The sequence below is a fragment of the Protomyctophum parallelum genome, assembly GCF_964188405.1.
Source record: "Protomyctophum parallelum genome assembly, chromosome: 14".
Taxonomy (NCBI): domain Eukaryota; kingdom Metazoa; phylum Chordata; class Actinopteri; order Myctophiformes; family Myctophidae; genus Protomyctophum; species Protomyctophum parallelum.
The window spans coordinates 2,343,207-2,415,295 of record NC_139709.1 but is presented as its reverse complement, the minus strand read 5'-3'; the positions used below and the strand labels follow the sequence as shown (position 1 = coordinate 2,415,295).

The window sequence follows — 72,089 nt, the reverse complement described above, 5'->3', positions numbered from 1 at the left end:
TGGCGCGCTATGAGCTTGTAGATCTGCTATTTTTCAATAAAGCATAACATAATGCTAACACTATTAAAAAAGGGGTTCCCGCCCCAAAATGGGTTAAACCGTAAACGTTATGTTTTATTGAATTTTTAGATTTTTTTCCCACAATAAACATATAGAGACAGACTGAGAAAGGATAAACAGAGTAAAAGTATACAATACTTATAAGTTACATGTGGACTGCCTGCATATAAATGTCAGACATGGCGTCAGTCAGACAGACCTGTGTGGCCGGTTAAGACTCAACCCGAGTGCTATGCGGGTTAGAGAACAACCTGTAGGCTCCAGACCTGTGTGGCCGGTTAAGACTCAACCTGAGTGCTATGCGGGTTAGAGAACAACCTGTAGGCTCCAGACCTGCGTGGCGGGTTACAACTAATGGGTTCTTCTGTGAGGTTAGGGTTAGGTTAGGGATAGTGTACTATAACTGTATAGTTACTTTACATTAGCAGTTTGACTGTTTAACACGCTTAACCCGCATTTTAATCAACCCCCCTTCACTGCTGAGATTGTTGTATTACCTTTAGAGCATACGCTGAATTATTTGGGCTTTTAATCCGCGAAAATCGAGCGAAAAAAGCTTCCCCCGTTTGTTATGAACGATCGCACCACCCGCCATCTTGGTACACCCGGAAGACGCAGCACAGGAGCCTCCTCCATGAGGCGTTGAACCCCATTCGTTTGCATTGGCCTCAATTTCCCAGAAGCCCTAGCAGCCCACAGCATGTGACGATTTCCGGTTTCGTCATCAAAACAAATGCATCTAGTCTCTTTCTCCGCGGCGAAGACGGATTTTCTTTTTATTTATTACATTACGGCGGATTAAACACATAAAACAAAAGGCGGTATTAGCGGGGTTGGCAGCGACATTAACCTGGAGTAATCCATTCCTGGCACGGAAACTGCTTTAGATTATAGTTACTTTACATTAGGGATGCCTCCGATCCCATCCCGATACCTCCATTTCTGTGTTAGCCCGATACCGATACCAGTGTCCTTTACCACAGGGCTGGGCAACTTTGACGATGGAGAGGGCCACTATATTTCCACACTCACTCCAGAGAGCCACATTGCTGTCGTAGCAAAAATAGCAGATCTACAAGCTCAAAACGCGTCGCACTGCGATTCAACGGATCACCCATTATTATGATCATAATCCATGGTCTGTAATGAAAGAATTTACAGATGCTATTATTATTATTAGTAGTAGTAAACTATGAGCCACCAACCTTTCCCCCATGTTCCTCTGTGTACGGTGATCGCTCTTCGGTGTTCTTCCTGCCGAGAGAGAGAGAGAGAGAGAGAGAGAGAGAGGGAGAGAGGGAGAGAGGGAGGGAGGGAGGGAGGGAGAGAGAGAGAGAGAGAGAGAGAGAGAGAGAGAGAGAGAGAGAGAGAGAGAGAGAGAGAGAGAGAGAGAGAGAGAGGGAGAGAGGGAGAGAGGGAGAGAGGGAGAGAGAGAGAGAGAGAGAGAGAGAGAGGGAGAGGGAGAGGGAGAGGGAGAGGGTGATAACAAAGAGTGATTCTTACTTTCTTTTAATCTGAGCATTATCTTAGGAGCAGAGATCACAGTGATTAATTCCCAAGGCTGAGTATGTGTGTGTGTGTGTGTGTGTACGTACGTGCGTGTGTGTGTGTGTGTGTGTGTGTGTGTGTGTGTGTGTGTGTGTGCACGTGCGTGCGTGACCTATATCTCTCCTCTCATCACTCAGCCTTGAAAACACCTGCCCTTTGACACCTCATTCACACCTAAAAGACACCTGTCTTGTCCGTGTCTTGTCCGTGTTTAATGGTTTGACCAAACATTGTTGTTTGATGGCTGTGTTCTGCCCCCCCCCCCCTCCCCCACATCAAACAAGACTGTGTTGTCAAACCATGTGACTTCCATTGGAAATGCATTGGAGCGGCCATTAAACACGGACAAGAGTCTGTCAAGCCGACATTTCTTAACTCTGTATTAAAACTTTAATTCTTTCGCAAACTTAGGCCCTTCTTGATCACACTACACGTCACAAAGGCATCAAAAGTAGGAAAAACGTGGCGCGAAGCGACGCGTGTTGAGCGTGTATAGATCTACTTTTGATATTTTCGAATTTGAATCCTGAAAAGTGACGGTTTTAGAGGTTTCAGGAGACGATTTACATCCATTTCAAGTTTATCACCGATTTTACCCCCATGTGAAGACAGTTACCCTGGGTAAAATCCCCATGTGAAGACAGTTACCCTGGGTAAAAACCCCATGTGAAGAAAGTTACCCTGGGTAAAAACCCCATGTGAAGACAGTTACCCTGGGTAAAAACCCCATGTGAAGACAGTTACCCTGGGTAAAAACCCCATGTGAAGAAAGTTACCAAAAACCTGACATGCAGAATGTTTTTCTTTTAATTGCAAATGACCTTACCTTGACCGTGGGACTGACGCGCGACCGGGACCGGGGCACGCCTTGTCTCAAAATCAACAGTCGAACTTGCAGGTCGGGAACTTGCCGGTCGGGCTGAGAAAAGTAATGTAACATTTCTTTGCATAAATGGGTGAAATTCTAAAGGCAAAACAGTCAGATATCCTCAGTAAAACTAACTATGCCTCAACCTAACCTTAACCCTATATAGCCTTAACCTAAGTACAATTATATGCCTGCCACGAAGCTAATCAAACACGGGTATGGTGTTTTGTACTTGTACTGTAGTCTGTAGTCTGTAGACAGGGCCGGCTGCAGGATGAAATGACTGAGGGGTCAATTGAGATTTTTGAGGGGGCAAATTTGAACTTTGAATTTTTGAGTTTTGAGGTTTCAATCCGACAGAGACGGATTTTACCCTGGGTAAAAACCCCATGTGAAGACAGTTACCCTGGGTAAAAACCCCATGTGAAGACAGTTAGCCTGGGTAAAAACCCCATGTGAAGACAGTTACCCTGGGTAAAAACCCCATGTGAAGACAGTTACCCTGGGTAAAAACCCCATGTGAAGACAGTTACTCTGGGTAAAAACCCCATGTGAAGAAAGTTACCCTGGGTAAAAACCCCATGTGAAGAAAGTTACCCTGGGTAAAAACCCCATGTGAAGACAGTTACCCTGGGTAAAAACCCCATGTGAAGACAGTTACTCTGGGTAAAAACCCCATGTGAAGAAAGTTACCCTGGGTAAAAACCCCATGTGAAGACAGTTACCTGGGTAAAAACCCCATGTGAAGACAGTTACCCTGGGTAAAAACCCCATGTGAAGACAGTTACTCTGGGTAAAAACCCCATGTGAAGACAGTTACCCTGGGTAAAAACCCCATGTGAAGACAGTTACCCTGGGTAAAAACCCATGTGAAGAAAGTTACCCTGGGTAAAAACCCCATGTGAAGACAGTTACTCTGGGTAAAAACCCCATGTGAAGACAGTTACCCTGGGTAAAAACCCCATGTGAAGACAGTTACCCTGGGTAAAAACCCCATGTGAAGAATGTTTAGAATTGCAAATGACCTTACCTTGACCGTGGGACTGACGCCGCGACCGGGACCGGGGCACGCCTTGTCTCAAAATCAACAGTCGAACTTGCCGGTCGGGCTGAGAAAACTAATGTAACATTTCTTTGCATAAATGGGTGAAATTCTAAAGGCAAAACAGTCAGATATCCTCAGTAAAACTAACTATGCCTCAACCTAACCTTAACCCTATAGCCTTAACCTCAGTACAATTATATGCCTGCCACGAAGCTAATCAAACACGGGTAGGGCGGCTCTATGGTGTTTTGTACTGTAGTCTGTAGACAGGGCCGGCTGCAGGATGAAATGACTGAGGGGTCAATTGAGATTTTTGAGGGGGCAAATTTGAACTTTGAATTTTTGAGTTTTGAGGTTTCAATCCGACAGAGACGGATTTTACCCTGGGTAAAAACCCCATGTGAAGAAAGTTACCCTGGGTAAAAACCCCATGTGAAGACAGTTACCCTGGGTAAAAACCCATGTGAAGACAGTTACCCTGGGTAAAAACCCCATGTGAAGACAGTTACCCTGGGTAAAAACCCCATGTGAAGACAGTTACCCTGGGTAAAAACCCCATGTGAAGACAGTTACCCTGGGTAAAAACCCCATGTGAAGACAGTTACCCTGGGTAAAAACCCCATGTGAAGACAGTTACCCTGGGTAAAAACCCCATGTGAAGAAAGTTACCCTGGGTAAAAACCTCATGTGAAGACAGTTACCCTGGGTAAAAACCCCATGTGAAGAAAGTTACCCTGGGTAAAAACCCCATGTGAAGACAGTTACCCTGGGTAAAAACCCCATGTGAAGAAAGTTACCCTGGGTAAAAACCCCATGTGAAGAAAGTTACCCTGGGTAAAAACCCCATGTGAAGAAAGTTACCCTGGGTAAAAACCCCATGTGAAGAAAGTTACCCTGGGTAAAAACCCCATGTGAAGACAGTTACCCTGGGTAAAAACCCCATGTGAAGAAAGTTACCCTGGGTAAAAAACCCCATGTGAAGACAGTTACCCTGGGTAAAAACCCATGTGAAGACAGTTACCCTGGGTAAAAACCCCATGTGAAGACAGTTACCCTGGGTAAAAACCCCACATGCAGAATGTTTTTTTTAATTGCAAATGACCTTACCTTGACCGGGGAACTGAGGCACGACCGGGGCAGACCTTGTCTTACGCATGTTTCATGATATTGATAAATGCTTTTATGTGATGTATTCCCATGCTTTTGTTCTTGCTTAAATGTAAGTCGCTCTGGATTAAGAGCGTCTGCTAAATGCCTAAATTGTAAATTGTAAATTGTAAATTGTCGAACTTGCAGGTCGGGAACTTGCAGGTCGGGCTGACAAAAGTAATGTAACATTTCTTTGCATAAATGGGTGAAATTCTAAAGGCATAATTACATTCAATCATACTAAAATATCCATATCAATTAATGATGCTAACCTTCCAAATACAAAATAAGACTTTTGCTTCAAAATAACATGACATAGTCACGTAAAATTCTGACCCCAATCGACCAAACGTTTATGTGCCGGGCCCCAAAATGTATAAGAAATACATTTAAACTGCTCCTATAGCTATCAACACTATCATTACACCGATCAAGAAAAACATATAATGCAAAGGAAAATAATTGCCTAATCATTAATTTTGCCTCCAAAATCCTAGTTTTGGTGAGGAGGGTAATTTGCCCGTGGGAGTCACAGATCAAACACACTGACCAGACCTTAGGCCTCCTGCACTCCCAGAAGTTTACAGTAACTCTATGGGTGTACTGTACAGACACTGGGCAGAGAGAGACCCATCTTTGGGTCGCAGACCAATTGTTATGGAAGTAAATATATGGGGTTTATTTCCCTTTTCCTACATTGAAACATATATAATATGTTTACAGTACAATTAAAAAAAACAGTCAGATATCCTAAGTAAAACTAACTATGCCTCAACCTAACCTTAACCCTATAGCCTTAACCTCAGTAAAATGATATCCCTGCCACGAAGCTAATCAAACACGGGTAGGGCGGCTCTATGGTGTTTTGTATACTTGTTTACTGTAGTCTGTAGACAGGGCCGGCTGCAGGATGAAATGACTGAGGGGTCAATTGAGATTTTTGAGGGGGCAAATTTGAACTCAATTTTGAGTTTTGAGGTTTCAATCCGACAGAGACGGATTTTACCCTAGAAACATGTGAAGACAGTTACCCTGGATAAAAACCCAGAATGTTTTTTTAATTGCAAATGACCTTACCTTGACCGTGGGACTGAGGCACGACCGGGGCAGACCTTGTCTCAAAATCAACAGTCGAACTTGCAGGTCGGGAACTTGCAGGTCGGGAACTTGCAGGTCGGGAACTTGAAGGTCGGGAACTTGCAGGTCGGGCTGACAAAAGTATTGTAACATTTCTTTGCATAAATGGGTGAAATTCTAAAGGCAAAATTACATTCAATCATACTAAAATATCCATATCAATTAATTATCTATAGTGGCTCAGTGCAGGGTGACGGGTCTGAACTGCATGGCCAAAGTGTGTCTCTTTACAGACGGAGCTAATCTCAGTAGAGATTCTGGTTGGTTTACATCACTGGTCGGGTCAGAGGTCAGGCTGCATTCAGGTGTTAAAATACCAACATACTGTAAGTCAGAAGTCCATGAGCCAGAGCTCCAAATGTGGGCTATGATGATGACCTAATCTGGGTTCCCAGGAGTTTTGAGACGAGATTACCAAATGCAGTAGGCAAAGCTATAGAAGACATTTTTTTAATTTAGACGTCAGGCCTAAATGGGTTCATATAGATTAAACCGTTTCAAAGTATCGTATGATGACCCTTCCACAGGAGTTTTTTGATATTTACATATTTTGGTGAATTGGATGACACATTTTAAGAAATGAACACCATGAAGCAAATTAGGCATTATATAGGAAAACATGCCAGATTTTGCATAACTTTCCAGAATCTAAATGGGAAAAATGTGATATATCCGCAGAGGCAACCTTATTATTTAATGTTGTTTACATGTTAGAATCAAAGGTTTTAAGTAATAAGTCGCTAACCCCGTCCCGTCCCCCTGTCCCACACAAGTGGTACTTCTGCCCCTCAAATGAACACTTTGGATCTAGTCACCCTAATTGGATCTAGTCACCCTAATTGGATCTAGTCACCCTAATTGGATCTAGTCACCCTAATTGCAAATGACCTTTACCTTGACCGTGGGACTGACGGTCGACCGGGGCAGGTAGAACTTGCAGGTCAACACTCGAACTTGCAGGTCGGGCTGAAAAAAGTAATGTAACATTTCTTTGCATAAATGGATGAAATTCTAAAGGCAAAATTACATTCAATCATACTAAAATATCCATATCAATATTAATGATGCTAACCTTTCAAATAGAAATAAGACTTTTGCTTCATGAATAAAAGTCACATCAAATTCTGACCCCAATCGACCAAACGTTTATGGCCGGGCCCAAAATGTATAAGAAATACATTTCAACTGCTCCTATAGCTATCAACACTATCATTACACCGATATAAATATAAAATATAATGCAAAAGAAAAAAAAAAAGCCTATAATCATTTGCCTCCAAAATCCTAGTTTTGGTGAGAAAAATGTGATATAGCCGCAGAGGCAACCTTCTTATTTCATGTTGTTTACATGTTAGAATCAAAGGTTTTAAGTAATAAGTCGCTAACCCCGTCCCGTCCCCCCTGTCCCACACAAGTGGTACTTCTGCCCCCCAAATGAACACTTTGGATCTAGTCACCCTAATTGCAAATGACCTTTACCTTGACCGTGGGACTGACGGTCGACAAGGGCAGGTAGAACTTGCAGGTCAACACTCGAACTTGCCGGTCGGGCTGACAAAAGTAATGTAACATTTCTTTGCATAAATGGGTGAAATTCTAAAGGCAAAATGACATTCAATCATACTAAAATATCCATATCAATTAACACCATCAGGGCCCATGCTGTAAATCACCGTCAAGTTCAAGTGCACAGTCATGTGCCCGAGACGGAGATTGATTAACTCCGTCAAATGAGTGCTATGAAAACGGATCACATCGCTCTACAGCCTAGAGGCGCTTGCTGACGATGGGCACATTTTATTAATGGTTTAAATAGGCCCTCAAGGTGTTTTAATGATGCTAACCTTTCATATAGAAAATAAGACTTTTGCTTCATGAATAAAAGAACATCAACAACTATCAACACTGAGGGCATTAACACCGATCAATAAAAAGTGCAAGTAGCAAGGCCTCCAACATTTACATCCGTTTCAAGTTCATCACTGAATTTACGCTGGGTAAAAACCCCATGTGAAGACAGTTACCCTGGGTAAAAACCCCATGTGAAGACAGTTACCCTGGGTAAAAACCCCATGTGAAGACAGTTACCCTGGGTAAAAACCCCATGTGAAGACAGTTACCCTGGGTAAAAACCCCATGTGAAGACAGTTACCCTGGGTAAAAACCCCATGTGAAGACAGTTACCCTGGGTAAAAACCCCATGTGAAGACAGTTACCCTGGGTAAAAACCCCATGTGAAGACAGTTACCCTGGGTAAAAACCCCATGTGAAGACAGTTACCCTGGGTAAAAACCCCATGTGAAGACAGTTACCCTGGGTAAAAACCCCATGTGAAGACAGTTACCCTGGGTAAAAACCCCATGTGAAGACAGTTACCCTGGGTAAAAACCCCATGTGAAGACAGTTACCCTGGGTAAAAACCCATGTGAAGACAGTTACCCTGGGTAAAAACCCCATGTGAAGACAGTTACCCTGGGTAAAAACCCCATGTGAAGACAGTTACCCTGGGTAAAAACCCCATGTGAAGACAGTTACCCTGGGTAAAAACCCCATGTGAAGACAGTTACCCTGGGTAAAAACCCCATGTGAAGACAGTTACTCTGGGTAAAAACCCCATGTGAAGACAGTTACCCTGGGTAAAAACCCCATGTGAAGACAGTTACCCTGGGTAAAAACCCCATGTGAAGACAGTTACCCTGGGTAAAAACCCCATGTGAAGACAGTTACCCTGGGTAAAAACCCCATGTGAAGACAGTTACCCTGGGTAAAAACCCCACATGCAGAATGTTTTTTTAAATTGCAAATGACCTTACCTTGACCGTGGGACTGAGGCACGACCGGGGCAGGCCTTCTGGCAGGTTGGAAACTTGCCGGTTGGGCTGACAAAAGTAATGTAACATTTCTTTGCATAAATGGGTGAAATTCTAAAGACAAAAATTACATAAAATCATACTAAAATATCGATATCAATTAATGATGCTAACCTTTCAAATAGAAAATAAGACTTTTGCTTCATGAATAAAAGTCTTCAAAATAACATGACATAGTCACATCAAATTCTGACCCCAATCGACCAAACGTTTATGGGCCGGGCCCAAAATCTATAAGAAATCATTTTCAACTGCTCCTATAGCTATCAACACTATCATTACACCGATCAAGAAAAACATATAATGCAAATGTCCCCCTTTGCGTGCAGGGACAGTCCGTCATTGCCAGGACTTTTCAGGCGTCCCACAAATTGAGACCCTGTCCCACATTGTGACTGGCAGGCCTCACTGCTGAAATGCCTTAACCCATTCTGAACGGGCACCCATTTTGGTGTTAGCATCATTTTATGCTTTAGCTATTGAAAAATAGCAGACCTACAAGCTCATACGAGCTTGTAGGTCTGCTATTTTCGAATAATCGAAGAACGACTGAAATTTTTAGAATCTGATCTCAGGTCAGAATGGGTTCATCAGACCAGTGTGTGTCCAGTGGAAACCTCGTATGAATCTAATCTCAGGTCAGAATGGGTTAATAGTTAGTCCCCCAATAGTTGGCTCTCTTGCCTCTTTCCTGCAAGATGTGTTATTATTATGTCTGTTAAAATAACATGATAAATATCCCCTAGGCTAAGGTACCAAGTCGGCCATACCACCCAGTACCGAAATTTGCATTTAAAACAAAATGTGAGACATGAGTTTGGATCTGATTCTGGTCACTGAAAGGGCATGGAGGGCTCTCCTGTTGTTCTGTAGCTGCTGTCTATGAGGTCCATAGTGGCTCAGTGCAGGGTGACAGGTCTGAACTGCATGGACAAAGTGCGTCTCTTTATAGACGGAGCTTTGAAACAGAAAGCTGTATTCTCAGTTGAGGTTCTGGTTGGTTTACATCACTGGTCAGGTCAGAGGTCAGGCTGCATTCAGGTGTTAAAATACCAACATACTGTAAGTCAGAAGTCCATGAGCCAGAGCTCCAAATGTGGGCTATGATGATGACCTAATCTGGGTTCCCAGGAGTTTTCGAGACGAGATTACCAAATGCAGTATAGGCAAAGCCATAGAAGATTGTTTTTTTTCGACGTCAGGCCTATAAATGGGTTAATATAGATTAAACTGTCATCTGACGGGTTCCGAAGCGTTTTTGCGTCCATCGTGTTAATTGCAAATGACCTTACCTTGACCGGGGAACTGAGGCTCGACCGGGGCACGCCTTGTCTCAAAATCAACAGTCGAACTTGCAGGTTGGGAACTTGCAGGTCGGGCTAACAAAAGTAATGTAACATTTCTTTGCATAAATGGGTGATATCAATTAATGATGCTAACCTTTCAAATAAAAAATAAGACTTTTGCTTCATGAATAAAAGTCACATCAAATTCTGACCCCAATCGACCAAACGTTTATGTGCCGGGCCCAAAATGTATAAGAAATACATTTAAACTGCTCCTATAGCTATCAACACTATCATTACACCGATATAAATATAAAATATAATGCAAAAAAGGCCTCCTGCACTCCCAGAAGTTTACAGTAACTCTATGAGTGTAGGCCTACTGTACAGAGACACTGGGCAGAGTGAGACCCATCTTTGGGTCGCAGACCAATTGTTATGGAAGTAAATATCAGGGGTTTATTTCCCTTTTCCTACATTTAAAAATATATATGTTACAGTAGAATTAAAAAAAACAGTCAGATATCCTCAGTAAAACTAATTACTATTTCAAAGTAGCCTACCGTATAATGTTGACCCTTCCACACAAGTTTTGTTGATATTTACATGTTATTTTCACCATAGGTGAATTTGTTTAAATTATTTTTTTATCCCACGGTTTTGTAACCCAGTTTTCTTTTCACCCAGTGCCAATTATCGAATGTAATCCTGGGCGCTACACTTCCTCTGCCAACCTGGGGGGGGGGCAGCGGACTGACCTCATGCCCCCTTCTATGCATGAGGAGTCCAAGCTGCTTCTTTTCACCTGACAGAGGGGAATTTCCCCGGCCGGACGTAGCGCGTGGAAGGGACACGTTATTCCGACCAGTTCCTTTCCCCTCCATCAGGCGCCCCGGCTGGCCAGGGGGAGGTAGTTTTAGAGACCAGGATTACTGCATGTTTTTGTGAGGGTACCTACCCTAGGGGACACGGGGAGAACATGTGAGGGTACCTACCCTAGGGGACATGGGGAGAACATGTGAGGGTACCTACCCTAGGGGACACGGGGAGAACATGTGAGGGTACCTACCCTAGGGGACACAGGGAGAACATGTGAGGGTACCTACCCTAGGGGACACGGGGAGAACATGTGAGGGTACCTACCCTAGGGGACACGGGGAGAACATGTGAGGGTACCTACCCTAGGGGACACGGGGAGAACATGTGAGGGTACCTACCCTAGGGGACACGGGGAGAACATGTGAGGGTACCTACCCTAGGGGACACGGGGAGAACATGTGAGGGTACCTACCCTAGGGGACACGGGGAGAACATGTGAGGGTACCTACCCTAGGGGACACGGGGAGAACATGTGAGGGTACCTACCCTAGGGGACACAGGGAGAACATGTGAGGGTACCTACCCTAGGGGACACGGGGAGAACATGTGAGGGTACCTACCCTAGGGGACACGGGGAGAACATGCAAACTCCACACACAGAATTAGAATTTGATGACACATTTTAAGAAATTAACACCATGAAACTTCCCCAGTTTTCTGAAATTGTACATTTAAATATGCAAATTAGGCATTATATAGGAAAACATGCCAGATTTTGCATAACTTTCTAGAATCTAAATCGGAGAAATGTGATATAGCCGCAGAGGCAACCTTCTTATTTAATGTTGTTTACATGTTAGAATCAAAGGTTTTAAGTAATAAGTCGCTAACCCCGTCCCGTCCCCCCTGTCCCACACAAGTGGTATTTCTGCCCCCCAAATGAACACTTTGGATCTAGTCACCCTAATTGGATCTAGTCACCCTAATTGGATCTAGTCACCCTAATTGGATCTAGTCACCCTAATTGGATCTAGTCACCCTAATTGGATCTAGTCACCCTAATTGGATCTAGTCACCCTAATTGGATCTAGTCACCCTAATTGGATCTAGTCACCCTAATTGCAAATGACCTTTACCTTGACCGTGGGACTGACGGTCGACCGGGGCAGGTAGAACTTGCAGGTCAACACTCGAACTTGCAGGTCGGGCTGACAAAAGTAATGTAACATTTCTTTGCATAAATGGGTGAAATTCTAAAGGCAAAATTACATTCAATCATACTAAAATATCGATATCAATTAATGATGCTAACCTTTTCAAATATGAATATGAATAAAAGTCTTCAAAATAACATGACACAGTCGCATCAAATTCTGACCCCAATCGACCAAACGTTTATGTGCCAGGCCCAAAATGTATAAGAAATACATTTCAACTGCTCCTATAGCTATCAACACTATCATTACACCGATATAAATATAAAATATAATGCAAAAGAAAAAGAAAAAGCCTATAATCATTTGCCTCCAAAATCCTAGTTTTGGTGAGAAAAATGTGATATAGCCGCAGAGGCAACCTTCTTATTTAATGTTGTTTACATGTTAGAATCAAAGGTTTTAAGTAATAAGTCGCTAACCCCGTCCCGTCCCCCCTGTCCCACACAAGTGGTATTTCTGCCCCTCAAATGAACACTTTGGATCTAGTCACCCTAATTGGATCTAGTCACCCTAATTGGATCTAGTCACCCTAATTGGATCTAGTCACCCTAATTGCAAATGACCTTTACCTTGACCGTGGTACTGAGGCTGGACCGGGGCAGGTAGAACTTGCAGGTCAACACTCGAACTTGCCGGTCGGGCTGACAAAAGTAATGTAACATTTCTTTGCATAAATGGGTGAAATTCTAAAGCCAAAATTACATTAAAAAATACTTAAATATCAATATCAATTAATGATGCTAACCTTTCAAATAGAAATAAGACTTTTGCTTCATGAATAAAAGTCACATCAAATTCTGACCCCAATCGACCAAACGTTTATGGGCCGGGCCCAAAATGTATAAGAAATACATTTCAACTGCTCCTATAGCTATCAACACTATCATTACACCGATATAAATATAAAATATAATGCAAAAACAAAAAAAAAAGCCTATAATCATTTGCCTCCAAAATCCTAGTTTTGGTGAGAAAAATGTGATATAGCCGCAGAGGCAACCTTCTTATTTAATGTTGTTTACATGTTAGAATCAAAGGTTTTAAGTAATAAGTCACTAACCCCGTCCCGTCCCCCCTGTCCCACACAAGTGGTACTTCTGCCCCTCAAATGAACACTTTGGATCTAGTCACCCTAATTGGATCTAGTCACCCTAATTGGATCTAGTCACCCTAATTGCAAATGACCTTTACCTTGACCGTGGGACTGACGCTCGACCGGGGCAGGTCGAACTTGCAGGTCAACACTCGAACTTGCAGGTCGGGCTGACAAAAGTAATGTAATATTTCTTTGCATAAATGGGTGAAATTCTAAAGGCAAAATTACATTCAATCATACTAAAATATAAATTAATGATGCTAACCTTTCAAAATAGAAAATAAGACTTTGGAGAAAACAAGCAGCAAAGAAACAACAATGAGTGGATCCTTATGGGAGACGCGCGCATTCCCATCCTATGATGGGAAGAACGTAGGCGCTGTCTAGCAGCCTGGGGGCCTGTCTAGCAGCCTGGGGGCCTGTCTAGCAGCCTAGGGGCCTGTCTAGCAGCCTGGGGGCCTGTCTAGCAGCCTGGGGGCCTGTCTAACAGCCTGGGGGCGCTGTCTAGCAGCCTGGGCAGCACGAAAGGTTAGTTCTGAGCTTCGGCTGCTTGGTATTGATATAAACCTTACAACCTGCCATCTGAGGGGTTCAGCGACCTCCAGGGTTAAATCTGAACCCGTCATCTAACGGGTTCCGAAGCGTTTTGGCGTCCATCGTGTTAATTGCAATTTGCAAATGACCTTTACCTTGATCGTGGGACTGACGGTCGACCGGGGCAGGTAGAACTTGCAGGGCAACACTCGAACTTGCAGGTTGGGCTGACAAAAGTAATGTGACATTTCTTTGCATAAATGGGTGAAATTCTAAAGCCAAAATTACATTAAATTATACTAGAATATCGATATCAATTAATTTTCAATGATGGAGAGGGCCACTATCATTCAAACTCACAGACAGCAGTGGGGCTCACAACGACACCGCCGTGCTTCAGCAACGCGTTCTTCACGTGCTTCCAAATTCCTAGTTTTGGTGAGGAAAAATGTGATATAGCCAGGGGCAAACTTCTTATTTAATGTTGTTTTGATGTTAGAATCAAAGGTTTTAAGTAATAAGTCGCTAACCCCGTTAGTGATATTTCTGCCCCCCAAATGAACACTTTGGATCTAGTCACCCTAATTGGATCTAGTCACCCTAATTGGATCTAGTCACCCTAATTGGATCTAGTCACCCTAATTGCAAATGACCTTTACCTTGACCGTGGGACTGACGCTCGACCGGGGCAGGTAGAACTTGTAGGTCAACACTCGAACTTGCAGGTCGGGCTGACAAAAGTAATGTAACATTTCTTTGCATAAATGGATGAAATTCTAAAGCCAAAATTACATTCAATTATACTAGAATATCGATATCAATTAATTTTCAATGATGGAGAGGGCCACTATCATTCAAACTCACGGACAGCAGCGGGGCTCACAACGACACCGCCGTGCTTCAGCAACGCGTCGCGCAGCTGTGCCACCGCCTGCTCGTTGAACGGGCACGTCAGCAGGCCGGGCACGGAATCGTGGTAGAGCACGTTGACAAAGTCCCAGCCGCAGTCGGCGTCCAGCGACCGCACGATGTTCAGGTAATCCACGTTGTGCGTGTGATGCATCACTACCAGGACGACGGCCGCCCCTCCTGAGAAGACCAGAGAGAGAGAGAGAGAGAGAGAGAGAGAGAAACCATGACCGAGATAAACTAAGTAACTATAGTAGAATTTTAGTGTGATAACGAGATATGTTGAATTAACTCTGAATCTCGCTGTGGAGGAGGAGAATGCAACAGACAGATGGCGAGTGAAATTCAATAATTCCGTAAAACTAATTGAACGGATTAAAAACAAAACAAAAAAAAACTGAAAAGCATATATGCTATTACCTGGGACGACGTCTCTCATTGCTGCCGTAATGTCTGTCATGGGGCGCGTCGTCACCGGGCAGAAGACGATGAGGACCTCCGGGCCGCTGTCGGTCTCCTCTACGTGAAGTCCACCCAGCTGCCTCACGCGCTGCAACAGAATGCGGTGACAGTCGAAGGTTTGACCTTTAACGATCACTTTGACCCTCACCGTGCTCTGAGCGGCGCTTCCTGAAAATGGAACACGGTTTCAGGTAAAGTACCTTATAGCCTATGATGACCCTTCCACAGGAGTTTTTTGATATTTACATATTTTGGTGAATTGGATGACACATTTTAAGAAATGAACACCATGAAGCAAATTAGGCATTATATAGGAAAACATGCCAGATTTTGCATAACTTTCCAGAATCTAAATGGGAGAAATGTGATATAGCCGCAGAGGCAACCTTCTTATTTAATGTTGTTTACATGTTAGAATCAAAGGTTTTAAGTAATAAGTCGCTAACCCCGTCCCGTCCCCCCTGTCCCACACAAGTGGTATTTCTGCCCCTCAAATGAACACTTTGGATCTAGTCACCCTAATTGGATCTAGTCACCCTAATTGGATCTAGTCACCCTAATTGCAAATGACCTTTACCTTGACCGTGGGACTGACGCTGGACCGGGGCAGGTAGAACTTGCAGGTCAACACTCGAACTTGCAGGTCGGGCTGACAAAAGTAATGCAACATTTCTTTGCATAAATGGGTGAAATTCTAAAGGCAAAATTACATTCAATCATACTAAAATATCCATATCAATTAATGATGCTAACCTTTGCAAAAATAATAATTGCCTAATCATTTGCCTCCAAAATCCTAGTTTTGTTGAGGAGGGTAATTTCCCCGTGGGAGTCACAGATCAAACACACTGACCAGACCTTAGGCCTCCTGCACTCCCAGAAGTTTACAGTAACTCTATGAGTGTACTGTACAGACACTGGGCAGAGAGAGACCCATCTTTGGGTCGCAGACCAATTGTTATGTTAGTAAATATCAGGGGTTTATTTCCCTTTTCCTACATTGAAACATTTATAATATGTTACAGTACAATTAAAAAAACAGTCAGATATCCTCAGTAAAACTAACTATGCCTCAACCTAACCTTAACCCTATAGCCTTAACCTCAGTACAATGATATGCCTGCCACAAAGCTAATCAAACACGGGTATGGTGTTTTGTACTTGTACTGTAGTCTGTAGACAGGGCCGGCTGCAGGATGAAATGACTGAGGGGTCAATTGAGGTTTTTGAGGGGGCAAAAAAATATCATCATGCATTGTTAAATCAAGCAGGCAGTGGCAGTTCTAGGACTCAGGTAGTCCTATGCAAGATTATAATGATAGCGCTGCCCCAAAAATGCTTCAATCTGGTGCACTTTCAGATAACAAATGAAGAGGCTAGATCTATAAAGAACTACACACATCATATTAGATTATTATCATCTTACTGTGCTATTATCTATCCACGCCTTTGTTTTTTCTCGGCTTGATTACTGCAATGCACTTTTTTCAGGACTGCCTAAGAAAACAACTGACAAAATTGTCCAACTTGTCCAAAATGCAGCAGCTAGAGTTGTAACTAGAACTAAGATGAGAGAACATTATTACTCCAGTTTTGGCATCACTGCACTGGCTTCCGGTTGTTTTTAGGATTGCCTGCCTAAATATGTCCCAAACCGCCCCCCTAAGGTCTTCCACTGCTGGCCTGCTCGCTTTGCCTAAAAAGATGGCAACTAAAAAACACGGGGAAGCAGCTTTTTGCTTCTACGGGCCGTCGGCATGGAACAAGCTCCCACTGTACCTTCGTCAGGCAGCCTCTGTAGACATTTTTAAAGCTCAGCTCAAGACCCACTTCTACAACATTGCTTTTAATTGATCTTTTATTTTTTATTTTTTGTTATTCATGTCCTCACTGTATTGCATTACTGCTTGTTTTTTAATGTCGTTGCCTTGCTTTTCTTTTATTCTCCATTGTTCTGTAAAGCACTTTGAGCTGCATTTCATGTCATGAAAGGTGCTATACAAATAAAGTTTTATTATTATTATTATTATTATTGCCATTTGCCAACATCAGCAGTAGGCTACAAAACAAAACCTTGAATAGGGCAGGAAGGGGTAACTTTGATGACTATATTTCAGACTCACAGACAGCAGCAGGGCTCACAACGACACCGCCGTGCTTCAGCAACGCGTCGCGCAGCTGTGCCACCGCCTGCTCGTTTAACGCACACGTCAGCAGGCCGGGCACGGAATCGTGGTAGAGCACGTTGACAAAGTCCCAGCCGCAGTCGGCGCCCAGCGACCGCACGATGTTCAGGTAATCCACGTCGTGCGTGTGATGCATCACCACCAGGACGACGGCCGCCCCTCCTGAGAAGACCAGAGAGAGAGAGAGAGAGAGAGAGAGAGAGAGAGAGAGAGAGAGACCATGACCGAGATAAACTAAGTAACACTATGCATTTATTGTATGGATGGAACAAAACACTAACCTTTCTGTATCTTATTTATTTTGCCATCAAGTTATGTGGAATATTATGCACACAGAATTACAGATACAGAGTCGATGCAAGTATACTTATTCTTTTACAACCCTAACCTCAGTAACTACTGTATGCCTCCACCTAACCTTAACCATAACCTCAGTAAAACTATGCCTAACCTTAACCATAACCTCAGTAAAACTATGCCTAACCTTAACCATAACCTCAGTAAAACTATGCCTAACCTTAACCCTAACCTCAGTAAAACTATGCCTAACCTTAACCATAACCTCAGTAAAACTATGCCTAACCTTAACCATAACCTCAGTAAAACTATGCCTAACCTTAACCATAAGTAACCTCAGTAAAACTATGTCTAGTAACCTTAACCATAACCTCAGTAAAACTATGCCTAGTAACCTTAACCATAACCTCAGTAAAACTATACCTAACCTTAACCATAACCTCAGTAAAACTATGACTAACCTTAACCATAACCTCAGTAAAGCTATGCCTAACCTTAACCTTAACCTGAGTAAAACTTTGCCTGCCAGGAAGCCAATCAGGTAGGGTGGGTCTTCTTATAACCTTGGTGGAATCCATCATTTTGCACCGATGAAGCCAATGGGTTGAGTTTCTTGACTCACATGAATTCATACACACATGCTTATGTGATAACGAGATATGGTGAATTAACTCTGAATCTCGCTGTGGAGGAGGAGAATGCAATAATTCCGTAAAACTAATTGGAAAAAACCTTAAAGCTTATATGCTATTACCTGGGACGACGTCTCTCATTGCTGCCGTAATGTCTGTCTTGTGGCGCGTCGACACCGGGCAGAAGACGATGAGGACCTGCGGGCCGCTGTCGGTCTCCTCTACGTGAAGTCCACCCAGCTGCCTCACGCGCTGCAACAGAGTGCGGTGACAGTCGAAGGTTTGACCTTTGACGATCACTTTGACCCTCACCGTGCTCTGAGCGGCGCTTCCTGAAAATGGAACACTGTTTCAGGGAGACACATTTGGAGGTATACAGTACCAAACCTATCGCTGTCAAGCAGACATTTCTTAACTCTGTATTCAAACTTTTAGTTCTTTCGCAAATTTAGGCCCTTCTTGATCACACTACACGTCACACAAAAGCATCAAAAGTAAGAGAATCAGATCTGCAAGCTCGAAAACGTGGCGCGAAGCGACGTGTGTTGAGCGTGTAGATCTATACTTTTTCTATTTTCAAATTTGAATCCTGAAAAGTGACGGCTTTGGAGGTTTTGTGGTTTCAATCCGACAGACGATTTACATCCATTTCAGGTTATAGTTCTGAGCTTTGGCTCAGAGCGCACACACGCGACACAACGCAATTCATACAATTTAAAAAAGATCATAAAAGTGAATGCAAGCCACAGATTTAATACTTCCACCGTCAGTCAGTCGTTATACTTACTTTGCAGAGCAGCAGTGGCATCCGGCGAGACCATTATTGTGACAGGTGTCACTCAAAATGAGTCACTGACAGACAGACAGACAGCTCGGTAAAATAACGTGTGTCTGTTAAGTTTAACGCGTATCGCGTACCGACTTGCTAAAGATATGTAGGAAAAATAAACTGACTGAATAAATCTCTCAGGTCCAAACGACGTCCCAAAGTCAACAGCAGACCTACAAGCTCACTGCTACGTCCTACGCGACGCCCAGTGAGCTTATAGGAGTGGCCTGCTGCTCTCAACCAACGCTCCCATTGGTCGTTTTCAGGATGATTGGCGTGTCCCTCGACCCTAATTTGGAGCTCTGGCTCATGGACTTCCCACTTATTTTGGTATTGCCATTAACACCTGCATGCAGCCTGACTATACTGACCAGTAATGTCAACCAACCAGAATGTCAACTGAGAATACAGGTTCTGTTTCCGGCCGTCACCCTGCACTGCAGAGACTTCAAAGACAAGCACTTACCTGTTGTTCTGTAGCTGCTGATGCCCTTTTAGGATGACCCGTCCAGAGTCCAGAATCAAATCCAAACTGTTAATCAGACTCAGGTTCAGGTTTATTTGTCATGTGTATAGAATAGATACAGAGTATAAATACAAATACAATGAAATTTATTTTGCTCAGAGCACTCTCAGTCTACATACACAGGACATAAACAAACATCTATAGTTCAAGAAAAAGACAAAGAAAAATAGAAAATATACAATATACAGTTCAATGTCAGCTGTTCAGCAGCCTGACTGCCTGGGGGTAGAAACTGTTACGGAGACGGGTGGTGGTGCGAGATTTGATGCTCTGGTAGCGTTTTTTGGAGGGGGGTAGTTTGAACAGGGTATTTGCGGGGTGGCTGGTGTCTTCCATGATGTTGTGGGCTTTTTTCAGTTCTAGGGACAGAAGTATTTGTGTCGAACCAACCGGGGCCACGGGGCGGCGTTAGCAACTTATTACTCAAATGTGTTGATGTCATAATCGACTATAGGCCTAACAAGAAGTTCTGCACTCTGTCAAGTGCCTACTTGCTTGTTACACACAAGTGCGCAAGCAGAACCAGGGCCGGATCTACCATATGGGCACTTTTCTTTTCTTTTTTAATATACTTTTAGTTCCACAGATAATTTCCCTGCTAATCCGAATGAAATAAATGGTGTCTAAAAAGATTAGTGTTTTATTGTTGGTGAGAAGGGCAGCTGAAAAGTGCAATTGCGCTAGATTGGCTGTCACTCTGGGGGGGGGGGGGTAGGCGACCGGAAATAGGCCAATATAACGTCGTAAAACTGGCCCAAAACGGCTACAAAACAGCAAAAAGAAATTGTGTGCGTGAAGGGGGACCCTTCGAGCTTCAGTGCCCAGGGGCCCTCAGAGGTGATAATCCGGCCCTGAGCAGAACAATCAGTGTCGGGTGGATTAAAAGGAAATGCCTCTATATGTATATGTACATGTAATTTGTAAGTTGATTAGTGGTATACTGTGGTTACTTTAATGTAATGTGTAAGTAGGTTAGTGGTATACTGTGGTTACTTTAATGTAATGTGTAAGTTGATTAGCGGTATACTGTGGTTACTTTAATGTAATGTGTAAGTTGATTAGCGGTATACTGTGGTTACTTTAATGTAATGTGTAAGTTGATTAGCGGTATACTGTGGTTACTTTAATGTAATGTGTAAGTTGATTAGTGGTATACTGTGGTTACTTTAATGTAATGTGTAAGTAGGTTAGTGGTATACTGTGGTTACTTTAATGTAATGTGTAAGTTGATTAGTGGTATACTGTGGTTACTTTAATGTAATGTGTAAGTTGATTAGCGGTATACTGTGGTTACTTTAATGTAATGTGTAAGTTGATTAGCGGTATACTGTGGTTACTTTAATGTAATGTGTAAGTTGATTAGTGGTATACTGTGGTTACTTTAATGTAATGTGTAAGTAGGTTAGTGGTATACTGTGGTTACTTTAATGTAATGTGTAAGTAGGTTAGTGGTATACTGTGGTTACTTTAATGTAATGTGTAAGTTGATTAGTGGTATACTGTGGTTACTTTAATGTAATGTGTAAGTTGATTAGTGGTATACTGTGGTTACTTTAATGTAATGTGTAAGTTGATTAGTGGTATACTGTGGTTACTTTAATGTAATGTGTAAGTAGGTTAGTGGTATACTGTGGTTACTTTAATGTAATGTGTAAGTTGATTAGTGGTATACTGTGGTTACTTTAATGTAATGTGTAAGTTGATTAGCGGTATACTGTGGTTACTTTAATGTAATGTGTAAGTTGATTAGCGGTATACTGTGGTTACTTTAATGTAATGTGTAAGTTGATTAGCGGTATACTGTGGTTACTTTAATGTAATGTGTAAGTTGATTAGTGGTATACTGTGGTTACTTTAATGTAATGTGTAAGTTGATTAGCGGTATACTGTGGTTACTTTAATGTAATGTGTAAGTTGATTAGTGGTATACTGTGGTTACTTTAATGTAATGTGTAAGTTGATTAGTGGTATACTGTGGTTACTTTAATGTAATGTGTAAGTTGATTAGTGGTATACTGTGGTTACTTTAATGTAATGTGTAAGTTGATTAGCGGTATACTGTGGTTACTTTAATGTAATGTGTAAGTTGATTAGCGGTATACTGTGGTTACTTTAATGTAATGTGTAAGTAGGTTAGTGGTATACTGTGGTTACTTTAATGTAATGTGTAAGTTGATTAGCGGTATACTGTGGTTACTTTAATGTGTAAGTTGATTAGTGGTATACTGTGGTTACTTTAATGTAATGTGTAAGTTGATTAGCGGTATACTGTGGTTACTTTAATGTAATTTGTAAGTTGATTAGTGGTATACTGTGGTTACTTTAATGTAATGTGTAAGTTGATTAGCGGTATACTGTGGTTACTTTAATGTAATGTGTAAGTTGATTAGCGGTATACTGTGGTTACTTTAATGTAATGTGTAAGTTGATTAGTGGTATACTGTGGTTACTTTAATGCAGGGGTAACCAACCAGGGGCTCGCGAGCTACCAGTAGCTCGCGGGAACCTTTCAAGTCGATCCCGAAGTGTCTGCAGCAATACACAGCAGAATGTCGTTCGCAAAAAAAGAGCAGATCTACAAGCTAACAACGTGTAGAGGCTCGATGCATTTCAGCTTGAAGATCTGTTCCCCTTGCTTCCACCGCACCGCCCTCGGCCCTCCCCCTTTTAGCACTCTGTGCTCATGTGCTGTGTGTCTGTTGTTCCCGTCGCAGGCAGCACACAGAGCAATGAGAGCATCAGCAGAGCAGAGTGAACGCAGCATGATAGCGTCCCCGACACGTTGAATATTATTAAATATTATTATTTGTAAAGTTCGAACACCAACTTTTAACACTGCACGGCTGCACGCACAAATAAAGAGTGCACTCGGCACTCGCATACATGACGGATTATTAACGATCAAAACAATCCTTAGCGTGTTGCACAGCATGAATGATAAGTAATCACCGACCTGGCTGGATAAATATCACTATGACAAATTGTCAAAATGTTTAGTGCCGCTGTCAAAACATGACAAGATGCTCGATTGTGAATTAAATTGTAACATTCTCCTTGGCTTTGACTGCTTCAGACAGAACATCTGACACACAGCTACGGTAGACTATTAATTTACTAAGCTGTTAACTTACTCGGCTGCCTACCGTTGCTCGTTAATCAGGTCACACAATGGATGGACCACTGATATGTATCCATCCAGGTCGGTGATTTTGTAACACATGCTTTTGTAAGCGACGCTAAGGATTGTTTTGATCGATAATAATCCGCAGGGGCGCTGGAAGGTATTTATACCAGGGGGAGCTGAAGGAGCTGAAGAATTTCGGGTCTTATTCGGGTATAATTGGCCTAATAATGACTTATTTAGGACCTAGTTAACCGAGTTAATCATAATAACAGTATGTGACTCTTATTGTGTTGTTGTTTGGGTTAGATTTCTTTAAACATGGTGCAGTTGAAAGTAAAACTACAATAGGTTTTTGCTGTCTCGTCATGTTGTGTCTGTCAACTCACTCGCTGTGCATTCTGCATTCAGCACGCTCTGATAGACATGTCAAAACATTCTCCTCTCCACCAGCAGGGGGTGCTGGAGCACCCTCCGCACCCCCCTTCCAGCGCTGATGATAATCCGTCATGTGCGTGCGCGAGTGCACTCTTTATTTGTGCGTGCAGCCGTGCACAGTGTTTCTCCCACGTTTGGTTAAAAGTTGGCGTTCAAACTTTACAAATATGTGAATATTCATTGAAATGAGAAACAAAATATTGTGCTGTAAAAGCAATTCATGTCCTTTGCATTTTGTTTTATTAAAAAAAAAACTCAACAAAGAAGTTTATTTGTATTTTTGTCCTAATATTTTTTATTTCTAATACATTTGTCTTAAAGCGCAAATAACATACTTTCTAAAATGGCTTTTAATATTTAATATCATATTGTCTATGTCCCTCAAAGTTATTTCTAATGGTTTTGAGCCTCAATCACCACTGATATAACCAGGCCTTGTCATTTCTTTCTGGACTTTGAAAGCAGTTTTAGCTGCAGCCTGCAGTACCACAATGTCCTGAGGTGGTGGGGGTGCAGATGCAGATTATTTAATATTTGAGTCATTATAATACTGATGCTAGATAAAACCAGGTTGTTTCCATTCCATGCCAGCTTGGAAAATCGACAATGGTGGACATTGTAAACAAAGTGGAAATGCAAATTTGGAACTGAATACTTAAGAAGAGGAGGAATTATACAAAGTAGGATGACATTGATCAGTTGAGCTGTTCCTGAGAGCAATTTCTATTAAAGCACCTGATATGATATGAAAGCCTGATTGTTCAAAATTGGTTATTTGTGGGGATAGAAAACACATATGGGAGCTCCAAAAACAGAAAAGAAATGGAAAAAGTTGAATTCTATGTTATAGGTCCTTTAATATTATTTGACATTGATAATATAACTTACTATAAGTTTTTATTCTTATTTAAGCTTTAGTCTTTGTGTGGATGTGTGCACATGCATTGAGCCTGTCAGAAATAGCAAAAAAACAAGTGTTTTTTCTAACACGTTTTAGTGGTAGATCTTGGCTTACAATTGGGAATAAAATGGGCTCTTGGGCTTGAAAAGGTTGGTTACCACTGCTTTAATGTAATGTGTAAGTTGATTAGTGGTATACTGTGGTTACTTTAATGTAATTTGTAAGTTGATTAGTGGTATACTGTGGTTACTTTAATGTAATGTGTAAGTTGATTAGCGGTATACTGTGGTTACTTTAATGTAATGTGTAAGTTGATTAGCGGTATACTGTGGTTACTTTAATGTAATGTGTAAGTTGATTAGCGGTATACTGTGGTTACTTTAATGTAATGTGTAAGTTGATTAGCGGTATACTGTGGTTACTTTAATGTAATGTGTAAGTTGATTAGCGGTATACTGTGGTTACTTTAATGTAATGTGTAAGTTGATTAGCGGTATACTGTGGTTACTTTAATGTAATGTGTAAGTTGATTAGCGGTATACTGTGGTTACTTTGCATATGCCCCGTTTGATGCGTACAGTATGTATCGTAGCAGCATACAGTTTATGACGTCAGGTTATAACTGGTATAACTAGCTCTCAATTCACACAAATTAAAAATGTCTGGACTCTGTGCAATTTTGAAATTTTTTTAACCTAAGACTTTTGACCTTTACCATAATAAAAGTAGGTAAAATAATTGTAATATATGTTTTTTTGTGATCATTAGAATGTCTAGAACATGTTTTATTCATTATTGTGAAAGATATCCCCAAAATGTAAATTATTAATTTATTATATTATTATATAATTATTATATAATTATTATAAATTTTTCATCAAACTTTATTTTTTTTAACATATTTTTTAGTCTTAGTCCTAGTAGTACAAAGTAGTAGTAAGGTTGAAATCTATTTTTTGCAAGTAGAAATTATAATGCGGGTGTTAGAGGGTTATCTAGCTTTTAATTAAAGTTCCCCCCGGGCATTGTTTTGGGATATTTTGGCCGATATGGGTATTTTTCTCAAGTCTCGAGTCTGTATGTATTCTGCATTTGAGGCACATGGACCACCATTTGATGAGATTTAGCCTCAGACCCAAAACTAAAGAATAATGTCCACATCCCCACACTGTATTGATGTTGTAGGCTACCATAGGAGAGATAACAGGCAAACGTTGATCCAAATAATACTTCTTCTATACATTCTCTAATGGTGTAGACTTCTTGTAAATTAAGTAATCCAGATGTTTAACAATAATTTAACTCTTGAGAGCGTACAATGAAAACAAATTGACCTGGCTGTAAAGACTCACACATAGTCTGGATTTTCGGTGGTGAGGTGACCACCGGAACTACAATCTGTTTTTTCTCACCATGGTACCACTCAACGTTATTTCAGCTCCGGTGGTCACCTCACCACCGGAGCGGTGGTCACCTCACCAGACTCTCCAGACTATGAATGAGCCTTAAAGGACAACTTTAGTTTTTTTCAACCAAAAAGCTCATATGTTTTAGGTTGTTATTAGAGAAAGTAAAAGGTGAGTGTAATTTCTTTTTCATTTGCGGCTTTCTTTCGTTTTAGGGGGCATTCGAGCATGGGGCTAAATATGTATTTCTTTACAAAATGTTATAGCGATTACTTTTTTTATTCTTTACTATAGTCTTACTAGACCCCAATAAATTACATTTGGCCACAAAAGATCACAGGATCTACTGAATGTGTCAAACTGACATATTGAGCCTACCTTCACATTCAGTAGATCCTGGGATCTTTTGTGGCCAGATGTAATTTATTGGGGTTTATTAGGACTATAGTAAATAATAAAAAAATGAATCGCTATGACATTTTGTAAAAAAAATACATATTTAGCCCCATGCTCGAATGCCCCCGCCCCCCTGTCAAAAACAACTAAATTCCCTAAAACGAAAGAAAACAGCAAATGAAAAAATATATAACACCCATATTTTACTTTCTCTAATAACAACCTAAACATGAGCCTTGGTTGAAAAAAAACAACAACTAAAGTTTAGGCTCCATTTGGTTTCATTTTACATTCTCAACAGTTAAAGATCTATAAGGTTATGAATTATGACGTATTAGCTTTTTTGATGAATTGAACAATGTGGACCCTGTTGTAAACAAGTGTAATGCTTAATTGGGTCGTCCACTCACAGTTAACAGTCTCTGTATTGAGTTTGTGCTTGAAATGTACTGTAATTCTACAAACTGTTAATAAATATTTCAATCAATCAATCAAAGCTGGGGACCACCTGTATCCCCCCTCAAGGACCATTGGAGGTCCCCGGACCACTGGTTGAGAACCACTGTTGGAGTCTAAATACTACAGCATCCAGAGGAGAAGTCATAACAGAACCATCTAAATACTACAGCATGCAGAGGAGAAGTCATAACAGAACCATCTAAATACTACAACATTCAGTCATAACAGAACCATCTAAATACTACAGCATGTAGAGGAGAAGTCATAACAGAACCATCTAAACACTACAGCATGCAGAGGAGAAGTCATAACAGAACCATCTAAACACTACAGCATGCAGAGGAGAAGTCATAACAGAACCATCTAAACACTACAGTATGCAGTCATAACAGAACCATCTAAATACTACAACATGCAGAGGAGAAGTCATAACAGAACCATCTAAACACTACAGCATGTAGAGGAGAAGTCATAACAGAACCATCTAAACACTACAGCATGCAGAGGAGAAGTCATAACAGAACCATCTAAACACTACAACATGCAGAGGAGAAGTCATAACAGAACCATCTAAACACTACAGCATGCAGAGGAGAAGTCATAACAGAACCATCTAAACACTACAGCATGCAGAGGAGAAGTCATAACAGAACCATCTAAACACTACAGCATGCAGAAGATAAGTCATAACAGAACCATCTAAACACTACAGCATGCAGAGGAGAAGTCATAACAGAACCATCTATTAGAATGAGCAAGTAGTAGTACCTCACACCAACAGTGGGAGGCAGCAATGCGCCAACGGGCGTCTGGTGAAGAAGAAGAAGAAGAAGAAGAAGAAAAAGAAGAAGAAGAACTTCCTGTGCGTAACAACACAAACATTGTAAGTATTTATTTCTCCTACATGTTGTCAGTCTGCTGGATGGATCTGGATGATATTGAGCTACAGAGAAAAGCGCCACCAGACCAGAGGTAAAGATAGGAATCTGTCTGTGACATCCACGCCAGAGAGCTGGCGTGGCGAGCTCCCAGCGCCGCTCCGCTCCGCGCCGCCCGCCGTGGAGACGGCGTCTCCACCGACCCGAGGCCGGCCTTGGTGATCGTTTGGCCGGCGGAGTGCAGAGCGGCTGCCCGGTGCAGCGCTGGGCGCTGGCGGCCGCCATTTGCCGCCGTGTTTACGCCGGACCGGCCGCAGTGACACCAGACCAGTGCACGACATTGTTCATGTTCTCTCTGAGCTTAATTGTTCTATTTTACTTGAATTTGGATTTGTAGCGAGGATCATTTGATTTTGCTTCTCGCTTGATTCGCATTTAACCTCAAGCTCCTATGCCACCAAAATGTGGAACGCCCTACCAACAGTCATTAAGACATGTGAATCCCTTGACTCCTTCAAAACCGCTCTCAAAGGGCACCTATACGGACGGCTGCAATTCAAAACTGGCCCCGTAAAATCTGAATCCCCCCCACCTCCCCTTTCCCCTCACTGTATATGTAGGCTATCTTTTCCCTTTTTGCTTCCTTTATGATGAATTCCTGTTCTGTTCTTTAACTACATAGAAGTGTCTATTTGTATGTCTCTAAATGTTTTGATGAATTGAACAATGTGGACCCTGTTGTAAACAATTGATTGATTGATTGAAATATTTATTAACAGTTTGTAGAATTTACAGTACATTTTAAGCACAAACTCAATACAAAGACTGTTAACTGTGAGTGGCCCAATTAAGCATTACACTTGTTTACAACAGGGTCCACATTGTTCAATTCATCAAAACATTTAGAGACATACAAATAGACACTTCTATGTAGCTAAAGAACAGAACAGGAATTCATCATAAAGGAAGCAAAAAGGGAAAAGAAACATATACAGTGAGGGGAAATGGGGCGGTGGGGGGGATTCAGATTCTACAGAGGCCAGTTTCGAATTGCGGCCGTGCGTATAGGTGCCCTTTGAGAGCGGTTTTGAAGGAGTCAAGGGATTCACATGTCTTAATGACTGTTGGTAGGGCGTTCCACATTTTGGTGGCATAGGAGCGAAAATAATTTAGTCCCTTGTTTGTGCCGAATCTGGGTTGTACATGGTTTGTTGCACTCCCTCTGGTGTTGTGGGTGTGGACTGTGAGTGGACTGTGAGTGTAATGCTTAATTGGGTCGTCCACTCACAGTTAACAGTCTTTGTATTGAGTTTGTGCTTAAAATGTACTGTAAATTCTGCAAACTGTTAATAAATATTTCAATCAATCAATCAAAAGCTATGCCTATGTAGCCTATGGTATTAATATGTGTCGAATATTAGATAAGATATCAAGATTTTCTTTCTCCATCTGAATAAGTTAAATAGATGTATTTGATTGATATGATTGAATACTTAATACTATAGCCCAAGATTTAGACTCTCGTAAATACGTCTACGAGAGAATACATCGTAAGCTAACTTAATAGGCTACTGTTTAATACAGTTTGCAGAAAAACAATGAAGGTCTGTAGAGGATTTAAACCCAACAGGCTTAATTGTTTCCATTGGGCTTTTCCTTTTTTTCTAACCTCCTATCTTTTTGCATAGAACTGTATAGTGTTCTTATGTCTTTAAATGTTTTGATGAATTGAAAATGGAGGACCCTGATGTAAACACTAACAGTCTATCCTGTTAGCAGATTTTGTAGGCCAATTGTCCTGTACTTTCCTTGAACTGTAGTTACTGTACCCATTCTGCAAACTGTAAATAGGCTACAATGTTCGATCAATCAGTTAATTCCTCATACGGATGTTTAATCAGTATTATGCAAAAGCATCATATAACAGTTATAACAGTTATAAATAAAAAAATAAATCAATTATATAAGTAGCCTAAGGGGGGGGGGGGGGGGGGGGGTCGGTTGACTTGTTACGGTATGATTAAATTACATTAATGCTGAATCTGGGTTCCAGAATGATCTCCTTAATTTTCGATTTAACAGTCTTTACATTTTTTATACCAATGTATTATGAAGTAAGGAAGGATTATAATATATAACTATGGTTTTGTAGTCCTGGGTTTTGATGAATTGAACATGGTGGACCCTGTTGTAAACAAGTGTAATGCTTAATTGGGTCGTCCACTCACAGTTAACAGTCTTTGTATTGAGTTTGTGCTTGAAATGTACTGTAATTCTACAAACTGTTAATAAATAATTCAATCAATCAATCAAAGAACCCGTGTTGAAAAAGAATGAGGCGGAGCACTACAAATAATCCCTATGGTTGAAGTTGTTAGTGTGTGTTTTTACAAAATCTACAAAGTAACTAACTATAGTAACCAGAGCCATAGAGTAAGACAGAGTTACGACATTGAGGTGGCAGAAAACTGAGCGCTCGAGTGCTGTTCATGCTATTCAGTGCACTCGTGCGTTGTCGTTTGAAAATCCAGTGCAATGTAAAAGAAAATACATCCAAACGTAACTATACGTATAACACAAAACTATGTTTCTTCTTTCCCCTCCAGGCCAGAACAACACAGGACAACGACCTCCGTTTGGACTCGACTTGCTTCGTCTTACAACCCTCTGTTTTCTGTCATTGTATCATTTGAGTCATTCCGTCCGGAGTTGAAGAAAGCTAGCCTGTGACAATGTCCAGTTACATGTGTAAAAGGAGACGGAGCAGAGTCCGTAGGAGTCTGGAAGACGGCAGGCTGTACCGCCCAACCAGGCAGGGGAACAACTCCTCCACGGAGCCTTTACACTCAGCCAGGCAAGGGACCAACTCCACGGAGCGGCAGGATCGTTCTGGAGGTAACTGTTTTATTTTCTATCTATCTATCTATCTATCTATCTATCTATCTATCTATCTATCTATCTATCTATCTAATCTTTGTCTGCACAGACGGATAATCTATGTCTATTTACGTTTTCTTGTCTCCCGTGTTTTAGATCGTGCGGTACCACGACCTTCACAGCCCCGAGAGGTACCACGCCCTTCACAGCCCCGAGAGGTGCCGCGCCCTTCACAACCCTCTGTGGTACCACGTTCTTCACAGCGCCCAGAACCTCGATCTTCACAGCGCCCAGAACCTCGTTCTTCACAACCCCGAGAACCTGAGTCCCGTTTTGACAAAGGTATGTTTTTTTTTCTCTCCTTCTGATCTGACCAGATTATTATTTTAAGCCACACTCGTGTCACTTACTGTGATGTTTGTTTTGACATGATACGATCACTTCGTCAACTGGTCGGCTGTGGAACAGCAGCAATATTAGGTTTAGAATGACAAACATCATTACATTTCTGTCAGCTGCTTGGCAAAGCGACCGGACAACATGTTGATCTACCTCTACTAGCGACCTTACTAGCGACCTGGCTGTGATTGGCTGCCTCCTAAGTAGAGCCATATGAAATCCGTTTTATTATTTTCCCAATTCCGTTTTATTTTTTCCCAAATTCAGTTTTTTCCGTTTTAATATTTCTGAATTCGGTATTTTGCTTTTTATGCAATTTTTTTTACAGTAACAACCCCCCCCTATCAAATGCAGCTTTAATTTAATTTAACTGCAAACATGTACTGTAGCAGAATATGGAACATAGTGCTGTATGAGGTGCAGGCACAGGCTTAAAACATTTTTTTTTTTTTATCAGGGAAAAATAATCCGTTTATTTATCCAAATTGGTGATCTACAAGCCCACAGCACATTGCAGCATGACATGTTGAGAGCTTGTAGATCTGCTGCCCAAACTCCCCATGCAAAGCCATGTGACCTTGTTGTTTTTACTCCACCACTGAAATTTGGTGAAACATCATTTTATAGCAATACAAGACAATAGCCTTGTATGTCTCAAAACACTGGCCTACAGTTAAATTATTGTCAACTAAATAAATATGAATTAGAAATTAAGACATACTGACAATGCTACTGATTGGTTAATTCTTCATTGGCTTGCAGTTAGTTATTGCATCCAAAATGCAATAATAATAATAGGCTGGTCAGGATGGTGGGAAAAAGTTTTTAGAAAACATTCAGTTGGCTCGCATGCATGCACGCACACACACACACACACACACACACACACACACACACACACACACACACACACACACAATCAAAGAACCGTTTACAGGTGCTGTAAGTTTGCAGCGTTAGCATAGGAGCTAGCGTTGGCTAATGTAGCCTTGTAGGTCTAACACTGTTACACCTTCTGTCCCTCTCAGTGTGGATTTTATTTTTGTTAATGCAAGATGAAAACAGCAATGCTTATGGACTGGTTACAAGGTTAGTAATAGTATTAGTCCTAGCCCTGGTCCTCTACTCCTCTCTCTCTTTACTCCGTGTGTGTGAAACTGGGAGGGAGGGAGGAGCAGGCAGAGAGAGCGCGCTGTGCTCTGTGTCTACTCCTCTGTGTTACAGAGACACGCAGCTAAGCTATACATATCCTTACAACCGTACTCTACCGGATTTTCAATGAGAGTGGAGAGTGGTTTTTTGCGCATTTATGACAAAATATAATAATCGGCCGTCTTCACTTGATTTCTGAACAAACCTGACCCCTGAATCATGTTCCATTTTCTACCAAAAACTGAATTTCAGCCCAATTCCGCAATATTCCGCGTTTTATTCCAATTCCGTTTTTATTGGTCATTTCCGCGATTCCGTCCGCGATTCCGTTAACACGGATTCCATATGGCTCTACTCCTAAGCCAGTGGGAGACTTAACCCCGTAAACTCCATAGTCTGAACGCCACAACGTGCAGCCGTATTGGTCGCGTACTCTGAACGCCGCAACGTGAAGACGTGAGCTGAGAGGCACACAAACTTCATTATAGCTGTTCAATAAACGAGAGCTTGCTGCAGCTGGGCAATTATGACCGAGTCATTCTTGGTTATATCCAGTCATGACATTGTGTTGCTGCTGTATTGCAGGGGTGCCCAAAAGGTAGATCAGGGTTCCCCAATTAATGTTCCTCGAGGGCCATATTTTGACTATAGGGTACCAGGCTGGGGGCCGAGTCGGCACGCGCAAGCAAGGTCGAGGTCTTGCCCTGAAATTAATGTTCAGGGCAAGACCCTTTTTGAAAAGGACCCCCAGTTTGACATGCAGAGGCTACTGACCCCCATTTAATGCCATTTATATCTGGGCCACAAGGGGGCGCTCCGCGGGCCGCAGATGGCCTGCGGGCCGCTAATTGGGGAACCCTGAGGTAGATGGTGATCTACCAGTAGATCACATGGGCTGTGCAGGTAGATCACATGACATGCCCCTAAAAAAGGCTTAGTTAAAGGGACACTTCACCCTTTTTGCAAAAAAATATATGTTAATGACGTTTAGAAGCTTTAGAACACTTTCCTGGAGATCTTTATGTGTGTAATATGTGGTTTTAGATATTTTAGATTGTAGCAGTGAGCCCAGTGTCTCTGATGTCATGGACACTGGGCTCACTTCCTTCCTGGACTACATAAGATAGTGAGCCCAGTGTCCATGACATCAGAGACAACAGGCTCACTGCTACAATCTAAAATATCTAAAACCACATATTACACACATAAATACCCCCCAGGAAAGTGATCTAAAGCTTCTAAACGTCATTAACATATATATTTTTGCAAAAAGGGTGAAGTGTCCCTTTAATACAAACATTTTTGAATTAAGGTGACTTGATTCATTGATTGACATCAAAAAGGGCCTGTCAGCTCAACCACACAATGCAATATTTTGTTTTCAAGAGTGCTGCTGTGCACAAACGGCAATAGCATTACAGATAAAAAATAAATAAATACCTAACCTATTCCATTTCTCCATTCCAAGTGCATTTGTCTTTTATGTAACTTCGGGTTACTTTAGTAACCTCAGTTATATAAGTGACTCGAGAGAGAGAGTCATATGGGGTCCAAGCCACTAGATGGCGCAGGCACACAGCCTAACATACACTCACGGAACAATTTGATTGGATCGTGAACTGTCACTCATGGCGTGGTTATATGGACCAACCCACCAGGTATATAACCTGAGGTCCGCCCTGAGTAACGTCATTCCTATCAACCTGCTTTCTGACGTCTTTGAAAAGACAGAAGGGCGACTTAATGACTCTCTCTCTCGAGTCACTTATATAACTGAGGTTACTAAAGTAACCCGAAGTTATCTTAAGTATCTCTCGGAGAGAGTCATATGGGGAACATAACGCTCCCGTATGATCGCCTTCGGCTGATAGAAAATTCGATCCTAGGATCATCTCTATTTGAGAGAGACCAAACGCAAAGGAGGCCCAAGAAGCCAACCCTGCGCGTTCACCCAAAAGAGACATCCTTTATAAAAGATGTCCTTGACCCAGGGCCGACAGCTCTGCTGTTCCAGCCCTGCTGGTCAAAAACAACGATGGTCATCCATCCCTCACGGTCAGGGGCCAGAAGGGACCACATGACCTTATGAGGATGTCCCTGACCCAGGGCCGACAGCTCTGCTGTTCCAGCCCCGCCAGTCAGAAGACACGATGGTCACCCATCCCTAATGGTCAGGAGCCAGAAGGGACCTCTTGACCTTATGAAGATGTCCCTGACCCAGGGCCGACAGCTCTGCTGTTCCAGCCCCGCCGGTCAGAGGACACGATGGTCACCCATCCCTAATGGTCAGGGGCCAGAAGGGACCCTCAACCTTATGAAAACGTCCATGACCCAGGGCCGACAGCTCTGCTGTTCCAGCCCTGCCGGTCAGAGGACACAATGGTCACCCATCCCTAATGGTCAGGGGCCAGAAGGGACCCTCGACCCTAAGCCAGACTTCCTGACTCAATGGGCAGCAACCCCCAGGACTGCATGTCCCAGGGTTGCAGGGGCCACATCCAGGTTATAATACGTGGCGAAAGTCGACGGAGACGACCAACTCGCCGCAGCGCAGACATCCTGAATAGGGACACCCTTGGCCAGGGCCCAGGATGTAGACAAACCTCTTGTAGAGTGTGCACGTAGGCCCTCTGGGGGTTCAGTACCACACGAGGTATAGGCTAACCTTATAGCCTCCACAATCCACTGCGAGAGTCTAACTTTCGAAATGGGTTTACCCTTCCATTGGGAACCCCAGGCCACAAAGAGCTGCTCACCCAGCCTGAAGGGGGCAGTCCTTGACTTGTAGACTTTCAAGGCTCTCACCGGACAGAGACAATGTAGTCTCCTATCCTCCACCGAAGAGAAGGGAGGAGGATGGAAGGCCGTGAGATCCACGGGCGAGCAGCCCGCGGGAAAGGTCTTAGGCAGAAACGAAAGGTTCGGCCTGAGCGTGACCCTGGTGTCATCACCACTGAATCTCAAGCAGCTGCTGCTCACTGAGAGCGCGTGCATGTCACCAGCCCGCTTCGCCGTCGTCAGGGCAACGAGCAAAGCGGTCTTCAGAGAGAGGAACTTCAGGTCCACCGTTTCCAGTGGCTCGAAGGGGTCTCTCACTAAGGAGTCCAAGACTATCGCCAGGTCCCACGAGGGGACCAGAGATCTGGCGACCGGTCTGAGGCGCGTAACTCCTTTCATGAACCGACGGATCAGCAGGTGTTCACTGATCGGTCTGTTGTTCATACCAACATGATAGGCCGCTATGGCCGCCAGGTTGATCTTGACTGAGGAGAGACCAAGACCCCTGTCTAAGAACTCCTGTAGGAAAACCAGAATGTGTCTCACAGACGCCTGAAAAGGGAAGACCTCTTCCTGTCTGCCCGAGCACCAACGCTCAAACACATGCCAGGCAGTGTTATAACGTCGTCTGGTGGAGGCAGCCCTGGCACCAAGGATCGTCTCTATGACATTTGGAGGCAGACCAGTCGCTTCTAGCGACGCCCCTTCACGGGCCAAACCCAGAGATCTAGGTCCTGAGGACGTGGGTGAAAGATCTCTCCTCCGGCCTGGGTCAGCAGGTCCCTCCACAGAGGGAGCTGCCATGGGTCTTTGAACAGGAGAGGGACTATGTCCTGTCTCCAAGACCCCCAGGCTGGGGCTACCAGCAGTAGCTCCGATCCCTGATCCCGCACCCTGGCTAGGACATGCGGAATCATTTCCAACGGTGGGAACGCGTAAAGCAGACCCCGAGGCCATCGATGCGCCAGCGCATCCAGGCCGAGTGGAGGGGAACCTGACAGAGAGAAGAACATAGGGAGCCTGTTGTTTGTCTCTGAGGCGAAGAGGTCCGCCCCCGGCCTGCCGAACTTGGTCCAGACCAAGTCCGCTACCCGGGGGTTCAGGGACCACTCGCTGTAGCGTAATGGTCCCCTGGATAGTAGGTCGGCCCCTTCGTTGAGGCGGCCCGGGACGTGGCACGCTGAGAGCGACAGCAGGCGGCTGTCGCACCAAACCAGGAGCCTGTGTGCCAGGGAGCACAGGCGAGGAGACCGGAGTCCCCCCTGTCTGTTGATGTAACAAACCGTCGTGGTGTTGTCTGAACGAACCAGGACGTGGTGACCTCTGAGGAATTGTTCGAATTCTCGGAGTGCCAGGAACACCGCCAGTAGTTCCAGGTAGTTGATGTGGGAGGAGCGCAAAGCTGCATCCCACACCCCCCTGGCCGTCCTCCCGTCGTGGGTGGCGCCCCAACCGGAGAGGCTGGCGTCGGTGGTGACCAACCTCCTGACTGTGGGGAGACCCATTGGGACCCCCTCCGTCAGGACACCTCTGTTCGACCACCATTTCAGAGCTAGAGTGCAGTTCGAGGACACTGTCACTCTGCGTTTCGTGAACCTGGTGGATAGACCGAGGGATTTCAGCCAACGCTGGAAAGGCCTCATATGGAGTCTGCCCAGACCTACCAGAGAGATGGCCGAGGCCATGAGTCCGGCCATCCGTAGACACGTACCCAGTGGGAGTGTGCGGCCTGTCTTGAACATGGACACGCACTTCAGGAGGTCGTTGACCCTGTCTCGACTCAGCTGAGCCCTGTAGGAGACAGAGTCCAGAGTGATGCCTATGAAATCCGTGGATTGGGTAGGCGTCATCATGCTCTTGGCTAGGTTTATCCTGAAACCCAGTGAGGTCACATGGGACACGACCCGAGTCGTGTTCCTCGCGGCCTCCTCCGCTGAATCCGAACATAGGAGCCAGTCGTCTATGTAACTGGACACCCGTAGACCGAGAAGTCTCAGGGGTGCCAGCGCGGCCTCCGTACAGCGGACGAACACTCTGGGACTGAGGGACATCCCGAATGGAAGGACCGTGTACTCGTAAGCCTTTTCCTGGAACCCAAACCGCAGGAACTTCCTGTGAGGCGGGTAAATGGGGATGTGGAAATAGGCGTCTTTTAGATCTATGGATGTGAACCAGTCGCCTGGGCGTATGGAGCGCACCAGAGACTTGGCCGTCAGCATCTTGAACTGAAAAGACTTGAGGTGCCTGTTGAGTATCCGCAGGTCCAGGATGGGACGTAGGCCCCCCCCCTTTTTCTTGACCAGAAAGTAGCGGGAGTAGAACCCGCTGCGACGCTGGGCCAAGGGTACCTCTCTGACGGCACCCTTCTCCAGCAAGGAGGCTATCTCCTGTTGGAGAACCAGACCCTCCTGACCCCTGGCGTTGGTGAAGATGACCTCTGAAAACGCCGGGGGTGTCCTGGCGAACTGGAGTCTGTAGCCCTTCGCTATGGTGTTGAGGATCCATGGGGATGCTCCACACCGCTCCCACCGTGCCAGGTGCCTGGCTAGTGGGTTCTCTCCGGCCATGGGAGGCGTGCCCCGTCTGGGGGCAGTGTTCCCTGGCATGTCGGAGAAAAATTGGGCATGACCCGTCTCCCCAGTGGCGTTTTGGTACGCCACCGACCTCATGCCCTGCCCCACTGCGTCGGGGGGCCCACGGGGCTCCCCTGGCAGTGGGTTCATGTCCCCCCTCTGTCGATATTGTTTTGTTGTTTTTTTGTTTTGGGGCAAAGCCTTTATTACAGAAAAAACAGAAAGTGCTGTATGCATGTAAACAATATACTGGGACTGGGTCACAGGGACGTCCGGGACGTTCACCTGTGCCGAGGTCCGAGAGCGCTTCGCGGGCGGACCGGACGTGCAGTCCGAGACTGCTACGTCCGGTACTAGGCCCGGCGCATGGGGGGAGGGTCGGTTGGTCACTTCGGCTGCTGGTCCTTGTTGGGCTTAGGAACGCCTCTCTTAGGGCCAGCCTGGGGGCCGGCGGGGCGACGGCGTTGGTCTCCGGGGCGTCGACGTCGTCCATCTCTATCACCGGGCGGAGCTGGTCTGGGGACGTCACGGTCTCCGGCATCTCTGGCAGGGCGGGGACGTGGAGCCTGGCGAGCGTTCCTGTTGCCTACAGGACGCTGCTGCCGTTGAGGAGGGCGGGGAGGCTGGCGAGGAGGTTGCCCCTGCCCGCGGCCCTGAGCTCGGGGGCGCACGGCACGGGGGACAAAGGCCGCCAGGGCCTCGCGGCCTGGACGCTGTACCTCCACATTGAGGGCCATCCTCTCCAGTGCGCCTCTGAAGAGGCCTCCGGGGATGATGGCACCCTCGGAGAGCTCTCTCCGGGCATCGGGGTCCAGACTGGGTGAGGCTTCCAACCATCTGGTGCGCTCCGAGTTGATTGAAGCCGTGGCCATGCGACCGGTCAGGTCTGTGAGGCAGCATGTGAAAGTCACAATCTCCTCGTGCAGGCGACGGGCTTCAGCCAACTGTACAGGGGTAGGGGCGTCGCCCATCTCCTGAAACAGTGCACTCTGGGAGCCCTGGAGTAGCGCAGAGGCATTGAGATGCTTCGCAGACGCTACTACAAGGGCGTAGTACTTTGCGTTCGCCGCCGCGGCCTCCCTGTCACACCGGTCAGGAAGGACAGGGTCGCGCGTCAAAGGCGTGACCTGGGGGGAGGCGGGGTTGAGGAGGAAGGCTCCAACTATGCGGTCGATAGCTGGCAGCTTGTCGAAGCATAGGGAGGGCATCTCAACCGTGTCCAGAGGGACACGAGAGCGACGCGGAGTAGCTGGAGGAGCCATGGGCTCTTTCCAGCTAGCCGTGTAGTGGGCCTTGAAACCCTGAGACAGGGGAAGCAGGATCCTGCGGACCTGCTTCTTGGGTTTGATACCCGGCCACTCGTCCTCCGGGACTGGTGGCGGGGCCTCTTCAGGCCAGGTCCTATTGCAGCGGAGAGAGGCCTGGCGGAAAAGATCCACCAGGTCCCTCTCGTCAATCGGTAGGGCCGGGTCAGCAGCCGGGGCTGCCTGGTCCGGGGCGTCCTCGGGTAGGGGACGGTCGCGGTCCACCAAGACCAACCCTGGGGGGTCGGCCTCATCCGGAGCGTCGGCCTCGTCCGGAGCGTCGGCATCATCTGGAGCGTCGGCGTCGTAGGCCAAGGGGTCGTCGTAGCCGACCTCATCCAGGACCCTATAGTCGTCCAGTCGATCCTGGTACGGTGGTAGGTCATCCATTGGACGCTCATCGTCCAATACGTCACCCCATCTCTGGCCATCGGCCAAGTAGAGAGGGGGGAGGTCACCGATGGAGAAAGAACGGCGTCTAGCAGGCTGGTCGATGTCGTGGTCATCGTCAGAGCTGTAGGTCCGTTGAGGGGAACGGTCTAAGTCTCTGTCAGACTGTGACCGGGGAGAGAAAGAGGCTGAGGGCCCAGAGGGACGGGCAGTCCTCGGACCGTAGTCGGAATCGGTCCGAGCCGTCTTCCTGGCAGGAGAGCCCATGAAGGTCTCGTCACGTCGTCTTTGAGACGGGGTGGGGTCAGGGGCTCTGGAGAGAGAGAAGGAGGCAGCGGGCCTGGGCCTTGCATCACGGGTGGGAAGGTCAGGCCAGTCAAGGGCCGGAGCTGGTCGGGACAGTCGGGCTCTGAGGTCGGAGGTGTCGGCCAGGGGCCTGGTTTCGTAGTTTGTGACGCGAGAGATGCGTCGACCCTTCTCCCTGTCTGTGAGATAGAAACAGCAGGGGCAGAAACCTGGCGTCTCGAAAGCCTGGCGGGCGTGTGTCAGGCCTAGGCAGAACATGCAGCGAGAATGTCTGTCCTCGGGGGACAGCAGGTTGTCACAGGTGCGTGAGAAACACACACGGGGGCGATCCTCCTCTGGGAAAGGGTCGTCGCCACCTCCGCAGGCCATCTTGGGTACTGGTTGTCGTCTGAGAAGAAACGGCAGCCCAAGAGGAAAACTTCTTTTTTTTTTTTTTCTTTTTTTTTTTTTTTTAAGTTATAATATAATATTATTGTTTAACAACTAATAATATTAATTATAACAGTAAAGTAAAGTGTGAGGAGAAGCAGTCTGGTACTCACAAAAAAAGGTGTAGAAGAAAAGTGAAGATAAAGTTATATTATATAATATTATTGTTTTACAACTAATAATATATATATATTACAACAGTAAGAAGACAAGTTACAATATCTATATTATTGTTGTACAACTAATAATATAAATATCACAACAGCAAGTAGTGTGAGGAGAAGTGGTACTCACAGAACATTGTTGGAGAACAGGAGACTAAACAGAGAGAAGCCACGTTTTACAACTGTGGCGACGAGTGAGCTGTTTAACTGATGTTGCTTGAAAAAAGGAGCCGGACTACGGGGAAGGCCGCAAAGCCTGGGGCTCGCGTAGCGAGGCCGGCACGCTGTGCTGCTTTAGGTCAGACGACACAGAGCAGGGCGGACTTCCGTCGGTAGCGCGGTTTGCGTCGTGTAAGGTAGGACCGTGGTCTTCTAAGCCGCACGTGCACGGGAAGCTAGAGAGGGCTAAGTGAGCGCCTGACGGCCGGACACTTAGCTAACGTCTCGCGGAGCTAAGAGGCTAGCGGCTGCGCTAGCGGGAGCTAGCTAACCCAAAGGGCTAGCGAAACTGCGGAGGCTAGATAGAGCAGCGCCTGGTTAGCTGTTAGCTGGGCAGGTGAGCTAGTGAAAACTTCGGGTCTTGTTCTAAGGCTTACGGTAGTGCTACGTTGTGCAACAGTAGACTAAGGCTAGCAGAACAAAGGGACGCACGTGGCTAGCAAGGGGGAAACAAGTTTCGGGAAGCTAGCAGAGGACAAACCACAAGTCGCCGTACGGCCCACTTGAGTTTTGATGTCCTTAAAAATAACTTACGGGCTTTTAATGCTGGAACGTCCGTGAGTGAAGAGAAGGAACACCAACGTAGGGCTGCGAATTTCCGCGGCACAAGTCTGAGACCCGTCCTGATGGAAAACAATCTTCAACAGCCGAAAGGTGATTCTCTTGATAAGACGTGTATGCGATAGCACAGAAAGCGAGGAATGACGTTACTCAGGGCGGACCTCAGGTTATATACCTGGTGGGTTGGTCCATATAACCACGCCATGAGTGACAGTTCACGATCCAATCAAATTGTTCCGTGAGTGTATGTTAGGCTGTGTGCCTGCGCCATCTAGTGGCTTGGACCCCATATGACTCTCTCCGAGAGATACTTAAGATAACGCCAGCGCCACTATTCCATATTTAAACTATTTCCAGAAATGGTATAATATTCTTTTTTTTTCAGTCGGTATATTTTGTTGAGCCAGTCATTTTGAGTAGCTCAAGTAGCTCTCAAGTCAAAAAAGTGTGGGTAGTGTATTCCATGGAACCCTCTCTCCTGCCACCAAAATGTGGAACGCCCTACCAACAGCCATTAAGACATGTGAATCCCTTGACTCCTTCAAAACCGCTATCAGAGGGCACGTACGGATGGCCGCAATTCAAAACTGGCCCCCGTAAAATCTGAATCCCCCCCACCGCCCATTTCCCCCTTTCCTCTCACTGTATATGTATCTTTTCCCTTTTTGCTTCCTTTATGATGAATTCCTGTTCTGTTCTTTAACTATGTAGAAGTGTCTATTTGTACGTCTCTAAGTGTTTTGATGAATTGAACAAGGTGGACCCTGTTGTAAACAAGTGTAATGCTTAATTGGGTCGTCCACTCACAGTTAACAGTCTTTGTATTGACTTTGGTGCTTGAAATGTACTGTAATTCTGCAAACTGTTAATAAATATTTCAATCAATCAATCAATCAATCCTCTCCTCCAGCTGTCAGACTCCTGGCCACACTGAGGGAGCTCCATACAGTGTTGTTTTCGTCGACTAAAACTAAGACGAAAAATGTTCGTCGACTACCTTTTTTCACTGACTAAAACTAAACAAAAACTAAATAAAAACGAATCTATGATGACTAAAACTAAGACTAAATATACTGACAATTTCGTCAACAAATAAAAACTAGACTAAAATGCTAGGAAGGGACTAGTGGACAAGAGATCCAGTATAAGTCATTTTACACTTGGTTGCATGCTGAAAATAGCTGATCTACAAGCTCACAACGCGTCGCAGCGCTGATGTAGATCGGCTATTTTCAGCAAGTGTAAAATATGTCATTACAACGACATCAAGGCCTGTCAAAACACATTTTAGTCGACTAAATCAACTGTAGATTTAGTCGACTAAAATCGTATGACATTTAGACGACTAAAACTAGACTAAACACTAGAACATTCCAGGTGACTAAAATGTGACTAAGACTAAGTGAAAACTATTCAGGAGACTACGACTAAAACTAAAATAGAAATTTGCTGCCAAAAACAACACTGCTCCATAACCCTCTCTCTCTCCTCCTCTTCTCCTCCAGCGGTCAGACTCCTGGCCACACTGAGGGACCTCCATAACCCTCTCTCTCTCCTCCTCTTCTCCTCCAGCTGTCAGACTCCTGGCCACACTGAGGGACCTCCATAACCCTCTCTCCTCCTCTTCTCCTCCAGCTGTCAGACTCCTGGCCACACTGAGGGACCTCCATAACCCTCTCTCTCCTCTTCTCCTCCAGCGGTCAGACTCCTGGCCACACTGAGGGACCTCCATAACCCTCTCTCTCTTCCTCTCCTCCAGCGGTCAGACTCCTGGCCACACTGAGGGACCTCCATAACCCTCTCTCTCTCCTCTCTTCTCCTCCAGCGGTCAGACTCCTGGCCACACTGAGGGACCTCCATAACCCTCTCTCTCTCCTCTCTTCTCCTCCAGCTGTCAGACTCCTGGCCACACTGAGGGACCTCCATAACCCTCTCTCTCTCCTCCTCTTCTCCTCCAGCTGTCAGACTCCTGGCCACACTGAGGGACCTCCATAACCCTCTCTCTCTCCTCCTCTTCTCCTCCAGCTGTCAGACTCCTGGCCACACTGAGGGACCTCCATAACCCTCTCTCCTCCTCTTCTCCTCCAGCTGTCAGACTCCTGGCCACACTGAGGGACCTCCATAACCCTCTCTCTCCTCTTCTCCTCCAGCTGTCAGACTCCTGGCCACACTGAGGGACCTCCATAACCCTCTCTCTCTTCCTCTCCTCCAGCGGTCAGACTCCTGGCCACACTGAGGGACCTCCATAACCCTCTCTCTCTCCTCTCTTCTCCTCCAGCGGTCAGACTCCTGGCCACACTGAGGGACCTCCATAACCCTCTCTCTCTCCTCTCTTCTCCTCCAGCTGTCAGACTCCTGGCCACACTGAGGGACCTCCATAACCCTCTCTCTCTCCTCCTCTTCTCCTCCAGCTGTCAGACTCCTGGCCACACTGAGGGACCTCCATAACCCTCTCTCTCTCCTCCTCTTCTCCTCCAGCTGTCAGACTCCTGGCCACACTGAGGGACCTCCATAACCCTCTCTCTCTCCTCTCCTCTCCTCCAGCTGTCAGACTCCTGGCCACACTGAGGGACCTCCATAACCCTCTCTCTCTCCTCTTCTCCTCCAGCTGTCAGACTCCTGGCCACACTGAGGGACCTCCATAACCCTCTCTCTCTCCTCCTCTTCTCCTCCAGCTGTCAGACTCCTGGCCACACTGAGGGACCTCCATAACCCTCTCTCTCTCCTCTCCTCTCCTCCAGCTGTCAGACTCCTGGCCACACTGAGGGACCTCCATAACCCTCTCTCTCTCCTCTTCTCCTCCAGCTGTCAGACTCCTGGCCACACTGAGGGACCTCCATAACCCTCTCTCTCTCCTCTCTTCTCCTCCAGCTGTCAGACTCCTGGCCACACTGAGGGACCTCCATAACCCTCTCTCTCCTCCTCTTCTCCTCCAGCTGTCAGACTCCTGGCCACACTGAGGGACCTCCATAACCCTATCTCTCTCCTCTTCTCCTCCAGCTGTCAGACTCCTGGCCACACTGAGGGACCTCCATAACCCTCTCTCTCCTCCTCTTCTCCTCCAGCTGTCAGACTCCTGGCCACACTGAGGGACCTCCATAACCCTATCTCTCTCCTCTTCTCCTCCAGCTGTCAGACTCCTGGCCACACTGAGGGACCTCCATAACCCTCTCTCTCTCTCCTCCTCTCCTCCAGCTGTCAGACTCCTGGCCACACTGAGGGACCTCCATAACCCTCTCTCTCTCTCCTCCTCTTCTCCTCCAGCTGTCAGACTCCTGGCCACACTGAGGGACCTCCATAACCCTCTCTCTCCTCTTCTCCTCCAGCTGTCAGACTCCTGGCCACACTGAGGGACCTCCATAACCCTCTCTCTCTCTCCTCTTCTCCTCCAGCTGTCAGACTCCTGGCCACACTGAGGGACCTCCATAACCCTCTCTCTCCTCCTCTTCTCCTCCAGCTGTCAGACTCCTGGCCACACTGAGGGACCTCCATAACCCTATCTCTCTCCTCTTCTCCTCCAGCTGTCAGACTCCTGGCCACACTGAGGGACCTCCATAACCCTCTCTCTCCTCCTCTTCTCCTCCAGCTGTCAGACTCCTGGCCACACTGAGGGACCTCCATAACCCTCTCTCTCTCCTCTCTTCTCCTCCAGCGGTCAGACTCCTGGCCACACTGAGGGACCTCCATAACCCTCTCTCTCTCTCCTCCTCTTCTCCTCCAGCTGTCAGACTCCTGGCCACACTGAGGGACCTCCATAACCCTCTCTCTCTCCTCCTCTTCTCCTCCAGCTGTCAGACTCCTGGCCACACTGAGGGACCTCCATAACTCTCTCTCTCTCCTCTCCTCTCCTCCAGCTGTCAGACTCCTGGCCACACTGAGGGACCTCCATAACCCTCTCTCTCCTCCTCTCCTCCAGCTGTCAGACTCCTGGCCACACTGAGGGACCTCCATAACCCTCTCTCCTCCTCTTCTCCTCCAGCTGTCAGACTCCTGGCCACACTGAGGGACCTCCATAACCCTCTCTCTCTCTCCTCTTCTCCTCTCCTCCAGCTGTCAGACTCCTGGCCACACTGAGGGACCTCCATAACCCTCTCTCTCTCTCCTCTTCTCCTCCAGCTGTCAGACTCCTGGCCACACTGAGGGACCTCCATAACCCTCTCTCTCTCCTCCTCTTCTCCTCCAGCTGTCAGACTCCTGGCCACACTGAGGGACCTCCATAACCCTCTCTCTCTCCTCCTCTTCTCCTCCAGCTGTCAGACTCCTGGCCACACTGAGGGACCTCCATAACCCTCTCTCCTCTTCTCCTCCAGCTGTCAGACTCCTGGCCACACTGAGGGACCTCCATAACCCTCTCTCTCTCCTCCTCTTCTCCTCCAGCTGTCAGACTCCTGGCCACACTGAGGGACCTCCATAACCCTCTCTCTCTCCTCCTCTTCTCCTCCAGCTGTCAGACTCCTGGCCACACTGAGGGACCTCCATAACCCTCTCTCCTCTTCTCCTCCAGCTGTCAGACTCCTGGCCACACTGAGGGACCTCCATAACCCTCTCTCTCTCCTCCTCTTCTCCTCCAGCTGTCAGACTCCTGGCCACACTGAGGGACCTCCATAACCCTCTCTCTCTCCTCCTCTTCTCCTCCAGCTGTCAGACTCCTGGCCACACTGAGGGACCTCCATAACCCTCTCTCTCTCCTCCTCTTCTCCTCCAGCTGTCAGACTCCTGGCCACACTGAGGGACCTCCATAACCCTCTCTCCTCTTCTCCTCCAGCTGTCAGACTCCTGGCCACACTGAGGGACCTCCATAACCCTCTCTCTCTCTCCTCTTCTCCTCCAGCAGTCAGACTCCTGGCCACACTGAGGGCCCTCCATAACCCTCTCTCTCTCTCCTCTTCTCCTCCAGCTGTCAGACTCCTGGCCACACTGAGGGCCCTCCATAACCCTCTCTCTCTCTCCTCTTCTCCTCCAGCTGTCAGACTCCTGGCCACACTGAGGGACCTCCATAACCCTCTCTCTCCTCTCTTCTCCTCCAGCTGTCAGGCTCCTGGCCACACTGAGGGACCTCCATAACCCTCTCTCTCTCTCCTCTTCTTCTCCAGCTGTCAGACTCCTGGCCACACTGAGGGACCTCCATAACCCTCTCTCTCTCTCCTCTTCTCCTCTCCTCCAGCTGTCAGACTCCTGGCCACACTGAGGGACCTCCATAACCCTCTCTCTCTCTCCTCTTCTCCTCCAGCGGTCAGACTCCTGGCCACCGTGGCGGAGGAGGTGCGCGCCACCCGGAAGGAGCTCCAGGACCTGAAGGCCCAGGTGTCCACGCTGCAGAACGCCCTGTGCGTGCCCCTCGCCCCCCTGGACCCCCCCGACATGCTGCGCACCGCCCTCAACCAGCAGAGTGAGCTCATCATGCTGGAGGGCCGGCTGGCGGCCGCAGACGACAACCTCGCAGAACATGTGGTCAGTTTGGTTTGGTTTTTTTTAACCCATTCTGACCTGAGATCAGATTCATACGAGGTTTCCACTGGACACACACTGGTCTGATGAACCCATTCTGACCTGAGATCAGATTCTAAAAATTTCAGTCGTTCTTCGATTTTTCAAAAATAGCAGACCTACAAGCTCGTAGCGCGCCACTCGGTGGCGCGCTATGAGCTTGTAGATCTGCTATTTTTCAACAGCTAAAGCATAACATGATGCCAACACCAAAATGGGTTCCCACCCAAAATGGGTTCCAGGGGTGCCCAAAAGGTAGATCGTGATCTACCAGTAGATCACACAGGCTGTACTGGTAGACCACCCTTGTCCCCCATATATGGGGGACAATGGGAGCCAGCGAATATTCTATATCCAAATATATTTTCGAATCCAAAAAATTAATGAATAACCGAATTTATAAAATTAAGGTTTGAATTAAAAATAATAATATATATATTTTTTTGTTATTATTATTATTAGTTTTGGTTCATGGGTAAGCGGCTCGACAAGCCACAATCTTATTGATACTCGGGTCTCGATAAATGCCGAACCGGGTTTGAAATGGACCCGATTTTCGGGCTCCATCCCTAGTCAGGCCGACTTAAGACCCCGAAGGTTCCAGGTTGGATCCCTTGGCTCCGCCTAGCTAATATAAGTGTCTTAAGTGTCCTTGAGCAAGACACTGAAGCCCTAATTGCTCTACTACTACTACTGTTGTGAATGTGAGCGTTTACAAATGGTAAATACATTTGTAAAGTGCATTGGAGGGGGGGGGGAACTATAATATAAATGTAGTCCATTTACATACCAAGTTATGCCCCGGACACTGGGACAAACACAGGTTTCGTGTATTAACCCATTCTGACCTGAGATCAGATTCATACGAGGTTTCCACTGGACACACACTGGTCTGATTAACAGATAAATACTAGATAGATTTATTATGGTTGTCTGATGTGAGCTCTTGTCTTCCTGCAGGAGATCCATCTGTCGTCTAAGGGTGGAAAGACGGCGAAGGACGCCGTGTATCGGATGATGCCGTGCATAATGACCGACGCGTTGGCCAAGACCATCAACTGGACGGGACAGGGCGGGAAGATGGCCTTCAAGAGCCTCCAGCTCAAAGACATTCTGCATCGTAAGTAATCCTGATGTAATCCTGATGTAATCATGATGTAATGTAAGTAATCCTGATGTAATCATGATGTAATGTAAGTAATCCTGATGTAATCCTGATGTAATCATGATGTAATGTAAGTAATCCTGATGTAATCATGATGTAATCATGATGTAATCATGATGTAATGTAAGTAATCCTGATGTCTGTTGACTCTTCCAGACCAAAGAAATACTGGACGTCTTGCTAATTTACTATTTACAATGTAGGCATTTATCAGACGCTCTTAATCCAGAGCGACTTACATTAAGCAAGAACAAAAGCATGTCATACATCACATATATCAAAAGTAGTTATCATGAATCATGTATAAACTAAGAACGTAATAGTGGAGTATCTATGTCAACTATACATACTATACTATTATTATATATTATACAATATACATGTGTACTATAAAGTGCTATGACTACATAAAATGCAATTCTAGTGCTGTCTACGTAACGAGCTATAAGTCTGTCTAAAATAATATCTAAGTCTACATAAAGTGCTATCTAAGGGGCTAGGCTAGGGCAGGTGCTAATGATTGTGGACTACAAATAAATGGTTGCGTATCTCAAAGTGTTTAACCAATTCAGGACGGGAACCCCTTTTGGTGTTTTAAGCATTACGTTATACTTTAGCTATTGAAATATATCAGATCTACAAGCTCATAGCGAGGCACCGAGTGCAGCGCTACAAGCTATTTTTGGGGGGAAAATGTGTGCAAATCTTTGAATATATATATTCTTTCAGAGCGAACGTTTTGAACTCCTCTTTGCTTCTGGGGGATTCCTGGAACAACAACAACATATTTTCAGATGGATGTCGGCAGTTAATTACAGATAATCTTTGGGGTCCTTGGCATGCAATCGTTTGAAAACCACTGACATAGAAACATACGTTTTTCAGGAAACATTTTGGATTTAGAAGCCTTTTAATAATTTGTGGACATTGTCGTTCCCCTCCCGTCCTCTAGGGGCCATCAGGAGGAACACCAACACCAAGCAGGTGACCGAGGAGGTTGTGCAGAACGAGGTCATCCGCTACCTCAAAGGGGCGTCGGACCGCGACGGCGGGCGGAAACTCAAGATGAAGTCGGAGTGCGAAAACGGCGGGAACATCCTGATCAGCGACGTGTGGACCACGGACATAGAAAGTCCCTAGACCACGGACATAGAGAGTCCCTAGACCACGGACATAGAGAGCCCCTAGACCACGGACATAGAGAGTCCCTAGACCACGGACATAGAGTCCCTAGACCACGGACATAGAGAGTCCCTAGACCACGGACATAGAGAGTCCCTAGACCACGGACATAGAGTCCCTAGACCACGGACATAGAGAGTCCCTAGACCACGGACATAGAGAGTCCCTAGACCACGGACATAGAGAGTCCCTAGACCACGGACATAGAGAGTCCCTAGACCACGGACATAGAGAGTCCATAGTGAGGTTGTGCTACTGGTAACAAGACAACTCACCCCGTTTCTGTTTTCCTCCCAGAATTTCCCCCAGTGAGGCGTGGGAGCTTAGAGTATAGACAGATTCCGTAGCTGGTCTCATGGTCGCAGCCTACGTATTTCCTGTAGGCGGACTCGACGTAGCTGCGGGGATAAAACCCTCACCAGGGGCACCTCTTCCACTACAGTGAACGGCAACGGAACATAAAAAATAAAATAAAACGGAATGTCTAATATCCACCGCGGTGGCTGAGACCAGAGCCATAGAGTAATGGTTGAGACGAAGCAGTGAAAGATACATAACGCCAGTGTACTTTATACCTCATACTTTAAATGCTTACTATGAGGTATAAAATACAGCAGCCTTGTGTTCATAAAACAGAAAGATTTGGTATTGGGTAAGACTGGCGATATGTATCTTTCCCTGCTTCGTCTCAACCATTACTCAATGGCTCTGGTCTCAGCCACCGCGGTGGATATTAGACATTCCGTTTTATTTTATTTTTTATGTTGCCACTACTGTTGGAGCAGCCATAAACTACACAGGTTCATCTCGATGTTCTGGGCATCTTTGTAATGTTAGTGTAAAAAAGCAGGTAAAGGAGTAAAGTTTGAGGCAAACTAACATCAGACACTCTGCCGTTCACTGTAGTGGAAGAGGTGCGCCTGGTGAGGGTTTTACCCCCGCAGCTACGTCGAGTCCGCCTACAGGAAATACGTAGGCTGCGACCATGAAACCGCTACGGAATCGGTCTATATATGAATAGAGACGGCACCCAGAGGAAACCCTGAGGCGAAATGCTCCGTTGACTATCATTGCGCACGTTCATGTGTTTGAGGCCATGACACGTGAACGAATGTTTCATACGTGAAAGCGCACAAACGGCACAATGATAGTCAACGGCAGCGCGTTCCATGTGTTTGAGGCAAATCCATCCCAGAATGCACCTCCATGACAGCAGTATAAATATAATTTATGAAAAGCTACTACAGTGAAGTCTGTTCACTGTTGTGGGGATTATCTGACGAGGTACCATTTGAGGGGGCAAAACCTTACATATACTAAAGAATATTAAATTGTTTATAGGGTCAATATAAGTAAAATAATATAGCCTTTCCAGAGGAGTATCTGTTTTATATTTTTCCAAAAAGAATACAAACAGCCAATTATAATATTACAAAGTTATCCCCCTCACTGGGGAAAATTCCGGGAGGAAAAACGGGCACGCACCGGGGTGAGTTGTCCAGTATTCGTGCTACTGTCTGGCCCCGGCACATGTGTACTAATAATGTACTGTAGATGTTTTACAGTACATTTTTACGCATTTCATTTCTCCACTTTGGATCGACTGTACACGAAGTAAGACGAACGCGGGAAGCGAAACGCAGCTCTTTTAAGATTTTCTTTTTAAAAGTTAGTGTGTGTACGTGTGCGTGTGTGCGTGTGTTTTTTTGTAAGTTTTCTTTAAGTTGTTTTTTTAAGTTTCTTTTTACATTTTCTTTGTAATTTTCTTTTTTTAGTTAAAGGACAACTTTAGTTTTTTTCAACCAAGGTTCATGTTGTAGGTTGTTCTTAGAGAAACTAAAAGGTGAGTGTTCTTTTTTTTCCATTTGCTGCTTTCTTTCGTTTTAGGGATTTTAGCTGTTTTGTACAGGGGGGCGGGGGCACTCGAGCATGGTGCTAAATATGTATTTTTTTACAAAATATTATGGAGATTTATTTATTTATTATTTACTATAGTCCTAATAAACCCCAGGAAATTACATCTGGCCACAAATAAATCACAGGATCTACTGAATGTGAAAGCCACACTGTGTGTCATAGGCTCAATGTCAGTTTGACAGATTCAGTAGATCTCGTGATGTTTTGTGGCCAGATGAAATTTCCAGGGGTTTATTAGGACTATAGTAAATCATTAAAAAATAAATCGCTATAAAATGTTGTAAAAAAAATACATATTTAGCCCCATGCTCGAATGCCCCTGCCCCCCTGTCAGAAACAGCTAAAATCCCTAAAACGAAAGAAAGCAGCAAATGAAAAAAAAAAGAACACTCATCTTTTAGTTTCTCTAATAACAACCTAAAACATGAACCTTGGTTGAAAAAAACTAAAGTTGTCCTTTAAGTTTTTTTAAGTTAAGTTTTTAAGACACATGTTCTGCTAGGTCTCATAGTTAGTGCTCACTGTGTTCCCAATCACTGCGTTCGCAAAAATAATATGTACGTGTGTTCCTGGATGGGAGTTTGTTCCATTTACACTAGAGTTGTTCTGAGGCCAATACCAGTATATCGGCTGGCGATACTGCCTATAAAACGCCACCATCGGTGTCGGCGAGTATGACGGTCGATGAAATGTCCGACACCACGTAACGTCGTAGGCTATCACATGGTGATACAGTCATTTACAGTAATATTTTTTGAACGCTTCAGTTTATGTTGCATTACTGTGTTTTATACTGTGTTATTGACATTACTTTACTAACTTGTAGCTGCTCTTTAACGTTTAGTAATGGATTTATTTTTATTTTTTATCCTAGATGAGTCGTTCTCAAACTATTTAAATGTAATAACTCTCAAGAGTTACGGTCCTGTAATGGTCCAATTTTATATAAAAGATATTATCATTTGGAACCCCCTCAAGGAACCCTTATGTTATGTTTTAGCCATTTAAAAATAGCAGATCTACAAATTTCGCAAATCTTTGACTGTATATTCTTTCAGAGCGAACGTTTTTAACTGAAATCTTTGCTTCTGAGGGGTTCCTGGAACAACATATTTTCAGATGGGGGGTCGGTGGCCTAATTACAGATCATTTTTGACATGAAATATTGAGCTCCACTGACACAGAAACATGAGGTATTTCAGAAAACTTTCAGGACTTAAATTTCGACGTCAGGCCTAAATTGGTTAAATTACACAGTGATGTCGTATGGGTACTCTCTATCGACCCATACGCAGGTTTGGGTTTTGGTATCGACGAGGACAAAGTTGTATCGGGGTACATACAATTGAAATAGTTATTGTTTGTTTTTGTTATTACTTGTATTATATAAATTACAAGATATAAAAAAAAGCGTAGTCAGTGGTCACTATAAGCTATGGCTTCAGCCTACTCGTTTTTCGGTCCAAATATTCTCTGAAAGGTTGGTTGTAATTAACCCTGTAAATGATTTAAGACTGAAATAAACCATTCATTCATGTCTAATGTTTCACTCTTTGACTGCCATGTCATCTGTTACATGTTTGGGAGGCTGGGAGGAGTCTGGTGCGACGCACAGGGGCCTGGTGCTGGGAGGAGTCTGGTGCAACGCACCGGGCCTGACCTGGTGAGAGCAGGAGTGGACCTGGTGAGACGTAGGAGGGGCCCGGACACGTGTCAACCCACAGAGCCTAGTCCTTCCATGTGCCAGAATGGTACCTCCCAGTCCCGGCAGAGTATAGTTCAGGAGGAATGGATTGTGAGGCCCTGGTTTTTCCCTAATGGGATTATGGGACTGATGGAGGGTAGCTACTGGGACGTAAGTCGGGACTTGATCACTCCCGGCTGGGTCGCCTGAGTGAGGGGTATGATGATGGTGGAAGACCCGAAACCCCGATGACCTCAGGATACATCACTGAGGATACGTCCCAGGTGCATCCATGTATGTACTGTATGTATTTTGTAATAGCTATCTATGAATGCTTTGACCCGATTAGGTTCAGTACCCGATAAGAATCTGTTTGATTTATTTGTTAAAATAAACCCTGGACTGGTTGCCGCTGGAGATAACATGAAAAAGTCACAAAAATAACTCTTATTTCTTGCTTTTGTTATGACCTGAATTACACATTCATATATCTTGTATTAGATTAGCATAACAACATAGCTGTAGTATTTATGTAATGTCACCAAATTAAATCAATTGGCACCTGCCTGGGCCAGCTCAAAACAAGGGTCAAACAAGAACTCTGGCAATTCTAAAATAGCAGATCTACAAGCTTGTGACGCTATTGAGAGAAAATACAAAAGTGCAAATATTTGAATATATATTTTTAAAGCAAACATTCCCGCATTAATTTCTACTTGCAAAAAATAGATTTCAACCTTACTACTAATTTGTATTACTAGGACTAAGACTAAAAAATGTTAAAAAAAATAAGTTTGATGAAAAATGTATAATAATTATATAATACAATAAATTAATAATTTACATTTGGGGGATATCTTTCAAAATAATGAATAAAACATGTTCTAGACATTCTAATGATCACAAAAAAACATATATTACAATTATTTTACTTACTTTTATTAGGGTCCAGACATTTTTAATCTGTGTGAATTTTTATTTATATGCAAATATCATGACCAATGGCATTGCAATGAACATCACTGATGACGTTTAGGTGAAAAAAGAATAGAAAAGAATAATTATAATTTAGTAATTAATTAAAATAAAATTGTTCCTAAAAAGCAACGCTGGGTCTTAGAGGGTTAATGGGTTAACCCATTCTGAACGGGAACCCATTTTGGTGTTAGCATCATGTTATGCTTTAGCTATTGAAAAATATCAGATCTACAAGCTCATATCGCGCCACCGAGTGGCGCGCTACGAGCTTGTAGGTCTGCTATTTTTGAAAAATCGAAGAACGACTGACATTTTTAGAATCTGATCTCAGGTCAGAATGGGTTAATCAGACCAGTGTGTGTCCGGTGGAAACCTCGTATGAATCTGATCTCAGGTCAGAATGGGTTAATGGGTTAAACGGGAAATGAACAGGCTTTTTCGGTGGTATAACAATTATTTCCAAGAAGCATTGTTACAATGGAGAAATAATAATGTACCAAACACACATTCTTGGCTCAACAGCTCCCCCTGGTGGGCTTGTCTTGTCTTTGCATGATAGAACCGAGCCAATGCATAATGAGGCAAGAATGGATCACCATGACATGCTTTTTATATTAGTAAACCAAAGCGGGGAACTGAAAGAATGGATCACCATGACATGCTTTTTATATTAGTAAACCAAAGCGGGGAACTGAAAGAATGGATCACCATGACATGCTTTTTATATTAGTAAACCAAAGCGGGGAACTGAAAGAATGGATCACCATGACATGCTTTTTATATTAGTAAACCAAAGCGGGGAACTGAAAGAATGGATCACCATGACATGCTTTTTATATTAGTAAACCAAAGCAGGGAACTGAAAGAATGGATCACCATGACATGCTTTTTATATTAGTAAACCAAAGCAGGGAACTGAAAGAATGGATCACCATGACATGCTTTTTATATTAGTAAACCAAAGCAGGGAACTGAAAGAATGGATCACCATGACATGCTTTTTATATTAGTAAACCAAAGCAGGGAACTGAAAGAATGGATCACCATGACATGCTTTTTATATTAGTAAACCAAAGCAGGGAACTGAAAGAATGGATCACCATGACATGCTTTTTATATTAGTAAACCAAAGCAGGGAACTGCCAAAGTGAAGCACACTTACATAATAGTTTTAATGCTATTATAAGTGGTATGGGTAGGCAATAGGCATGGTTAATTGTCCTGGTTCTTCCAGAGCTTCTTCACAGTTTGTAAAGTGGTTTCATTGTCATATTAGTAGTTTGTAGTCAGTGTTGTTTTCGTCGACTAAAACTAAGACGAAAAATGTTCGTCGACTACCTTTTTTCACTGACTAAAACTAAATGAAAACTAAGCTATAACGACTAAAACTAAGACTAAATATACTGACAATTTCGTCTACAAATAAAAACTAGACTAAAATGTTAGGGACTAGTGGACAACAGATCCAGTATAAGTCATTTTACACTTGGTTGCATGCTGGAAATAGCTGATCTACAAGCTCACAACGTTGTGAGCTTGTAGATCGGCTATTTTCAGCAAGTGTAAAATAAGTCATTATGACGGCAACAAGGCCCGCAAAAATACATTTTAGTCGACTAAATCGCCTGTAGATTTAGTCAGGTGACTAAGACTAAGTGAAAACTATTCAGGAGACTATGACTAAAACTAAAATAGAAATTTGCTGCCAAAAGCAACACTGGTTGTAGTTGTAGGTGGTTTCATTGTAGAATGACTTCGGAGTAGGGATGGGGATTATGGATTAATGCATTGATTGATAGTTGATACGTTATTATAAGCTTATCGATCGATTAGCCAAATCTACACTTTGCTGAAAGAATACAAAAGGCATATTATATTCCTTAATCAAATATTTATGTGACCATTTGAGATGCAGGGCGGCAGGCAATGGCATCTTTGTACAGTATGAGGAATAGTCTTGTCTGTCACATCGCATGCAAAAGCAGAGACGTTTCGATGAATTCGATTCATTATTAACTGTTACGTTTATTATTGACTAATGTCTTAACGCCGATTAACTATTAACATCCCTAGTTCGGAGGCACTTGCTTGTCGTTGGTCAACATCAGGTTCCAGGTGGCCCTCAGCAAAAGTAGCTAACATAGCGTCACAATCATTTTAACCACTTTCTCCGTTTATATGTTGGCTATTCGAAAATAGCAGACGTACAAGCTCACAGTGCGTCCACTTTGTGACACGCTGTGAGCTTGTGCATCTACTATTTTAGAAAAGAAGATAAAAGAAAAATCACACCTGTGTGAAGTGAGGGGCGCTCTTATGATCATACACCATCTCATTCTGGCCAATCACAATTTGCGTCCTCACTTTTGTCTTCAATGTTTGTGTTTACACAGACCCTCAAAGCTGGACATGGGAGGGGCTAGCGCCCCTCAAAAATAAATAAATCTTGTCTTCTATATTTTCAGATATGTATCCAAATAGGCTACATATCAATTTGGGAGTCGTTGACATGAAGTCAAGCTAGTGGTCTAGGTGAATAAATCCATACAGTCTTCCAGCTCAGGAGGACTACAGTGTCCATCTTTCTGCCGTTGCCGTCCTCCTCTCCTCCGTCTTCGTTTGTACACACTCCTTTCTTTCCTCTCCTCCTCCGCCGCGTCGCCGTTTTCTGTCCCTGCCATTTGTAGTTCCCGTGTGTCGGGGATTTGTAGTTCTTGTTGTCGTAGTTCCACGGAGAGGGCCGCTTGCAGACTCTGGTAGAACCTACACGGTATGGAAGGAACGAATGACCCAGAATGACTGCAGAGCCAGGGAACAAATACTTCTACATTTATTTAAACTTTTTATTTGAACCAGGACATTCAACGACACAGGTTTGCGAAACAATAGTGTGTAATCTCCTTGGGGTTTGAGTAAATGATGACGCCCCCTCCTACTGGTATAGAGCGTCGCAGTCCCTCCCCCTTTCAGAACAACGAGTGGCCCAGGAAATTAATCCCAATGCATTTTTCCTCATAGGCATTTCTTAAAGTATTAATTTAAAGACCTTTTAAGCGTCGTACGAAGCCAACTCTTGTCGTGACAAATCATGACAACACACAAAAAATTCGGGCCAAACAAAGAATTAGAAAGTAGGAAAAAAAAACGGCAGGTTGCAACACTTTTTTTGTTGTTTTTCTTCTTTGTAATTATTTGTTTGGTCCAAAATATTGTGTGTTTTGTCATGATTTGTCACGACAAGAGTTGGCTTCGTACGACGCTTAAAAGGTCTTTTATTTTGGTGTTAGCATCATGTCATGCTTTAGCTATTGAAAAATAGCAGATCTACAAGCTCGTAGCGCGCCACCGAGTGGCGCGATACGAGCTTGTAGGTCTGCTATTTTTGAAAAATCGAAGAACGACTGACATTTTTTAAATCTGATCTCAGGTCAGAATGGGTTAATCAGACCAGTGTGTGTCCAGTGGAAACCTCGTATGAATCTGATCTCAGGTCAAAATGGGTTAAATAAATACTTTAAGAAATGCCTATGGGACAAAATGCATTGGGATTCATTTCCTGGGCCACTCGTTGTTCTGAAAGGGGGGAGGGACTGCGACGCTCTATTGGCCGATAAAGTACAGTTTTAGACCGTTACAGAGGGGCTGTCGTCTCAAGCGAAACTTGAGCCACGAGAGACACTACCGAGCGAGCTAAAACGCACGAGTTGCCACCTCAAACATTCGCTTAGCCGCCCCGACGGAGTTGCAACCCGATATGGACAGAAGAGTAAATCCTCGTCCCCCAGAGTCGCCGCAAGTAGGGAAAGTTGCAACTAAGCAGTGTTGTTTTTGGCAGCAAATTTCTATTTTAGTTTCAGTCATAGTCTCTTTAATAGTTTTCACTTAGTTTTAGTCACATTTTAGTCACCTGGAATGTTCTATTGTTTAGTCTAGTTTTAGTCGACTAAATGTCATACGATTTTAGTCGACTTTAAAATGTGTGTTGACAGGCCTTGATGTCGTTGTAATGACATATTTTACACTTTGGTTGCATGCTGAAAATAGCAGATATACAATCTCACAACGCGTCGCGCTTCGACGCGTTGTGAGATTGTATATCTGCTATTTTCAGCATGCAACCCAGCATAAAACTGGATCTCTTGTCCACTAGTCCCTTCCTAACATTTTAGTCTAGTTTTTATTTGTTGACGAAATTGTCAGTATATTTAGTCTTAGTTTTAGTCATCATAGATTCGTTTTTATTTAGTTATTTAGTTTTTGTCAGTGAAAAAAGGTAGTCGACGAACATTTTTGTCTTAGTTTTAGTCGACGAAAACAACACTGCAACTAAGGGCACGCCATTTACTCGAACCCCACGGAGATTCCGGCACTAGCTTTCTGAAAACTGACCGTTGTATCCGTCTGAGGTTCTCCTCCATCTTCTGATTGGCTACCTGGACCAGGAAGTGGATGTAATCCTGGCCAACCAGGACGTTTCCCTGCCGACTAAGAGGAACCTCCAGGCCGTGGGTGCTACGAACCGCCTGGGAGGGGGGGGGGGGGGGGGGAAACAACAACACACGATTGGTTAAATAAAATGTACTTGTGTAAAAGTGTACTGTAAAAGGCCTACTGTAACAGAAGAATGAAATGATATAAAGCGTACCATGGTATTTAAAATGAACTCTGTGTACTGTAACAGCAGAATGAAATGCTATGAAGCGTACCATGGTATTTAAAATGAACTCTGTGTACTGTAACAGCAGAATGAAATGATATGAAGCGTACCATGGTATTTAAAATGAACTCTGTACTGTAACAGCAGAATGAAATGCTATAAAGCGTACTGTAACTGCTGCAATTATTCCTAATTTGTTTTGTATTTAAGTTATTTGCTGCTCATGTTTGCTTATTCAATACATGTCCAAGTTGGACCGGAAGTGCCATTGTTTGGCTAATGCGGAACCCTTTATATGGCCTTCTGATGTCAGGTAGACGGGAGACATGGTTGCACACCTGTCATTTGACAGTGTGATGCAGAAGTTAAGTTTGTGTCGCTGTGTTCATGGCATGGACACTAGTGATCTTCTCATTCCCTTATGCTTGTAGAGCAGCCAGTAAGGTATGTTGAATACTGTTTGCATGTTATTTGACTGTATTTTCTTTATTTCATTCATGCTTTTATGCTGTATTGTTTATGCCATGTTATTCTAAGCATTTGTGTATATTTTGTTGTTGTTTACCAGTTCGACGTTGGTTTGTGTGCTTCACAATAAACCCATCAGTATGCAGAACAACTGACTCGTTTTTGGACAAGAGCAGAGGGAGTGATACGTACCATGATTATCTTCAGAGCAGAGGGAGTGATACGTACCATGATTATCTTCAGAGCAGAGGGAGTGATACGTACCATGATTATCTTCAAGAGCAGAGGGAGTGATACGTACCATGATTATCTTCAGAGCAGAGGGAGTGATACGTACCATGATTATCTTCCCAGTTTTGCCGACAGTGAGGCCAGAGTTTCTGAAGCCTGAGTTGATGGCCACCGAGTGCTGAGGACAGAAAGGACATTGAATAGAGAAGTGTGAGCGCGCTATGAGGGGAGATACAATTACATATTTAAGTCAACGATTATATGTATATTGTCATTATATACCGGTAGATATGTTCTAGTTATGTTCTTAGCTTACGCGTGTTTCAGGATAAATGCATTCTATATAATGTGATGTATTCCCATGCTTTTTTGTTCTTGCCTAATGTAATTAAGCGTCTGCTAAATGCCTAAATTGTAAATTGATTAATTGTCACGCTAATAATTGTGATTAACAATTTCATTGTGATTTTCTTTCTTTGCATTGAACATTGGAACATAATGATTAGAAAATACAGTTTCACTAGTAGGCCTAATAAATAAATAAAAATACACAGGTCAGATATGACGAATAACTGAAACATACAAGAAACATTACTGACATTGATTTCATACTTTAAAAGATAAACATTTCGTTTTTGTCATATTTTAGCGATCTGAAATTAGTCTAGTAGTCTTAGTGGACTAAACAGTTGTGTACAAAACAAGTCTTTCCAGACAGGTGTTGTTTTTGGCAGCAAATTTCTATTTTAGTTTTAGTCATAGTCTCTTGAATAGTTTTCACTTAGTTTTAGTCACATTTTAGTCATGTTCTAGTGTTTAGTCTAGTTTTAGTCGACTAAACGTCATACGATTTTAGTCGACTAAATCTACAGTTGATTTAGTCGACTAAAATGTGTTTTGACAGGCCTTGATGTCGTTGTAATGACATATTTTACACTTTGGTTGCATGCTGAAAATAGCAGATCTACAATCTGCAACCCAGCATAAAACTGGATCTCTTGTCCACTAGTCCCTTCCTAACATTTTAGTCTAGTTTTTATTTGTTGACGAAATTGTCAGTATATTTAGTCTTTAGTCATCATAGATTCGTTTTTATTTAGTTTTAGTCCGTGGAAAAAGGTAGTCGACGAACATTTTTCGTCTTAGTTTTAGTCGACGAAAACAACACTGTTCCAGACAGAGAGCCACTGAGCTCTAGTTCTCACCAGTAGCTGTGCGTCCTGAAGCCTTCTGCACTGAACATGAAGAACGAAGGGTTCGAACTTCAACACGGCGTCTCCACTGGCCCTGGACACACTGGACACCTGGACCGCGCACGCGCACACACACACACACCACACATTGTTTTGACCATTATTATTAGTAAGGTAATTACTATAACAAAATACATACATGCATGGATGCACCTGGGACGTATCCTCACTTCTCAGTGATGTATCCCAAGGTCATCAGGGTTTCGGGTCAAAACCCCGGGCCCTCACTCAGGTGACCCAGCCGGGGTGATCAAGTCCCGACTTACGTCCCAGTAGCTATACCCTCGATCAGACCCACTATAGACTAGACAGGAAGATGTTGTAGGAAAAATGATCTCACCAGCTCTTCGGCTTGGCATTTCTGGTGGGAGACAAACAGCCAGACACAGTTCTGTTTCTGGACATCAGTACTCTCTGGAACCTAGCGGACAGAGAGAGACAGAGACAGAGAAATACTAGATTGTACAGATTATGTTTTTATAGTAGCCTATTGTTTAGACTTTAGACTGATGCTTGGGTTCAAGTCCCAGCTGTTGTCTATGCATGGAGAATCTCAAGTATATATCAATAATCAATTGTAAAGGAGTGACTCCTAAATTGTAATTGACATGGGGAATAATTAATGCATGGTGAATTAAATCATTACAGACTGCCTTCAGTTGAATTGATAATACAGTTAGAAATGCATTCTTAGTTGAGATCCCCCCCCCCCCATTTCCCCTCACTGTATATGTATCTTTTCCCTTTTTGCTTCCTTTATGATGAATTCCTGTTCTGTTCTTTAACTACATAGAAGTGACTATTTGTACGTCTCTAAATGTTTTGATGAATTGAACAATGTGGACCCTGTTGTAAACAAGTGTAATGCTTAATTGGGTCGTCCACTCACAGTTAACAGTCTTTGTATTGAGTTTGTGCTTGAAATGTACTGTAAATTCTACAAACTGTTAATAAATATTTCAATCAATCAATCAATCGGATTCTCCATAAACAACGTACAACGCCTGATTCCACTGGGGCTCGAACCCAGGACCTTCTGCGTGTAAAGCAGACGTGATAACAACTACACTATGGAACCGTATAGAAGGCTATGAATCCAGTCCACAGCTTTATTAAATCCGTCTCTCTCTCTCACCAGTGTTGTTTTTGGCAGGAAAGTTCTATTTTAGTTTTAGTCATAGTCTCTTGAATAGTTTTCACTTAGTTTTAGTCACATTTTAGTCACCTGGAATGTTCTAGTGTTTAGTCTAGTTTTAGTCGACTAAATGTCATATGATTTTAGTCGACTAAATCTACAGTTGATTTAGTCGACTAAAATGTGTTTTGACAGGCCTTGATGTCGTTGTAATGACATATGACATAAAATAGCAGATATACAATCTCACAACGCGTCGCAGCGTGACGCGTTGTGAGGTTGTATATCTGCTATTTTCAGCATGCAATCCAGCATAAAACTGGATCTCTTGTCCACTAGTCCCTTCCTAACATTTTAGTCTAGTTTTTATTTGTTGACGAAATTGTCAGTATATTTAGTCTTAGTTTTAGTCATCATAGATTCGTTTTTATTTCGTTTTCTTTTTTTTTGTCAGTGGAAAAAGGTAGTCGACGAACATTTTTCGTCTTAGTTTTAGTCGACTAAAAAACAACACTGTTCTCTCTCTCTCTCTCACCCCATCGATGACGGTAACCCTCCCAGAGCAGCAGCTGGTGGTGAAGTAGTTCTCCTGGCCGTTGAGCAGAGACACGATGTGGGAGATGTCTTCATCCACACTGCCTTTCCTACTCACGTCTAACCTGCTCAGGCTCTGCTGCTTCCACTGGCCGAATAATAACAATAACGCGTTATTGTTCTCCATAATTATGCTTGTTTTATTTAATATTTCTGTCAATTATTAAAGAGCTGTCCTGTGTGTTGCAGTGTGCAGCATGTATACTCATCGCACTGACTGTATGTATGCAGTGGTTGCATTACATTAAAGAACTGTTTAATACGCTGAACTGAACTATAGCTTACATGTTTGTTTACATGCGTTCGCCTTTTTACATTTTACACTACAGTGGCCGATAGGGCTCAACCGTGTAGTCCAGGATGTTGCCATAGGGTTGCCATGTCTGCGGTTTTATAAGCGATATTGTGGGCTTGTTCTTTCCTGTAAAAAAAAAAAGGTGTTACGTGGGTTGGCTTGTTTGTTTGTTTCTAAAGTGTAGTTGCTTATTTGGGCTTGTTTCCTAATGTTGTTTAAACCAGTGGTTCTAAAAACCTGTCTTGTAGTATTTGTTGTTTTCAGAAGGGGAAGGGGATCATACAATAACTGAAAACATTCCACGGTTGCAAACAGCAGATAGCTCCAGTCATCACCCACATAGTTAACCTCTCCATCAAACAGGGACAGGTCCCCCAAGATTTTAAACTGGCCAAAGTAACCCCCTTGTACAAAAAAGGGAGTAAATTAGAACCCGGCAACTACCGACCTATTTCTATTCTAAGCTCCATCTCGAAAGTGATGGAAAAAATAGTCTATGAACAGGTTGAAAAGTATCTTGCCACTAATAAATTGCTGTACGAGTTCCAATCTGGTTTCAGAACATCCCACTCCACTGACACATGCCTCCTCTATTTGAGCGACCACATCAAACACGAGGTGGACGCTGGAAAATACTGCGGCATGGTCATGCTGGACCTCCAAAAGGCTTTTGACACCGTGAACCACTCCATACTGGTTAACAAGCTTAAAGCTATTGGTTTTGATAGCACATCAGTGAGCTGGATGCAATCCTACCTGGAGGGGAGAGAACAGATGGTGGAGGTGAACGGAACACTGTCCCCTCCCCTCCCAGTGAGCTGTGGCGTCCCACAAGGAAGCATACTAGGGCCTTTACTGTTCCTAATATATGTTAATGACATGACTTCAGCTTGTGACTGCAACTTGTTCCTGTTCGCAGATGACTCAGCACTGCTGGTCTCGGACAGGAACAAACTGCAGGTTGAAAAGACCCTCAGCTCTGAACTCGGTAGAATCTGCACCTGGCTCGCTGATAACAAACTATCCTTACACCTGGGAAAAACTGAATCCATCCTCTTCGGATCAAATAGTAATCTCAGCAAGGCAGATGGCTTCTTGGTTAGAGTGGGTGACAATATTATCACACGAAAAGATCAAATTACCTACCTAGGTTCCATCCTGGAGGCCAATCTTTCCGGTGATAAGATGGCCACCAACGTAATCAAAAAAGTCAATCAAAGAACAAGATTCCTTTACAGGATCTCCTCACTGGTCAGCAAAAACACCTTGAAGACCTTAACAGGAGCCCTCGTACAAGGTTTCTTTGACTATGCATCCACCTCTTGGTACCACAGCACCTCAAAGGCCCTTAAAACAAGGCTCCAGACCTCCCAAAACAAACTGGTCAGGCTCCTACTTGGCCTCACCCCCCGAACCCACCTCACCCCTGCCCACTTTGACAGGCTGGGATGGCTTAGGGTCGTCGACAGAGTACAGCATCTTGCAATGGGTCTGGTCCACAAGATTCGATACACCACCAAGATACCCATGTACCTGTCTAAATACTTCCTTAATGTAAACGAAGTCCACACCCACAACACCAGAGGGAGTGCAACAAACCATGTACAACCCAGATTCGGCACAAACAAGGGACTAAATTCTTTTCGCTCCTATGCCACCAAAATGTGGAACGCCCTACCAACAGTCATTAAGACATGTGAATCCCTTGACTCCTTCAAAACCGCTCTCAAAGGGCACCTACGGATGGCTGCAATTCGAAACTGGCCTCTGTAAAATCTGAATCCCCCCCACCCCCCCACCCCATTTTCCCTCACTGTATATTGTATCTTTTCCCTTTTTTGCTTCCCATATGATGAATTTAGCTACATAGAAATGTCTATTTGTATGTCTCTAAATGTTTGTATGTCTTTAAATGTTTTGATGAATTGAACAATGTGGACCCTGTTGTAAACAAGTGTAATGCTTAATTGGGTCGTCCACTCACAGTTGACAGTCTTTGTATTGAGTTTGTGCTTAAAATGTACTGTAAATTCTACAAACTGTTAATAAATATTTCAATCAATTTCAAAAAGATTTACAAGCTCACAAGTTCACAACACATCGACTCACATTGCGACGCGATGTGAGCTTGTAAAGTTCTGTTATGACTGCATGTTGTAGTGTTTAGATGGTTCTGTTATGACTTCTCCTCTGCATGCTGTAGTGTTTAGATGGTTCTGTTATGACTTCTCCTCTGCATGCTGTAGTGTTTAGATGGTTCTGTTATGACTTCTCCTCTGCATGCTGTAGTGTTTAGATGGTTCTGTTATGACTTCTCCTCTGCATGCTGTAGTGTTTAGATGGTTCTGTTATGACTTCTCCTCTGCATGCTGTAGTGTTTAGATGGTTCTGTTATGACTGCATGCTGTAGTATTTAGATGGTTCTGTTATGACTGCATGCTGTAGTGTTTAGATGGTTCTGTTATGACTTCTCCTCTGCATGCTGTAGTGTTTAGATGGTTCTGTTATGACTTCTCCTCTGCATGCTGTAGTGTTTAGATGGTTCTGTTATGACTTCTCCTCTGCATGCTGTAGTGTTTAGATGGTTCTGTTATGACTTCTCCTCTGCATGCTGTAGGCCTAGTATTTAGATGGTTCTGTTATGACTTCTCCTCTGCATGCTGTAGTGTTTAGATGGTTCTGTTATGACTTCTCCTCTGCATGTTGTAGTGTTTAGATGGTTCTGTTATGACTTATCCTCTGCATGCTGTAGTGTTTAGATGGTTCTGTTATGACTTCTCCTCTGCATGCTGTAGTGTTTAGATGGTTCTGTTATGACTTCTCCTCTGCATGCTGTAGTGTTTAGATGGTTCTGTTATGACTTCTAAGTGCTTATTATGTTTTCATAGACCTGATTATTATTGCTTATTATTTCTCTAGCTAAAATCTGGCAACACGGCTAGTTGTCGCCACCTGGTGGTCATGATGAGAGCAGCAGCACACAGACAGCAGCAGCTCGTCCTCCTAACAGTGCATCGGGTAAGAAATATTGTTGTTTATTTTAAATTCAACTGATTATTACTGTAATGGCGTCATCTCTCACATTAAGCAGTACATGTGTTGGTATCCCTGGAGTGACGTGACTGTCACAGACACGCGTTATTTTAGGCTTAATTCAAAGTTATCGTGGCTTAGTTTAGCTGTTTGGCTGACAGCGTGACTTTATTTATGCACTAGTCTGGGAGCAATTCGCTTTACAGTGTGCAGATATAGATCCGGTTTAGAGCGGACACGGAAACGGTTTGTCTGCGTGCTTGGGTGCGTATGTGAAAATGTCCCTGCTGCTGAATTAATTTGTTTCGGAACTGGATGCTATACAGTAAATGGGAACCATGTCTGTTCACTGATGCCTGCCTGGTGGTGGATTTTGGACGATAGGGTTACTTGACAATTAATTTCGATTTTGAAATAGAACATTCTTGAATTGTAAAGCTGCTTTAATAGAAGCAGCTTTAGGGACTAAATTATTTTCGCTCCTATGCCACCAAAATGTGGAACGCCCTACCAACAGTCATTAAGACATGTGAATCCCTTGACTCCTTCAAAACCGCTCTCAAAGGGCACCTACGGACGGCTGCAATTCAAAACTGGCCTCTGTAAAATCTGAATCCCCCCCCCCCATTTCCCCTCACTGTATATGTATCTTTTCCCTTTTTGCTTCCTTTATGATGAATTCCTGTTCTGTTCTTTAGCTACATAGAAGTGTCTATTTGTACGTCTCTAAATGTTTTGATGAATTGAACAATGTGGACCCTGTTGTAAACAAGTGTAATGCTTAATTTGGTCGTCCACTCACAGATAACAGTCTTTGAATTGAGTTTGTGCTTGAAATGTACTGTAATTCTACAAACTTAATACATATTTCAATCAATCAATCAAAAAATGGCATGTTTATATTGCTAAAGCAAGTGAAGTAAAGCAAATTAGTATACAAACGTTGGACGGGGTAAAAAAAAAAAGCGTTGTGTAAACAGAGCTATTATGTCACATTGCAACTTGGGAAAAACTGTCAGAAATATTCATAACAATAAACAATTCCAAAAAAGCTTTTTGATATAAAATTTACATACACGATTTTGTAACCCATTTTTCACCCCTGTGTCAATCATCTAATGTGATCCTGGGCTCTACACACCCTCCACCAACCTAGTCCCCATATATGGGGGACAAGGGGAGACCAACCTAGTCCCCATATATGGGGGACAAGGGGAGACCAACCTAGTCCCCATATATGGGGGACAAGGGGAGACCAACCTAGTCCCCATATATGGGGGACAAGGGGAGACCAACCTAGTCCCCATATATGGGGGACAAGGGGAGACCAACCTAGTCCCCATATATGGGGGACAAGGGGAGACCAACCTAGTCCCCATATATGGGGGACAAGGGGAGAGCAACGGACTTGAACTCATGCTTCCTTCATGCCTGAGTGTCCAAGTTGCTCCTTTACACCTGACAGGGGGGAGTTTCCCTGGTTGGACGTAGCGCGTGGAAGGAACACGTTATTCCAACCAGTTCCTTTCCCCTCCATCAGGCGCCCCGGCTGGCCAGGGGGAGGCAGTTTAGAGACCAGGATTACTGCATGTTTTTTGTGAGGTACCTACCCCAACAGTAGTATTTTAAACATTTCACAGCTTTATAAACCAACAGTAGCATTTTAAACAATTCACAGATGTATAAACCTACAGTAGCATTTTATAGATTATTTCAGGCAGTGTTAAATTAGGATCTCTTGTTAAGTTCAGTTGTTACTCAGTGTTAAGTTAGGATCTCTTGCAGCTTAACGTTAAACTAATAATATTAATAATAGCTCAGATTTATATAGCGCTTTTCTAAATACCCAGAGCGCTTTACAAGGGAACACTAGGAACAGACTTTATTAAGAGAAAAAAAACAAAGTAAAACATAACAGATACAGGGTTAAAAAGATAAAAGGATAAACGAGACCTCAGCTCACCTCCACCAAAATGCATGCGGAGAAAACTAGATGAACACTTTTATCCAAGCCTGGCATGTTTTATTCATGGGGCTGTGCACACATCATTCTCACGGTGACACGGCCCTCACTGAATGTTTTATTGATCTGTGCACACATCATTCTCAGGGTGACACGGCCCTCACTGAATGTTTTATTTATCTGTGCACACATCATTCTCACGGTGACACGGCCCTCACTGAATGTTTTATTGATCTGTGCACACATCATTCTCAGGGTGACACGGCCCTCACTGAATGTTTTATTTATCTGTGCACACATCATTCTCAGGGTGACACGGCCCTCACTGAATGTTTTATTTATCTGTGCACACATCATTCTCACGGTGACACGGCCCTCACTGAATGTTTTATTGATCTGTGCACACATCATTCTCACGGTGACACGGCCCTCACTGAATGTTTTATTGATCTGTGCACACATCATTCTCACGGTGACACGGCCCTCACTGAATTAACTCAACTACTAGTCTACTTGCCTGCCCTTAACAATCTATATTCTTAATTTCCTTAAAAATGAACATTTTAGAGTTATGCGGTTTCCTCCAAACAGCAACGATATGCAATGCTGGACTATACTGGAGTCCTCACCGGAAGTAAACACTCAACTACTGGAGTCCTCACCGGAAGTAAACACTCAACTACTGGAGTCCTCACCGGAAGTAAACACTCAACTACTGGAGTCCTCACCGGAAGTAAACACTCAACTACTGGAGTCCTCACCGGAAGTAAACAGGTACTATAGGAGGATGTGGTGACACATCCTTGACACCCTACCTATACAATACCTTGCGTCTCGGCGCCTCACTGTGGCACAAATGTAATATTACACCATCAACAATAAACAGTATTAGACACTTCAACTGCACGATGACTCTTCAGTGGTAAAAAATAAAATAAAATGAGGAAAAAAAGCTTTTGTTCATGATACCCAGGTTCAAATCCCAGTTAGGACATGAAGGTTACATAGTGTAGATTTTACAATATTTTCATGTTACATAAAATTCAAATGCTTTTGAGTTGTTGTTTAACTCCCATTCCTGTGTTCATAAAGGCTTATGTATGTGTCTATCTATCCTCCATGGTCTGTAAAGAGTTAACAGGAACAAGACAAGAAAAAAAAGAAAAGAAAACAACAAAAACTAAACATCTCTCTCTGCATCTGAACCTCCTCCTTCGCTAACATGGGCGACCATGTAATACCGACAGAGCATTAGTCTGACATGCGTCCGCATGTCGGACTAGCGTCTGATCCCGTGCTTGCGGTTATGGTTAAGTTAGGGGTGGGTTGTCGTTTGTGGGACCAATGACAGTCTGAGCAACGTACGGCTCGCCACTAACATCTCTTCTCTCAGTCCTGTCATCTCTCTGCTCTTCCCCTCCAGCTGTCTCTCAAACTCTCTCTGCATCTGAACCCCCTCCTTCGCTAACATCTCTTCTCTCTCACTGCTCTTCTCCTCCAGCTGTCTCTCAAACTCTCTCTGCATCTGAACCCCCTCCTTCGCTAACATCTCTTCTCTCTCACTGCTCTTCTCCTCCAGCTGTCTCTCAAACTCTGTCTGCATCTGCAACTCTCTCTGCATCTGAACCTCCTCCTTCGCTAACATCTCTTCTCTCAGTCCTGTCATCTCTCTGCTCTTCTCCTCCAGCTGTCTCTCAAACTCTCTCTGCATCTGAACCTCCTCCTTCGCTAGCATCTCTTCTCTCAGTCCTGTCATCTCTCTGCTCTTCTCCTCCAGCTGTCTCTCAAACTCTTTCTGCATATTTATCTTTGAGATGGCCATGATGTTGCTGACCATCTCAGGAAGCCTTCTCTTCATCAGGTCTCTCTCTGCTTCCACACTGGCTTCATAGACCTTTCTCATCTCCTCTAGTTCCTGCCTGTGTCTCTCCTCCATCTCTCTCTCTTCTCTCTCTCTCTCCTTTTTAATCTTCTCCAGCTCTTTCTCCATCCCCTCTTTTCTCTCAGACTCCCTCCTCAGCTCTTCTTCCAGCTGTCTTTTCTTCTCTCCATCCCTCTCTTCCTCCTTTCTTTTCTCCAGTTTCGCCAGTTTATCCTCAATCTCCCTGATGTGTGCTTTAAGCTCTAGGATGGTTTTGTCTTTATTTTTCAGAGACTCGTCAAGCTCCTTCTCTAACCTCTCCCTCATCTCCTGCTCTGCCTTGTGTTTCCTCTCCTCACTGTCCCTTTGAATCATCTTTTCGGCCTGGGCTTCTACTACCTGGACGGTGCTGTAACGCTCATCCAGGAGTTTACGAAGGTTAGGGTCCAGCTGTTGAAGGAAGTCAATCATTTCTGAACTTGGGTTGTTTCCCTTCTTCCTCACCATGTCAATAAGTCCCCGTGCTTTGTCTGCCCTGCATTTTTCCCCTCTGAGTGCCTCCATCTCCATGTCATTGATTATGTTCTTACTGAAAAGTCTGTCGATTAGAGATTTCAGATTGGGATCTGAGACTCTCTCAATGAACTCGGGCCACACAGTCTTCAGATATGTCTCTGCTTCCTGGATCTTTATCTTTGTCAGAATTTGCTGAGTCGTGGAAGAACCTTGAAGACAAGATGGGGGGTTGGTTTTATTAATTGTGCTATAATTATGAAATATTGACATTGATAATATCTATATTAGCCCATTTTGGAACGCCTTCTAAATCCTGACCTAATGTTTTGGAAAAGCTTTATTTAGCAGCATGAACAAAATTAAATGAAAGGGGTTCTGTACAGAATGGGTTAAGGTTACCAGACTAGTTCTAATGATAACCAGACTAATTGGCATCATTAGAGCTGTGATGAAGGTCACTATAGGTCAAAGAAGCTATACAAGCAGTCCACAATAAATTGGTGAAATGTGTTGTCCTGAAGATCTGTGTGTATGACCGACCGTTTACTTCAGGTTTTAAATGTATGTATTTGTTTTTAGTACTTATAAAATACTCTTTAGATGCATCGTGTTTCACAGTGTTTGTCTGAACATTAATTCCTACAGATATGCATGTGTTAACTCACCCTCAACAGTAATAATCTGAGCACATAATAGTTTGGAAACTTAACTTTGGTCAGTTATTTCTCCCATAACAATGGATACATTAGTATACATTACTGTGCTGGAAGTGCCAAAAAAGCCCAAAGGGGCTTATCGAGTGGCCTTCCTATAGAAGCTACCAGTTCAGCTTAAATAACAGAAATTAAGATATGAATGACATTGGTAAACCTAAGGATTATAAATAATAATAATGAAAAAATAAAACATATTCTAATAATAAATATCAAATATTAACATGACTAGGGCGTGTTGCCCAAGCTTGTTAATAAAAACTGCCGTAATTGTCTCTTAAAAGAGCAGAGACTAGTACAGACTCTGATATGAGACGGTAAGTTATTCCTCTGAACTTGATGGAAAATTGGGCCGATGTTGTCCTGAATGATTATGGATTTCATTATTAAAATGGAATACATTTTGAGAACAGGCTGGGAGTAGTTTATGAATTGATTGGAATAAAAACATGCATATTTGAAGTTTGTTTATATCAAAAATGGGAAGAATTTTCAAAGACTGAAACAGAGGAGTGGAACTGGTGCATTTGCTAGAAAAAGTAATCATTTTGATCAAACGTTTTTGTAATAAAAAAATACAATTAAGATTAGACGTGATATTACTAGCCCAAACCATGTTACAGTATGAAATATATGGATAAATCATTGTATAATATAAATTAATAAGGGTTTTTCTAGACACAAGGTGGCGTATTTTGCGAATGACTCCAATATTTTTACTTATCTTGTTAGTAATAAGGGCTATATGATTTTTCCAGCTGAGTTTCTCATCAATTAGGACTCCAATAAATTTGATAACGGTGACCCTTTTTAGTATATTGTTATCAATCTGGATATTTGGACATGATTGAATGATTATGAGGCATAATATGAGGCATATATGAGCTTTTCTTTGCATTTAGGGATAACTTGTTTGCCTTGAACCAGGTGTCTATTTTGCACAATTCCTGGTTCATTTCCAGTTTTAGACTCATCTTTACCCGATAAAAAAATATTGGAGTCATCTGCGAAAAAAACAAAAAATGCTTTGGGAGAAGTCAAAAATAAATCATTTATATAAATTAGGATTCACTGAGCATCCCTGCAGGCTATGGGATCAGACAGGATTGTTCTTAAAGAAGTATTGCAGCTTGTCTGGAAATCTTCTCTATTTCTCCTATACAGTCCAAACGAAACTGTTTGTGAAATAATCTTTGTTGAGAATTAGGCCAAACAAGAATATTTAATATATATGTGTGTGTTTACCTTTAAACAGCACTGGCACAGATGCTTTGGGCTTTGCTGTAAGAAATAAGACCACATTTAAATTAAATTAAAATGCAAACATAAACACAGTGTCAAACACACAGTCATAGTTAAAAAATGCATTAATAAAGCATGTCAGTGATAGATGTCGCGTTCATGTCAACGACCCCCAGAATTATCTGTATTTGGCTTCACGGACCCCCCAGAAGCAAAGATTTGAGTTAAAAATCACACCTGTGTGAAGTGAGGGGCGCTATTATAATCTTAAAATGATTAGGTGATGTAATAATGACGTAAAACAAACGGTGACAAAACAAACATTACATTTCCCCTTCATTGTCAATGGCGTTTAAAAAGAAAAAACTAAAAACAAACATTAAACCTGCATATAAGAAGGGCTAGCGCCCCTCAAAAACATTTGCTCTGAAAGAATACATATTCAACGATTTCTACCACATTTTCACAATCTTTCAAAAATAGCAGATCTACAAGCTCGTAGCGCGGCACCGAGTAGATCTGACGGCTAAACCGTATAGTCGGCATGTTAGGTGACGATGCATCCTTTCACATAATGTAACTACAGCAGACTAACACACAATGACTTCATTGTACAGTAATCTCCATATGTTCATATAAACTCAACAGTCTGAGGCTGTACAGCAATAATTCACTCACGTTTCTCGTCTGCCTCCACCTGTCTCTGTTGAAGCTTCTCCAGTTCACTCTTCATTTCTTTCATTTGAGCTGCGTGGTCCTTCTGGTCCTGGGCCAACTTTTCTCTCTTACTCTCCTTTCTCTCTTTGATGGCGTCTTCTTGTTCTTTCATTTGAGCTGTGAGCTTCTCTGCGCGGTCCTTCTGGTCCTGGGTCAGTTTCTGCTGCTCTCTCTTACTGTCCTCCAGCTCTTTGATGGCGTCTTCTTGTTCTTTAATTTGAGCTGCGAGCTTCTCTGCGCGGTCCTTCTGGTCCTGGGTCAGTTTCTGCTGCTCTCTCTTACTGTCCTCCAGCTCTTTGATGGCGTCTTCTTTTTGTTTCATTTGAGCTGCGAGCTTCTCTGCGCGGTCCTTCTGGTCCTGGGTCAGTTTCTGCTGCTCTCTCTTACTGTCCTCCAGCTCTTTGATGGAGTCTTCTCTTTCTTTCATTTGAGCTGCGAGCTTCTCTGCGTTGTCCTTCTGGTCCTGGGTCAGTTTCTGCTGCTCTCTCTTACTGTCCTCCAGCTCTTTGATGGAGTCTTCTCTTTCTTTCATTTGAGCTGCGAGCTTCTCTGCGCGGTCCTTCTGGTCCTGGGTCAGTTTCTGCTGCTCTCTCTTACTGTCCTCCAGCTCTTTGATGGAGTCTTCTCTTTCTTTCATTTGAGCTGCGAGCTTCTCTGCGCGGTCCTTCTGGTCCTGGGTCAGTTTCTGCTGCTCTCTCTTACTGTCCTCCAGCTCTTTGATGGCGTCTTCTTTTTGTTTCATTTGAGCTGCGAGCTTCTCTGCGCGGTCCTTCTGGT

General features: G+C 43.9%; 2 protein-coding genes across 2 annotated transcripts; one reads left to right on the top strand and one right to left on the bottom strand.

Moving 5' to 3' along the window:
• Positions 1–29,801: 29,801 nt before the first annotated feature.
• Positions 29,802–48,283, top strand: LOC310870657 (uncharacterized protein; the record flags this gene model as incomplete). The annotated part of the gene is made up of 5 exons (XM_083781927.1): positions 29,802–29,964; positions 30,103–30,288; positions 45,452–45,672; positions 46,669–46,828; positions 47,826–48,283. The coding sequence occupies 5 exons, from the start codon at positions 29,802–29,804 to the stop codon at positions 48,011–48,013; spliced, it is 918 nt and encodes a 305-aa protein (XP_083638053.1). The 3' UTR covers positions 48,014–48,283.
• Positions 48,284–54,375: 6,092 nt separating this feature from the next.
• On the bottom strand, positions 54,376–61,129 carry tyw3 (tRNA-yW synthesizing protein 3 homolog). Its single transcript, XM_083781116.1, has 6 exons — positions 60,914–61,129; positions 59,584–59,664; positions 59,196–59,294; positions 58,097–58,168; positions 57,024–57,157; positions 54,376–55,397 (listed from the first exon to the last, which is right to left on the bottom strand). The coding sequence occupies exons 1-6, from the start codon at positions 61,097–61,099 to the stop codon at positions 55,163–55,165; spliced, it is 807 nt and encodes a 268-aa protein (XP_083637242.1). The 5' UTR covers positions 61,100–61,129; the 3' UTR covers positions 54,376–55,162.
• Positions 61,130–72,089: the final 10,960 nt, after the last annotated feature.

Coding starts and splice junctions, on each gene's coding strand:
- tyw3 (XM_083781116.1), bottom strand. CDS start 61,099: ATGGAGAACAATAACGCGTTATTGTTATTATTCGGCCAGTGGAAGCAG. Junction 58,169..59,195: donor TTCAGGACGCACAGCTACTG/GTGAGAACTAGA, acceptor TTCTGTCCTCAG/CACTCGGTGGCCATCAACTC. Junction 57,158..58,096: donor AAACTGGGAAGATAATCATG/GTACGTATCACT, acceptor CCCCCCTCCCAG/GCGGTTCGTAGCACCCACGG.